Source organism: Lepus europaeus, chromosome 5, assembly GCF_033115175.1.
Source record: "Lepus europaeus isolate LE1 chromosome 5, mLepTim1.pri, whole genome shotgun sequence".
In the NCBI taxonomy this organism is placed as follows: Eukaryota; Metazoa; Chordata; class Mammalia; order Lagomorpha; family Leporidae; genus Lepus; species Lepus europaeus.
In genome coordinates, this window is record NC_084831.1 from 105,404,938 (window position 1) to 105,474,476 (window position 69,539).

The window sequence follows — 69,539 nt, forward strand, 5'->3', positions numbered from 1 at the left end:
TCCTTAGTCATGAGGTCCTTTTGCCATGGTCCCTCCCTTTCCCATCCATCCGAGCTCTACCCGTGCTCCAAGACTTCCCCCACGCCCCTCGCCTCCCGCTTAAGGTTTACCGGGGTGCAGCCTTGCTGGAGTCCCCGGCTCCGCCAGCTCTGCTGCTCTCCCCTCGGCGGGGCGCCACCCTCTCTGCCCCTCCTTGTGTGAGTGTCTCAGGGCGAGGACTGCCCGGTCGCTCGCCCCCATGGTGGACCCTCGGGCTGGGCACTCTGTCTCCTTCTCAGTGTCTCAGTCATCTCTCGTCCACTTGACCTTCATTTCTCAGACAGAACCATTCCGTCTTCCTCTCTGAGAAGCCCGCAGTGGCACTTGGCCCATAGCTTTTATTTAACAGGTGCATTTATAAGATTATTTCAAGAATACGTTTTTGTAGACAGGTGATTAGATTTCTCCTCAAAGGATTTGAAGTCTGCATAGTTGGTACTTGACACTTAACAGTACTTCGTGTTTTCTTTTATCAGCCTTATCTTCCTGGTTAGAACAGGTGACGGTGTAAGACTCCCGATGGCAGATATAATGTCATACTGCTGTGACCTCCACTATATCTGGCAGAGTGCTCAAAGAAGCAATACTTCAGACCGCTGTTGGGACCTAGTGAGTTAAGCCGTCTGTGATGCCAGCTGCTCCACTTCCAATCCAGCTCCCTGCTAAAGCACCTAGGAAAGCAGAAGTAGACGGCCCAGGTCCTTGGGCCCCTGCACCCATGTGGGAAACCTGGAAGAGGCTCCAGTCTCCTGGTTTGGCCCGGTCCAGCCCTGGCCATTGTGGCCATTTGGAGAGTGAACCAGCAGGTGGAAGATTTCTCTATTTCCCCCTCTCTCTCTCTGAAACTCTGCCTATCATTAAATAAAAAATCTTTTTTAAAAAATTAATACTTAATTAGAAATAATAACTCGTCCTCTCCCCTTATATCTGGTACTCATGTCTCCATAGACAAAAGGCTCTTTTTGCTTATAGGGTTAAAAAAAAAAGTCTCATTTTGTAAATATGTTTCTGTATGACATGAAGCTTTTCAAGAGGATTTGTGTATATATTACACTTATTAAACAGATAATGCCTGTTTAAAAAAAACAAAACTATGTCTTCAAAGAGGAAGTCTGCCCTGGAGCAGCGTGATGGTGGCAGAGGCAGGGACAGTCGTCTTGATTTCGTCATTTCTGAGACACAGAAGCAACTGGAAGCCAATGAAAAGTCCCTTCTGAGGCAACCGTGTCTTATGATCAGAGTTTTTCTTAAAAGGTGCGTGCATTTGCCGCCTGCTTCCAGTCTCTACGGAAGAATCGGGCCAAGAGGGGAGGTCGTGGCACCATTCTCACTCCTTCTTCCTACTTGGTGGGCAAAGCTCGGGTTGCAAGGACCGCCCATAGGCGTGGGACTTCACGGCCATCAGTGGATTCTCCAGTGCTGGGTGAAAGAGATGTCTTTATAACACCGGTTCCAGCGGACCTCATGCCTCAGGCAAACGTTGCGACTGTTGTTCTGCTTTCTTCTGCCTGGATGTGTAAGTAGCCGTTTCCCTGTGATGCTGGCGGCTGGTTCAGCCTCCAGGCTGGGGTGGCCCACGGGAGCCTTCTAGGGGGCTGGTGGCAGGGTCAGGATCAGGGATAAGAAGACCAAGATTATACGGAAATCACAGTCCTGTTGTCCTCCTTGTCCCCAGTGAGCTGGTCTAATCCACGTTCCTACTCCGCTTGGTGCGCACCTCCATTTGCATATTTTCAGCGCATTATTTCAATCCCTTATGCTGTTCCACACAGAGCACCCTTGACCTGTACATTAGAAAGGGAACCAAAAGTGCCAGGAAACAGTGTTGCCAGTGTGGATTCTGCTGTGGGCTGTGGGCTTCCTGTCCTGGTGGCTCTGGCAGCTCGCTCATTCTCCTGTTAGCACCTTGCTTAGTCCCAGCCTCCAGCATCTGGAAATGCGGGCACACTTCTAAGATGCTGGGTCGATCCTGTAGCTGTTGCTGCTGCTGCTGCTGGAACCACTGCTTGGCAATGAGGCTTTTTCCCTCCCAGTCTGCCCCATGTTCAAGGACTCGGAAATTTACTTTTGAAAGATGAGCACTTCCGACACACAACTGATGGCATTTGTTGTCTAAATAAAATTATTCTAAAGTACAGCAGAAATAGCTCAGCCAGGAACTGTCAAGATTTTTAATAGTGCCTACATACAAAAAATTAAAAGTGTGGCCACCTAAAAAATAATCAGGGGTGCCTACAGTTTCATACACAAAAGCGTCTGTGCCGTTGTTATTTGTTTAAGTTAACACAGAAACCATTTGTAAGTAGGGACTGGTTAAGATGGATATAGAGCAGTTCCCCCTTATCCATGGTTTCACTTCCTATAAAGAAGTAGGTCAGTCAAGTTTTGAAAAATGCATGCAAATATAACCAAAAGGAAAGACACGAAAATATTAACAGTGGGTAGGGATTTGGGTAATTTTACTTTTCTTTTATATACTTTCCAGTTTTTGGTGAACAATAACTGGCACAGGAGGGACAGTATAGAGGACCAGCCACAGTCTAGACAAGGCTATTGGTGTGTAAACAGAATAGAAGTGTGTGGTCCATGTCAGTGAAAGTTTGCCCAGCACTGCCATGGATGCGTCAGTTCTGGGTGATGTTCAGCCTTCAAATCACCCACTTGTCTTCTCTCATACTTATCTCTGTGCTTACCGAGCAAAATCAGGGTTTCAACTGGCAATCTGACACATTCTGGGAGGTAGAATGCCCCGGCTACCTCAACGTGTTCCTTCTGTTGTTCCAGTTCATACATCAGCCTCCTGTGAGTAAAGTCGATGGGAATCAATTCTGGAGCCATCATTCAATTCTTGTTGCCCAGATAGGATCAATTTGTGTACCCGCTCTGTGGCAACCACACCAGGTAAAGGCCCTGACCAGCGGTGGCACCAGCACACCCTGACTCGCCCTCCCTCCCATCCCAGCGCCATCTCAGAGTTAACCCTTCGCTGCCTCTCCTTTCCAAGCTTTCTGCAAGGCCCCTTTTTCGTTCCCAGGAGAAGACAGCATGGGAGGAAATTGGTCCACACCTAAGATTAAAACGGGTGAGTTTGGAACAGGGACCGCTACCCCCTTGTTGCTCAGTTAGAGTGAACTGGGCGATGTGGACATTGTGTTGCAGGGCTGTGGTGGGACCGCACTGGCTTGTTCACTTCTGAAACTGGAAGGTTCCGTTTCCACAGTGCATTCTCTGACACCAGGAGGGCTAAAAGGCGGGAGCAGAGAGAACGTCCTGGCCCTGCACGTCTGAGTGAAGGCTGGCTCTGGGCTGGGTATTCCCCCAGCTGGACAGTTCACATGACTCGGAGCATGGTGCTCACTGCTGCACTCTTTGTGGTGTGGGCCCTGGGAAGAGCACCGTGGCTGGGTTTGGTGAGAGGCGGTCAGCACTCGCCCTGCACACCAGCGACAGAGGCGGCAGAAGCTGCCAGCATCGAACACCTAAGGCCTTTGGGAAGACTCACTCTGGGTTTCCCTTTGTCTCTCTACTCCCTGGCCCCAGGGACTCTCTGCCGAGGTCCAGGGAGACGGCTCCCCAGGGCTTCCTACTAGTCTATGAGGAGGGAGACATGAGATGCTTCATGTGTGCCTGCCAAACCTTAGGCTCCTTTTCCACTTGTGAGGCTGTTTGTCTTACCAGTTCTGTTCTTGCATTTTAAAGAACCCAGAGTTCAAGAAACAATACTCTTCCCCCTGCTTTTTTGTTTTTAAAGATTTTACTTATTTGAAAGGCAGCGTGACAGAGTGGAAAGGGAGATTTTCCACCTGCTGGTTCACTCCCATATGGCCACAGCAGCCAGGACTGTGCCAGGAGCCAGGAGTTCCATGAGGCTGGAAATCCATTTGGGTCTTCCATGTGGTTGGCAGGGGCCCAAGCACTTGGGCCATATTCTACTGCTTTCCCAGGCCATAGCAGGGAGCTAGATCAAAGTGGAGCAGCGGGGACTCCAACCAGCACTCATACGGGAGCTGGTGTTGCAGGCAGTGGCTTATCCCGTGCACCACAACGCCAGCCCCTCTTCTCCCGCTTTGTAGAGCTGCAGCCCCATCGTGACTCTCTCCTGGTTGCTTGGTTGGGGTGGGGCCCCTGGGACTTTGCGCTAGAAGGACTTGGTGCGTGCGAAGTGGCAGATACACAAATCCCTTCCACGTTCTCCTGCAGGCAGACAAGCCACGCTGACCACGGCAGCCCCAACGACAAGCCCTGCGGTCTGTCTCTCGAAACAGCCCAGGTACGTGAGTGTTCTCTTCTCTGTACCGCATGGCATTTGATTTTGATTTTGAGTTGGCAGCTTTGGTCTGGGGGCTTCAGGGGTGGGGAGGCGATGGAGAGAAGGGACCAGAAACAATGCAAGACCTACATCAGCTCTACATCAGTGATCCTTCAGTTCGTGTCTCCCAGGCTTCAGGAGATCCATGAATCCCCTAAGCCTATAAGACTTGCTGTTGGGAATGAACGTTGTATGTATGGGCAGGGGCAACGGTCGGGGGCGGGGGAGTTATCCACGGCTCTCACTGAGCCCTCCAGTGCTCGAATGGATCTGGAGTTGAAGGAAGAAGCTGAGAACCAGGGGTGAGAGTAGAAGTTGGCTGAGCTGTGTGAGAGCCAGGCCGGGGACTCAGCGGCAGGTGGGCGAGTTCTCACTCGGAAAGGCCCTGCACACCACCCAGCAGCTCACGTGCTTCCCTTCTCTGCCAAAACAGCAAGGAACATTTACTCTTGGCCTTTTTCGTTGGGATTCTGCTGACACTGCTACTGCTGGCCTTTGTCTTCCTCATCATAAAGAGCTACCGGAAATGTGAGTGGTCTCCAAGGAATGGAACAACCTTCCCTCCCTGCTGTTGCAAATAGTTAGCCGGGAGTGCAGACCAGGGGTGCAGGTGGGCTGGGAAAACAAGCGCTTAGCTCAAGCTCAGTGCAGACTCAAGACCTGAACCCCTCCACGTTCCCTCCTTTCTGTCCCCCTATCCTTCACCCAAGATTGAAGGCAGAGGCTCCACCCTGCCAGTCCCCACTGCTGAGCCTTGTCCCTCTTCTTCTTGGCACTTGTTACAGGTCATTCCACTTCCCAGGTCCTGGATCCTCACTCAGATCCTCCAGCCAAGGTAAGATGCCCATGCCAGCTTTTTTTCTTTTTCTTTAAGATTTATTTATGTATTTGATAGGCAGATCTAAGAGAGAAAAGGAGACACACAGAGAGAGAAGTCTTCCATCCACTGGCTCACTCCCCAAATGGCTGTAAAGGCCAGGCCTGGGGCCAGACCAAAGCCAGGAGCCAGGAGCTTCCTCTGGGTCTCCCACATGGGTACAGGGGCCTAAACACCTGGGCCATCCTCTACTGCATTAGCAGAGAGCTGGATTGGAAGTGGAGCAGCTGGGACTCGAACTGGCATCTATCTGGAATACCAGCGCTGCAGGTGACTTAACCTGCTACACAGCGCTTGCCCCTCCCAGGTCATTTCTGGGACCCTAGAGGGCTACAACCCATTGGAATGTCCCTCTACACTTGACACTGTCAACTAGAATAGTGGTATCGCTTTCTGGACCCTGGGTAAGAGATTCTTTGCAGAGTTCTCACCCCTTTGGGTATCCTCTGACCAAAGCTTTCAGGTTGCTTCTAAAAAGACATCTGTGCTCCAAATCAAACTCTCTAGTCCTCACCCCTCTGCAGGTTTCCTCGACCCAGATGAGTCTCTCAACTACGCAAGCATGACTTTCAAAATCTCAGAAGAAAAGCGCAATCACTCGACTAAGCACCGTTCTGCAGACCTGGAACCCGTTGTCTATGCACAGGTCAATGTGACAAACCCACCCTGCCTTTCCAGCGAGGCTTGAATCCAGCCCCACTCAGCCCAGCCCACTTTCCCTTTGTTACAAACGTCAGATCACAGCCTGCGTGCAGCTGCAGTCAGAGCTGTGGAGGCGCGGCCATCCAGCAGATCTGCAGGCCAATGACCAGACTTGTTCCTGGCCCGAGACGAGGCTGTCGGCCTTCGCCCTTGAACTGACACAGCTGGTTAGCCACTTGAGGGCCACACTGTGTCCTTTGACCCTTTTTTCTAATGTGTGTGGTGCAGACTCAGGGCACAAAGAGAATTCATCGACTTGGGAGGGGTCAACCAAATGAACCAAGAACTTCAAATAAAGGCAACCCCTACGCAGTGTTGATTCCATCATTTATTTGTCTGTCACTGTCACCTTCTCCAGAGTTCAGAAATCCTGAGCTCAGCCACAGCCTAAAACAACTAGCAGAGGTGATGGTATTCTGGAACAAGCTCAGGGTTGGTCAGTGTGCAGGTCTCACACTGACCAGTGGCATTCACTCGGCCAAGCTGGTCAAACACTTTAAATCTTCAAATCCGTCTTCTTCAAACAGGGATAATAGCACTCACCTCTTAGAGGATTAAATGACATGTTTATACACAGCATCCCAGAGTTCTACGCAACAAATGCAAGGTCTCTATTGGGTACAAAACTATGTAAATGTGAATCTCTTTTTTCTTTTTTTGGACAGACAGAGTGGACAGTGAGAGAGAGAGACAGAGAGAAGGTCTTCCTTTTTCCATTGGTTCACCCCCCAATGGCTGCTGCAGCCAGCTCACCGCGCTGATCCAAAGCCAGGAGCCAGGTGCTTCTCCCGGTCTCCCAGGCGGGCGCAGGGCCCAAAGACTTGGGCCATCCTCCACTGCACTCCCGGGCCACAGCAGAGAGCTGGACTGGAAGAGGAGCAACCGGGACAGAATCCGGCGCCCTGACCGGGACTAGAACCCCGGGGTGCTGGCGCCGCAGGCGAGGGATTAGCCTAGTGAGCCAAGGTGCCAGCCATTGTGAATCTCTTCTTGCTACAGCATAAGAGACATGCATAACATTAGATAAGATTAAAGTTAATTCCCACAAATCCCAATGGATAATCACCTTGACAAATTCATTAAAAATATCAATAAGATTATTTCTCACTAGGCAATCTTACTCTAAAGTTCCTAAGTAAAAAAAAATAATAATAATAAAAAGGAAGTACATCCAGAATATATAATAAAAGTAATATAGGGGGCCGGCGCCACGGCGCAGCAGCTAAAGCTGCTGCCTGCAGTGCCTGAATCCCATATGGATGCCGGTTCGAGTCCCAGCTGCTCCTCTTCCAATCCAGCTCTCTGCTATGGCCTGGGATAGCAGTGAAAGATGGCTTAAGTCCTTGAGCCCCTGCACCCACGTGGGAGACCCAGAAGCTCCTGTCTCCTGGCTTCAGATTGGCACAGCTCCAGCTGTTGTGGCCAACTGGGGAGTGATACAGCAGATTGAAGACCTCTCTCTCTCTCTCTCTCTCTCTGCCTCTCCTCCTCTCTCTGTGTAACTCTGACTTTAAAGTAAATAAAACAAATCTTTTAAAAAAAAGGAAGACTAGCCCTAGCAGCTAACTCAAAATCCCTATTTTATTCAGCACTACTAATTAAAGCAACATGCTAATGGTGCACAAGTCAATAAATCATTGAAACAGAATAAAAAAAGACAAAAGAGACCAAAATACATAGGGACACTTAGAATATGATGAAGATGCATTTCAGATCAGTTGGGAGAAATTGATTCACTCAATAAATGGTGTTGATACATAGGTGGTCATGTCAATGAAAATAAAATAGCATCCACAGCTCACTCTTTCTATCAAAAGAAATTAGAGATGTTTCCAAAATTAAACCCTAGCCTCTCGGTTCTCTGAGCACCACCATGGTGGTTGGCAAGAACAAGCACCTTAAAACCAAAGGCAGCAAAAAGCCAGAGGAAAGTGGTTGATCCATTTTCTAAGAAATATGGATATGATGTGAAGACACCTGTTATGTTCAATATGAGAAACACTGGAAAACCTCCAGTCACGAGGACTCAAGGAACGAAAAATGCATCTGACGGCCTCAAGGGTCATGCATTTGAAATGAGTCTTGCTGATCCGCAGAATGATGAAATTGCATTTAGAAAATTCGAGCTAATTAATTATTGAGGATGTTCAGGGCAAAAAACCGCGTGACTAACTTCCACGGTGAGGATCTTACTTGTGACAAAATGTGTCCCATAGTCAAAAACTGGCAGTTCCAGACTGAAGTTCAAGTTGATGTCAGGACTACCACTGGTTGATTCTTCTGTGTGGATCTCAGATACAGAGGATTTATGCTTAGCACCTACAGGTCGGCCAAATCCCAAAGATGGTGATGGAAATCCTGACCTGACTTCCAGGCCAGCTCTCTGCTGTGGCCAGGGAGTGCAGAGCAGGATGGCTCAAGTGCTTGGGCCCTGCACCCCATGGGAGACCAGGATAGGCACCTGGCTCCTGCCATCGGATCAGCACGGTGCGCTGGCCGCAGCACGCCAGCTGCGGCGGCCATTGGAGGGTGAACCAACGGCAAAGGAAGACCTTTCTCTCTCTCTCTCTCTCTCTCACTGTCCACTCTGCCTGTCAAAAAAAAAAAAAAAAAAAAAAAAAAAAGCAAACAAATGACTTGAAAGAAAGCGGTCATTACTGATTCCAGGCAGCACTGGAAAAGACACAGACAAGGCTTGCCAACCTATTTGTGCTCTCCATGACGTCTTCATCAGAAAAGCAAAAATGCTGAAGAAGCCCAAGTCTGAATCGGGATAACTCACGGAGCTTTAATGTGAAGTGCTCCACCAGGAAAGGCCACTGGGGAGGGCACAGGTGTAACATTGAAAAAGCTTGATAGAGCTGAGCCACCGGTCCAAGAATCTGTTTAAAATTTAGACTTTCAAAGGAACCAAAAAAGGTCCTAGTAGTGAAAAAATGTTCAACCATAAAAATACCCCTGAAGTTGCCAGAAAAAAAAATAAGGGAGAATTTTTTAAAATAATCCCAGCATATCATGCCTCTGAATCTATGACCCAAAGCCCAGAAGCCAAACAAGAATAACTTGACTTGTAAAATACCATTAAAAAGTTGAAAGACAGATGACAAGCTTGGAAAACGTTTGAAAGTTGCTGGTAGACAAGGGGTTAATTATCTTCATACCCATGAGGCACAGCTCCCTGAAGGGACTGGTTACTGGAGCACAGGGCAGCCATTACAGAGAATGAAGCTAAGATGGCGGAGACACGTTGTTAAGTGAAAAGTGCAGGCTGCCGAGCCAAACTCTGAACACGCTCCACTCATGGACAGTACAGAAGCCGCCAGGGTGCATCCCAAACTGCATGGAAAATACAGATCAAAGAGAAGCTTATTTTGGTGCTCCCCAAAATCGAAATCCACTTGTACGAGTGGTCTCTTAAAAGTTCATGAAAAACTGATATTATAAAGAAAAGAAAAACGTGCATAGAGGTCAATGTGAGTGTGTAGTGTCTCTCTGGGAGAAAACATGGCTAACTGCTCCTACTGCTTGCCCCTGAGGAGGGGGACTTGGCACCTGGAGGTCCCGGAGTCTGGGTCGGGAGGGAAGTGTGTTTGCTCTTAAAGGCTTTCTTGCAACCTTTGAAGATCTTTGCTTACCGTGTTGAGGGTTTTCCGGAGACCCAGTGCCCGGTGTTCCCATTCCCCAGCTGAGTCTTGAACCGATGAAAAGTAAGAGGAGACCCAGCAGATGGAAGCCCAGATAGCATGTTAATCAGGAATACAGTCAGCACCAGAGAAAACCGCTTATACCATAGCTGCAGATAAGCGGGCTTCAAAGCACTGGGCTCCAGCCCGATTCGGCTGGACCACAGCAAGTCTCATCCCCTCCTGCTGCCACTTCTCGGGTTTAGCCTGCCCCTAAGGGGTTGCAGAAGAGATCCTGTGTGCTGTTTGCAACCTGTACCCAAAACACTAAAAAAGGGAAGAGGAAGGGGCCCAGTGGGCACGCCCAGTTCCTCCTCCCACGAGGAGCCACTGGGGAGCATTGTCCTGAGGGGGCTCAGACTGCTGGGAAGTGGGAGAGAAAACTGTGAAAACACAGTAAGAAAGTTGAAGGAGATGAAATAATTTTCTCAAAGCCACACAGCTACTAAGCGACGGAACTGAAGTTTCAACCAAGCCCTCCGGCTTCAGAGTCCTGTGTGCTGCTCCACAGCATCTTGCCTCACAGCACTCAAGGTGGCAGGGGGACCAGAAAGGCAGGTGATGCGGCCGGCCGAGAAGAGAGGCACGTTCTTTCTGAGACTGAGCCCGAGTTTGAGGGAGAACCCAAGGGGAGGGGCTCTAAGGGTGGGAGGGAACAGGTGCAGGAGCAAGGCGGGTTCACACGCACAACAGCCAGCCGCACGAGGGCGGCAGAGCCCCGGGAATGTCTTCTCTGGGCTGGCTGTAGGTAGCGCACACAGCTCCCAGCTCTTCCCGAACGCTGCGCTGACTACGGTTCCGCCAGCCCTGAAGCTGCAAGCCACATCAGCCTTCCGGTTCAGGGCCTGCGCCTGATAAACAGAGTACAGCACAAGTAGGCGCTGTCTGTGGCCTTCCCCTTGCCCAGGAGCTATCGAAGTCATTGGCCTCCCCTTTGTCATCTTGACGCTTTCCGTTTTTAACAGCTGAGTCCTAAGCAAAGTCCTGTGTGTTGTCTCCCTATTGTGACAACTGGTGCTTGCAAAAAGAGTCACTGAATAACTGGCCACAGATCCAAAGGGTCTTAGCTAGGTAGGGACAGGACAAAGCTCTTAGACCCTGGACCACAGAATCAGAGCAAACTTGGAGGGGAAATGGTTTTCCAGACAGCATGGGGGTACATCTCCCAAGACATCTATACATGGCTTCACCTGTTGTGGGAGATCCTTGTCTGCCTTCCTGCCTTGCATCACAGGATGTCCTAACAGAGCCGAACTGTGTGGTTATTATTTGCAGAACCAATGGGCTGGTGACCCCTTTGTATAAATTCAACACAAGACCACAAGGAGGTATGTGGCGGGGGGGGGGGGGGGGGGAAGGGAGTTGTGGCTGAGGGAACACAGAGCATGGTTGGTGGTATTTGATGAGAGACTCTGTGTGGTGTCCACAGCCTCCCCACTTCCCTGTGGCAGGCTGTTGAGCCCCCTGCCTTTGGAGAGAGGAGTTAGGGTGGAAGCTGCGGGAAGTGTGTTCATGAAAGACTGTGTGACAATCTGGATCCAATCGTGCAGGGCACACGTAGACTCTCAGCAACAGCCAATCTCCCTGCCCCACCCCTGCCCGGCCCAGGGGGCCGCTTGTGGATCTGGGGGCCCCCATAGAAGAGACGCTAGTATCATGAGCAGGGTCCCTGTGAAGGCAGCAGGGGCAGGGCTGGAGGAGGCCCTGGGAGGTCAGAACTGCGGCAGACACCACAGAGGGGGGCACGTGCTGGTGGGAGCGAGAGTGCCGGTAATTCTGGCACGGAAGACAACATAACCTCACTCACACCCATGGCTGCGGATGCGCAGGTCTTGTTTTGTGTTTCCTCATCTGGAGGAATATTTTGCCCAAGTTATCACCCCTTGGCTCCCTACTGGTCATAGCAGCACCGCTTGGGTGCGGTGGCAGATTCTCACAGAGGACATCCTCCGAGGCCACAGCCTTGCACCGAGGGTGTCTGAGAACCAGCAATTCGGGTCAGACAGTTTCACAGCAGTTCAGAACGGAGCTGCAATGGCACTCTTTTTCAGAAACTTTTCCAGCGATGCATTGGGAGAAGTCAGACCCTGGGGTTCATTCAGCGCTGGCCAGGAATTTATTGGCTAACAAATAGAACACAAGTGATTTCCTGCCCTCCCCCACACACACATTGTGCACCTCTTCTTCACTTCTGGCTAACTGAATGTATGAGAATGAGGGTCTTGAGGTGTTAGCTGTTATTGGATTGCAACCTTGCTTGGGTGTGGTCTAGCACAGCTCCTCTGACTATCACGGCTGGCACTGAGTTGCAGGGGACTACTGGCCAAGGTGCATGGCCTTTGAAAAACAAAAGAGGTCAGAGTCAGTCTCCAAGTGGGAGGAGGCGGTTGCCATGGTGATTCTAGTGTAGCATCACTTTATTTATGAACCAAATAAAAGAAATCTTCCGTCACATCTGTTCCCATCTGCCGTTTCCTTTGGAATCAGGACACGTGAGAGAGGCTCCAAAAGGGTCACCTACTTTGTTGGGGAACAGAAAAGCAAAGCTGAGTTGAGATCCATTTGCTACCTCCACTGGGTATGTCTGTAGGAAAAAGTACAAACTCTCATGGGGGGTTTCATGGGAACTAAATACCAGTTTGCATTCAGGGCTAAAATTAGATGTCATTAAAGCAAAGACCATCGGCCAGCCAACAGGAAAGCTGGGTGCCCGGGACTCGCATGCGTCAAGTTTGGGTGATACGGACACAACCAGGCTTCTTCAGAACCCAAGGATGTCAAAGATGGAAGGGACCTTGGCTCAGGCTGCCATTCTCAATGGCCTGAGCACGAGGGAGTGGACCATGGCTAAAATCATTGTACAAGGGATCTTCAAAAATGTCAAGCAAAACGTGCACTGCAGAAAAACTATACATAGATTTCTTTTCTTTTCTTTTCTTTTCTTTTTTTTTTTTTTTTTTTTTGCATCAAAGTAAACTTTTCATTCTCTTCACCCACAAACTGTTTGAAGTTCCCTCACACAACGCCTTGTGGAAGAGGATCAGCACTGGCTTCGGCTGCCTCTGTGTCCATAGCACCCTGCAGCTCTCCTTTGGACTACGGACCTTCTAGTTCACGGCGGCTGTCTTCCTGCCGCTCTACCACACAGGCTTCTCTCTGTATGCCCGGCACCTAGCACGCCCCTTGCTTGTTGAATGAGTTAATGCATGCATGAATGAAAAATCCTGAGGACTATGGGAATGAAGTCTTCAATTGACAAAGAAGGAAGCAGGCCTAGGAAAGTAAAAAGTCACCCAAGGTCATGCCTCAAAGAAGTGACAATGGTTTTTGTGAAAGAAATTAAAAAAAAAAAAAAGCCTAGAACACAATCACATGTCCCACAGGGAGAAGTCTTGGACAAACCTAAAAAGTGTTGATTCAGCCACATACTCCACACCTAACAGTTTCCAAGGCCAAAAGCCCAGGAATGTTGTGGGAGCCACAATCCCTGGCCAGGGGGGCCAAACTAGTACAGGGAAAGGACGAGAACTCATGCCTTAGCACTGGCTTTCGGGTTCTCCCGGCTGTGGACCCTGGTGCTGCACCAACGGGTATTCCTAGGCCGTCTTGTCCCTGCTCTGAAATGCTGTCTTCCTACATTTCCATATCCAGAGGAAGTTGGAGCCTGTATCGTGATTACATCTGTAGTCACACTTCGTTGCCTAGGGTGTCTCTGTGGTTTCTGAGCACAAAAAGAAAAAAAGCCAACATGACGACTGCCCAAAGAATGGCACTTGCGTCTGAAGTTCCTCCTGCTCCATTTGGACCTCAGAAGTTAGCAGGTTCCCCACTTGGCGGTCCCCAGGGTTTTCTGGACGGTAGGACCAGCTCTCACGTCGCTGATGCAGCCCCACGGGGAGAGGGAGGGGGAGACCTGGCCATGAGACTGAGGACAGAAGGATCAAGAGGGGAACCTACCAAGGGTGTCGGGATCACGGGAGAAATTTGGCTGTTTTTCGAGCTTCTAACTTGTCCTTTACCTGTCACTGCACAAGAGCAAAAGGAGACACAGCTGATGAGCCACTGCCTTGGCTGAAGCCTGGGGCTAAGGCCCAGGGGCTGTCCTCTCCCGCCCTGACCCTCCACCACCACCCTTCCTCAGCTGCCTACACGGCGTGGGGTCGGGGGACAGAAAACCCTGGACCCTCCAAGTAAACAGGAAGTTTCAACGAAGCAGTGGAAGCTGCCTTCCAAAGTCAGTGCGCTGGGCGGGCAGGTCCCTGCAGAGCTGAAACCTGCCTTGTGGCTGTCTCAGGGCCGCCCGCCCCTGCCTGTCTGCACACACCTCCGCTTACACAGCTGGCAGTGCTCCCCTGTCACCTCCCACGGTGCCTCCGTCACCCAGAGGCTGCATTGGTCTCCAGGTGACCAGGCAATCAGGTCCAACCAACAGTTGCTCTCCGACCTCTGGCTTGCTCGAATTCCTGCCTGCCCTGCCCCCTCCCCTAGCCCCTCTCCATCAAATGGCTACTCACCCCTCCTACTCCTTTGTCTTCGCCTCCTTTTGGACAGATGACTGATGATAGAGATGATCCCCAAACCGGTGATCAGTATGCAGATGATAAGAATGGACATCCTGGAAGCAATGGTGGCAGAGGTCACACCTAGTAGGAGTGACCGCCCTTCGGTTCTCTGCTCCAGACCCCGTCTCCTAGGAACTGTGCACCACCCACCCCAGCCCGTTTGCTCCTGACCCCCGAGTTCCCGTGGAGCAAGGCCGCACTCTGCTCCACGTCTGACCGACCAAGCTGGAGCCCCTTCCTCAGAAGCCACTAACTGGAGCCTCGGACTGGCCAGTGCCCGAGCCAGGGAGAAATAAACTCGGGAATGACAAACGCATGGCTTCTGTGTGGCAGCAAACAGAGAAGAGGAAAACGACAGTGCAGGCATCGAGAAGGAAGAGAGCAAGCAGACAGAGGGGTGGCAGGTTAGAGACAAAGTCCCGGAGATGCTCCCGGCCACCTCGGGTGGGGGCCGCAGCCCAGCCCCCGTGGTACAATCACCACGCTCTCCTTGCCATCAGCGCCGCTTTGAACCTGAATCAGCGACAAGTCGTCTTTGCTGCTCGCCTCCCAACGTCCCAAACTGTCCCAGAGCATTTCAAAAAGCCCATGAAGAAGTGGAATGCCAAGGTAAATTTGCTTGGGTACAAACAACTTTTGAAATCTACGCAGGGAGTTGTCATAATGCACCTTTTCCATGATCTTTTTGAAGACCCCTGCCTGTTCTTTGGAAAGACCCCAAGCAGTCACGGGGAGGACAGATGGCTCAGGTGGGGACCAGTACACAGGCGGAAAGCAGCAGGTGCGTGCGTGCGTGGTGCCCACTCCCACCGCCAAGCCTCTTCGCCTCCAAAGCCGAGGACTCACCTGGAGCGATCTGCCTTGTGCACGACCTGGGAGGCCCTGCAGCTTCGGTTCTGGTTGCCGGACAAGCCTGAAGCGGAAAGGACTTGCTGAGAGGAAGGCCCTTCCTCAGCTCCTCTCTCTGCCTTCCGGCTGCACGTCGACCTCCTAGTCTCCAGAGAGTCAGCGTCTCGCTTGACTTCTGGGTAAAGCAGGGGCGCAGAGCACACCTAGCTCTACGTGCCCTGCCCAGGGAACCAGGCTGTGGGGACAGGTAGGGGCTGCAACTCGCCCAGGCCACTGGGCTCGCTGCACCTGGAGGAAGGAGCGTCTTACTCCAGATTTACACAGAGGCCAGTGAGGACCAGAGGTGGCCATGGCCAGAGTCCCCGGATGAGGGCCCCTCTCACAGGAGGTAAGCACAGAGGCACTGGAGGGGGGCAGGGCTCTCTTTAAGGACCTGGTTAACGGGTGATGTCCTCGCCACAGCTGTGTCTCTGGGCGTGGCAGAAGTCCTGCCTCTGCCATCCACATGGCCTCCTCTGATAAAATCTGCAACAGGTCAGCATTTTGCTTAAACTAAGGTGCATGTCCATGTGGGACTCACCTCGTCCTGAGCCTGAAACTCAAAGACACAGGCCCCGCAGTTACGACAAAGCAGAAGCACGACAAGCAGAAACCCTGTGGGTATGAGGCTCGCTACACACTCGAATCTGCTCCCCTTGGGTCAGGTGTGAGTGAGCCTCCTTGGCCAACGCCGTGGAGGGGAGTGGAGGGGAGGGGAGGGGAAGGGAAGGCAGATCCCATGGCTCCCTTTAAATCCTGCTTTGCTTTCCTGCTGGTGCTGTGCTCTGTGTTGATAGACACAAAGGCGTCCCTCCCAGAAAGGGAAAGAATGAGAAGCCACAGGAGGAAAAAGAGAGAGAACAGCGAGTGTCTTCCATAAACTGAGAGACGCAGGGTGCAGAGGAAGCTGGCAAGCAGCTGGCGATCCAGATCCAGCATCTTGGCCAAAAGTCCCACTGGCCTGGCTTGGACAGGCTTTCTTAAGAACCCCAAGCCTTTCCTGAGCACCCACACAACCACCTCCCTCCTGTCAGACCCGCCAGCCCCTCCCCAGGCCTCTAGACCAAATGGCTGTGATGGCGGGGAGAGTCCAGGAGCACCCAGGGCCCAGATGCTCTCCTCCCCCCAGGTCCCTGCTAATCCCCAGCACCGCTCACAGCCACCCTGCCCAGGAGACGCAAAGAAGCTAGGGGTGTCACCCACAAGCACCTACACCACTCGACCCCCGGCAGCCTCCTTACCTTCCCCGGACCAGAATTCACTGGTGAGGGCGGTCCTGTTGTCGCTCACAATCAGCTCGGTGAAGTCCATCTCATCCCGGGCAAAATCCCGCTGGATGCCGCACCAGTACCACCCCGTGTCCTCCTTGGTCAGGCAGGACACGGTGATGATGAGTTGGCTTCCCGTGTCCCTCAGGGCCACGCGCTCCGTGCTGGTGGGCGTGAAGGCGATGATGTTGCAGTAGTTCCGGAAGTAGCCCCGGCACCAGTATTTGGGGTGGTCCTTATAGTGGGTGTTGTAGTTGCAGATGGCAGAAGCCGTGTCCATCACAAAGCTTTCCTTGACCTTCTGGTCCATGACTATGGCCTCTGTGGAAACACACACAGACCCACACATGCACCCACGTACAAGCACTGTTCTTCCAAGCAACGCTGCAGGGGCCAGTGCTGTGGTTCGAGTCCTGCCTGCTCAGTTCTCGTCCAGCACCCTGCTAATGCACCTGGGAAGGCAGCAGAATATGGTCCATGTGCTTGGGCCCCTGCACCCATGTGGGAAACCCAAAAGAAGCTCCTGGTTTTGGCCTGGCCCAGTCCTGGCCATTGCAACCACTTGGGGATTGAACCAATGAGTGGAAAATCTCTCTCTCCCTCTCTAACTCTGCCTTTCAAATAAATAAATAAATATTTTAAAATATAATTAAAAGACACTGAAGAATAATAATCCAAGAATTGGAAGTTGGCTTTTGCCTGCCTGGGGTTGGCTACTGTTAGGCTGTTAATGAGTGGAACTCTATCCTCCCTCCCCAGATCCATACATTGAAGTCCTAGCCCCGATGCTTCCGAGCGAGATAGCTAGCATTTGGCCCTATGACCTCTCAAGAGGTAATGAGGTTAAAACAGGGCCACTTGGGTGGCCGTTCACCTGACAGCTAATGTCCTTATGGACAGCTCAGAGCGGGCATCACCGTCTGCACGCTGAGGAGAGAGACATCAGAAGGAACCCAGCCCCCAACACCTTGACCTTGCACTTCAGCCTCCATAACTGTGAGGAAATGAGTCTCTGTTGCGGAAACTGACACAGGGCCCTGCAGGATCCGCTCCTTGGGTCTAAGGGAGGGAGCAGGACGCAGGCCCCCCACTGCCTGGCAGGGAGCCTAGGAGAGCCCAGCGCTAACTGTCAGGGCATCAACCTCTGTCCCTGGCTCCCCAGCCCACCCTGGGAGCCTGGAAAACAAAGTGAGGGGCTTGGCGGCTTCTGCCGACAGCATGGGACTGAAATCAGAGGGAGACGGGCCCTGCCTTTAGGGGCTAAGAACCCCGTGTTCCTGCCACACGAGACCTGCGTGGGCACCTCTGTCATCTCAGGATATTGCACAGGAGGAAGTGGCGCCCGCCGCAGCCGGCTTGCCCGTGGCTGGGAACATGTCTGGCCAGCAGACGAGATGGGGCAGCTGAGTCCATTCCTCACTCAGCCTGTGGCTCCCAGCAGGTGGCACCATCCTGCAAAGCAGGCTGACGTCTTTGATATCATTTTGTCCTCACAACATCGCCGTGAGGAAGAGCACATGACCCTCAATTCCCAGGTGCGGTAACCCAGAGGACACACAGCTGGGGGGCCACAGAGCCGGACAAGGCCAGTCGTCCAAGTCTAAGTGTTAGCATCTTCACTGACAAGGATACTTCAGCGATTTGTGGGAGCTGGTGCTGTGGCGCAGTAAGTTAAGCCGTCATCCCATATGGGTACCAGTTCGAGTTCCAACTCAGATCCCTGCTAATGCACCTGGGGAGGCAGCAGAAGTGGCCCAAGTACTCGGGTCCCTGCCACCTATGTGGGAGACTCAGATGGAGTTTCTGGCTTCTGATTTTGGTCTGGCCCAGCACTGGCTATTGCAGCCATTTGGAGAGTGAACCAGCAGATGGAAGATTCTCTGTATCTCTCTCCCCTCCTCTCTGTGTAGCTCAGCCTTTCAAATACATAAATAGATCTTTTTTAGAAATGTGGAAAGTAGAATTTAAGGAAAGTTAATTTGGGTGCAAAAATGCTGAATCCATGCATAAATCATGTTTTCATAATATGCATTTTTCCATGAAATTTTGAAGATCTCTCATTTCCGCATCATAGGTTTTTGAGGGACGTAGGGGAAGGGGAAGGGGAATCTGAGTGAACTGAGAGAACACAGAGCCATGGGTTTCAAGTGCCCCACAAGCCCTACAATCAGAGCTAGGAACAAGGATTGACCCGGAGGAGACCTCGAGTATTTGGGGCTCCTTTTATTCTCCTGTGCAGTCCCCTAGGTGGCCCAGGCTAACAAGCAGGGCCTCCTACCAGGATGCAAGGGAAAATGCAAGAGCTCTGGGAAGACCACAGCACAGGGGGCTCGAGACACTCCCTCCCCGCATCTTACCTGAAAAGACAGCCAAGGAGAACAGAAGGAAGACCGCCATGACTGGGAAGAAATGATCCTTCGGCTGCATGTGCCGGGGACCTCAGGAATCCTGCATCTGTGTAAGGCAAATGGCTGTGTTTGCACCCACAATGGCTTTATCCTGCTTGGAGGGAGCCGTGAAAAGGGGGAACAACCAGCTAATCCAAATGGGACTGCCACGTATAGGTCCCAGGTTGTGCGCTGCACAAGGGTACCTCATCAGAGGGATGCCATTCATGGTCATAAACTTACTTGTGGGACAGCTGATAAGACTCCAGGCTTCCTAGAAGAGCCCAAAGAGCCGTGGTGATCCCCCCTCCTGGGTAAGTCCACGCCAGCACACAGAGCTTTGCACACACTCAGAGTACAAGCACACACACCATCACTGGCATACGTCTATGTGTGCAGCTGAGCCCTGTCCTGCCAACGTCCCTGGGATTATCAGAATCACTTCTCTTGTCTGCCCCTCTCTTGGAGGCCCAGTTCTTATTCAGCCAAGAGGAATCCCAGGATGGAGATTCCTAACCAAGCTGGCTGCTGGGGGACATGGCAGCCTCACCTGGGGAATGTGGCTAAGGGCTGGAGAGTGTCAGCTGTTAGACACATGTGGGTCTGGAATCGGGAGCATGTGAGCCGGCAGGTGCATGGGCAGAGTGGGGATAAATCAAGGCCATGTGTCCAGGCAGCAGTAGCTGCTGCCTGTGAGTCCCCCGGGACTCCCATGCTCTGACCCTGGTTTGAAGCATCGCATTGAAGTCAGGTGTTACTTATTACGTCTCAGCACCAGCACAGCCTGCCAAGGGCCAGTCACTGATGGTCACTCAGATTCTGTCCTCTCTCCAGCATGGGCAACCTTCCTCTGATTCATGCAAAAGCAGCCTATGGGCCAGCAGCAAGCTTGAAGCTGGGTGATTTTGTACATTACCTCATATTATTCCCCATCAAAAACCTCCAAGAGCTCAATTAATCGGTTGTAGGGGGAAATGAAGGAGCAAGGAAAGAAACCAGAGATTAGAAGGGAACCAAGAGGCCCAGCAAAGTCCCACGTATGGCACGGATTGGATCCTGACTGAAGCCAGCCATTCAGAAAATTCTGACAGTGACTATGTAGCATTGTTCCCTCTTCAGTCAAACCTTACTAAGAAATGATTGCTACATCATTTTTCAGATGTGACAATGTGCTTGTCGGTTTTCTGGCGTAGACAACACAATACCACAGGCTGGGTACGTTTTCCAAAAAGAAAGAGGTTGGGGTTGGGGCTGTGGTATAGTAGATTAAGCCTCTGCCTGTGGCACTGGTTCTAGTCCCAGCTGCTTCTCTTCTGATACTGCTCTCTGCTATGGCCCGGGAAAGCAAAGATGACCCAGGTCCTTGGGTTCCTGCACCTGCATGGGAGACCCAGAAAATCTCCTGGCTCTTGGCTTCAGATTGGCACAGCTCCAGCCGTTGCAGCCACTTGGGGAGTGAACCAGTGAATGGGAGATCTTTCTCTCTGTCTCTCCCTCTCTCTGGAACCCTGCCTCTCAAGTAAATAATCTTTTTTTAAAAAATTAAAAACAAATTTTAAAAATTAAAAAAAGACATTTATGCTGCCTCATGGTCCTGGTCCACGGTCAAGCTGCTGTACCTGGTGATGGCCTTCTTACTGGCAGAGTCAAGGCATCACACAGCGAGAGACAGAGTGTGTGTGTCCTGGTCTCCCCCCCCCACACACACCTTCTTATAATCCCACCAACATTCACTCACAAGGGCCCCACTCTGATGACCTTACCTAATCCTAATCACCTCTCCAAGGGCCCATCTTTAAACACCATTGGTGGACTAGGTTTCACCCACTTAATACTTCCCCATGAACTTCACCACTCCAACATGCGTTTCAGAAGGAACAAACCTCTTTCAAACCACAGCACCCAGGGAGCAGGTGCTTGGCCCAGCAGTGACGATGTCCCCAGCTCACAGCAGAGTACCAGAGTGTAATCCCTGGCTCCAGCTCCTGACTCCAGCTTCCTGCTAATGCAGACTGGGATGCAGCTGTGATGGCCACCCACTGGAGCAACCTGGATTAAGCTCCTGGCTCCTGGCTCCTGGTTCCTGGCTCCTGGCTCCTGGGTCTGGCCCTACCCTTGCCCAGTCTCAGCTGCTGTGGGTGTTTAGGGAGGGAACCAGAAGACAAGAGCTGCCTCCACTCTCTTTGTCTCTCAAATAAATAGAATTTTTAGTTGTTGTTTAATCACAGCCCCAGGGCTTCAGGCTGGCTGCTGGTGTTCATGCCCTTATGTAGTCTCTTCCCAAAACCAATCAGGGCTGTCTTGTGCGATCAATAAAACATAGAAGTGACACTGTGTGACTTCGGAGGCCAGGTCACAAAAGGGGTGCGACTTCCACGCAGGTCTCCTGCATGCTCCCCTCCCCACCCCACCCCTCCACCCCAACCCCCCACCCCCAGCAGGGGAGGTCCCCCAGGTGCATGTGCGAAGGAACTGATCTGCCAGCATCAATTCTCCCCTGAGGAGCGGACCCTGGAGCCACGATTCAGCCTTCCAAGGACTGCAGATGCAGCCACCTCGCGAGGGACCACGAGCACCGATCACTCAACCAAGACGCCCGGGTCCCTGAGCACAGAAACCACAAATGTGATTGGTCCAAGCCTCTCCGCCTCAGGGGATTTGGTTTCCACTGGATAACCAGTGAGGATACTGTGGTGACTTTTTCCAGCTGTCCTTATCCCTGATAATGCTACATGCAAAGCAAACCCGCTCTGCCTTGCTCAGAGACAGCACCGAGAAGCCAAAGAAAATGCCAGCAAAAAGAGAAGCGGATTGTGCACAGATGACCAGCAGAACGCCCACCACAGGGAGTGAATGAAAAGGCCAGCCTGACAGGGCGTGGACCACGTGTCTACCAGCACTCCTGGTATTACGTGGTGCTGTGGTTGCATTGTTCCCTCTTAAAGGTACAGTTAACTTTTACTCAATCTACATGTGTGAATGTGGGACTAAGAATAAAGCAATAATACTTTCTGAGGTGTCTTTTAGAAGTGTGAACCGGAGCGTTCATGGCTGAAATAACTGGATGTCCAGAATTTCAAGATAATCAGGGTAGGGGCAAGGGGCGTGGCCACACACGAAACAAAGTTGGCCATAGATTGACGGTTATTTAATCAGCTTAGTGGACACATGAGGGCTCATTATGCTACTTACTCTACCTTGCATGTTTGCCATGATCCATAATAAAAAGTCTATGGTCTGGCATGGTGGTGCCGCAGGCTAAGCCACTGCATGTGATGCCAGCATCCTGCATCACAGTTTGGTTTGAGTCCCAGTTGCTTTGCTTCTGATCCAGCTCCCTGCTAATGCACCTGGGAAAGTACTGGAGGATGGCCCAAGTGCCACACCCAGGGGAGACCAAAATGGAGTTCTCCACTCCTGGCTTTGGCCTGGCCCAGTCCCAGCTGTTGTGGTCATCTGGGGAGTGAACCAGTGGATGGAAGATCTCTTTCTCTCTGTCTCTCCCTCTCTCTCTCTTTCTCCTTTTCAAATAAATAAATAAAACTTTGAAAAATAAAAAGTAGAGGGGCCAGCACTGTGGCATAGTGGGTAAAGCTGCCGCTGGCATCCCGTATGGGTACCAATTTGTGTCCCAGGTGATCCACATCTGATCCAGCTCTCTGCTATGGCCTGGGAAAGCAGTAGAAGATGGCCCAACTCTGCACCCATGTTGGAGACCGGAAGGAGCTCCTGGCTTCTGGCTTCGGATCGGTGCAGCTCCGGCCATTGCAGCCATCTGGGGAGTGAACCAGCGGATGGAGGACCTCTCTCTCTCTCTCTCTCTCTCTCTCTCTCTCTGCCTCTCCTTCTCTCTCTGTGTAACTGACTTTCAAATTAAACAAATAATAATAAATAAATAGTAAAAATTGTATAAAAATAGTCCCACTTTGATTAGCCCACCTATGCCAACAGTCTCCAGCAATCAGGGAATTCCTGAATCCCTTCTTCCCCCTATGTTAAAAAATTTAATTGGTGGAGGGCAGGTGTTTAGCCTATAGTTAAGAAACCCATGTCCCAAATAGGAGCACCTAGGTTCAACACCTGGCTCTAGCTCCTGACTCCCACTTTTTGTAATGTTTCCCCTGGAAGGTAGCAGGTGTTGGCTCAAGTGCTCTCCCATGGGGGAGACCTAGATGGAGTTCCTGGCTCCTGGCTTCAGCATGGCCAGCCTACCTGTAAGAGGTTCTTGAGAATGAACCAGTAGATGGGAGCCCACTGTCTGTGTCTCTCGGCCATCTCAAATCAAAAATAAAATAAAACATAACCAGATTATTTCCCTGTGCCACCAAAACACTTTAGTTGGGAAACCATGAGGCGGAGATGGTTCCAGAGCCTATGGAAGCAAACAGAAGCCCAACTCTGCAAACAGTGAAATGAAACTTAAGCTTAATCAACCAGAAACTGCCAAGCTAGCCCTTAATTAGAAACTTCCCACTTCAGCCAATCAAGCCTTGCTTCCTGTCTTGCTTTCATGAAAACCTTATAAAAAAATTCCCCCTGCCGGGGCCAGTGTTGTATCACAGCCCATAAAGCCACCACATGCAACTCCGTTGCATTCCGTTTAGGTGTTGGTTCGTGTCCAAATTGCTCCATTTCTTTATTTTTTTTTTTAAGATTTTTTTTTAATTTGAAAGAGTTACACAGAGAAGGAGAAGCAGAGGGAGAGGGAGGGAGGGAGAGAGAGAGAGAGAGAGAGAGGTCTTCCATCCGCTGGTTCACTCCCCAAATGGCCGCAACGGCCAGAGCTGCATGCCGATCTGAAGCCAGGAGCCAGGAGCTTCTTCCAGGTTTCCTACATGGGTGCAGGGGCCCAAGGACTTGGGCCATCCTCTACTGCTTTCCCAGGCCTTAGCAGAGAGCTGGATCGGGAGTGAAGCAGCTGGGACTAGAACGGGCGCCCATATGAGATGCTGGCATCACAGACGGCAGCTTTACCTGCTACACCACAGCGCCGGCCCCAACAGCTGCTCCATTGCTAATCTAGCTCCCTGCTAATGGCCTGGGGAAAGCAGTGGAAGGTGGCTCCAGTGTTTGGGCCTCTGCTGCCCACATGGAAGACCTGGATGACGCTCCTGGCTTTGGCCTGGCTCAACCCTAGCTGTTACAGCCACTTAGGGAATGAACCAGCAGAAGGAAGGTCAAGCTCTCTCTCTCTCTCTCTCTGTGTCTCTCTCTATATATAGATCTTTCAAATAAATAAATAAATCTTTTTTAAAAAATGTCCCCTGGCACCGTCTCTGTGGAGTGCTGAACCACCTGCAGTCGGTGCTGCCCAATGCATGAACTGGTGAGTGCTCAAAGAAACTCATGAAAATGTCACTGTGCCCCAGGCTATCCGAACGCTGCTCTAAGCTTTCCCACTGCTCTGCCTGCCTTTGAGTCCCTGCAAAACCCAAATGACTGTGGCCGACTCCCTTGCCGCAGTAAGTTCAGAATAAATAATCTGCTTATTTCCACAACTGATTTAATTAAAAAAAATAAGGTAAATAAACCCAGTTACACGTGTGTACCTCTGCTCCAACTTACTCCGGTGGAGGAGGAAGCATGGCTGGGTTTCACTTTTAGGGTAAAAGCCCAGTGATCCTTACCCGGTGGCTGAAAGGGAGCCAGATGGAAGGGCAGCTCCTGGGGAAACTCCTGGGACACTAACCTCACAACCCGAGTGCAGGGTGGGGCTCCTCGTCTCTATCAAGGTCCTCAGCAATGACTCTTGGTTCATCATTTTTGAGTTCTCTCAAAAAAAAAAAAAAAAAAAGGAAAAGAACAAAGCTCATTTCTACTTTAAGGGCTTTTTTTGGGCTGGAGATGCCCACTCAACAGCAAGAAAACAAAAAGCACAATTCCCTGCAAACCATCAGCCAACTGGCCAAGCAGTGACAATCAGAAACAAGAAAAAAAAAAAAAATCCTGACACCAGATCTCTAAAAAGGACTGGGGCTAAGTGTTGCCACCACAAAGAGGTAAGAGATGTGTGTAGATTAAGAAGCAGGATGGAGGGGCTGGCACTGTGGCGCAGCAGGTTAAAGCCCTGGCCTGACATGCCAGCATCCCATATGGGCGCCCGTTCTAGTCCCGGCTGCTCCTCTTCCGATCCAGCTCTCTGCTATGGCCTGGGAAAGCAGTAGAAGATGGCCCAAATCCTCGGGCCCCTGCACCCATGTGGGAGACCAGGAAGAAGCTCCTGGCTCCTGGCTTAGATCAGCTCAGCTCCATCCATTGCAGCTATCTGGGGAGTGAACCAGCTGATAGAAGACTTACATCTCTCTATCTCCACCTCTCTCTGTAACTCTTTTAAAAAAGCAGCAGCAGCAGCAGGATGGGAAGGGAGAGCTCCAGGGAACCAAGCTCAGCGGCACTTCCTCTGCGCTCCCCAACTGGGCAGAGGCGGTTCCTGGGCAGAGCGTGCCCCAGGGTCACCAGGAGCCCTGGGAGAAAGCCAGAGCCTCTTCGCCAGGGGCACTTTAACTAAAACCAAAATTTAAGTAAGGAGGAAGGCCTCAGATTCTCCCATTCTCCCTGGGCCGGCTGGGGAGGAGTAGCATGACCCTTTGCTGAAGTGAAATGTTAACAAGATAAATTTCATTATCGGGCTCGGGCCCGAGATTTGGCTTAGGATAAAGTCTCAGAACTGGCTATGAATTCATTTCTTTCTCAGTTGTGCTCCGCCTCTTTGACGTGGTTTAACTGAAATCTCATCTCGCTGCCTTTGCTAAGTTGGTATCTTGCCTTGGGAGCGAGAATCCACAGGTGCACATCTGCACCAAACCAGAGAGGCCATCTGGAGTGACATGGCTGGCACTGGGTCTGCCCAGGGTCCCGAGCAACAGTAGCTTGGGCAAAAACCTGGCAGTTGTCACGTGTGCAAACTGGTTTGTCCCCATCTGTCACTTGTACAGAAGGTGTGTTTGACCATTGGGATTTGGAAGTTGACAGCCCTAGTTGGCATCTGAGAACAGGTGGTGAGAAGGTTGGTCCCTCCCATAACACGGCCGAGCTTAAATCCTACGACTTGTTCATTGCAGAACTATGGAAAGTCACCTCACTTCTCCTTTGGCAACTTAGAGATGATAATAATGGTGGTAGCTACCTCATAGATTGTCAAGACTGAAAAAGATAATTCGTGCCAAGCGCTCAGTGCACGGAAAGAGCTCAACGAGTAACAGTGGCCCGTCACCTCTCTTTGCCCTCCACCCTCTGCTCCTGGAATGAAACACCGGGAGAAATTATTAGGACTCTTTTTAGGAAACGACGAGTGTTTCGTAAAGTTGACAAATGCTTTGATCAGCCCGGGAATAAGGTGAGCATACCATCTGGTTTCAGGCAGCAAGCAGGCTGAGTGCCAGGAACACACAGCTGAATCTTCAAGCCCCAAGTGACTCCGACAAAGAGCTACAAAACACTTAGCTGTCATCTTTCATTCACTCAAATACATCCACAGGTAAAACTCAGCAGTTTTGCTTTTAAGATTTTATTTCTTTATTTGAGAGGCAGGATTACAGACAGTGAGAGGGAGAGACAGAGAGAGAGGTTTTCCATCTGCTGGTTCACTCCCTAGATGGCTGCAATGGCTGGAGCTGTGCCAATCCTAAGCCCAGAGCCAGCAACTTCTTCTGGATCTCCCATGCTGGTATAGAGGCCCAAGTGCTTGGGCCATCTTCCACTGTTTTCCCAGGCCATAGCAGAGAGCTGGACTATAACTGGTGCCCATAGGGGATGCTGGTGCTGCAGGCAGAGGACTAACCTACTGCGCCACAGTGCTGGCCCCAGATTCAGCAGTTTAAACCCCTCTTAAACTCAGCTCACTTCCTCTGTTCGCATCATCTGTCAGGCATCTTCTGAGAGCAGTTTTTCTGCTGAAGCTGGGTCCATTGTTATACACATGTCCAGCTCATCAGTGCTTTTTGTCGGTGAGTCAATGACTTGTGTTTGGGAAGAAGGAAAACAGGCAACAGCATTAGCAGCAGGCTGTTCTCAAGCTGGGTCTCTGGAAACTTTGAGAAGGGTGAGAAAGAGCAAATTGAAATGGGTGACAAAGTTAACAGGGTACAGATAATTGCAGGCAACCAGCCAAATACTCCCCATCTCAGTGGAAGGAACCAAGAACGTAAGGAGCACTTGGTCCCAGAAGAGTGGGCTCTCAGCGTTGGCGATGCTCAGGCTGAAGGTCATTGGGAGGTGGAGGCATCTTTCCTGGGTAACTACTCAGAATTCTGCTCAATGCTTGGGTCTAGGGAATCGGAGGGCTGGCAGGATACACGGGCTTTGAAAATCAAAAGGTAGGTTTCCTTGAACTTCTGTATTTTGCAAGCATAGACGATAGGGTTCATCATGGAGTTGGCGTGGGACAGCAGGATGCCCACGTGCAGCACGACATCCGGCACCTCGCATTTGAAGTAGGTGGCACAGTTGATGATGGACAAAGGCAGCCAGCACCCAGCAAACAAGGCAAGAACCAGAAACAGGGACTTGGCCGTCTTGAACTCCCGTCTGTAAAAGGCCCCTGTCTCTTTGAAGTTAGAAAAGCTCTGGACCAGTTTGTTCCGGATGATGTAGAAGATGTAAACGTAGAGGGCACACATGAGAAGCAGGGGGGTGAGAATCCAGGTGAAGAAGCTAAAGAAGACCATGTATTCCATGGGTATAACAGAATCGAATTTGCACTGAAAGTCGCTGTAATTTCTGGCATTCTCCAGGGCCGGCTTCAAATTCCAGCCAAACATGGGGGTGAATCCCACCAGCAGTGACACCACCCAGCAAAGGCCCAGGGCCAGCCATATTCTTCGTTGAGTGGTGACCCTCCTGTATCTGTTTGAATGGGAAAGAGCCAGTGAGTCCACAGCAAGAATTGCTAAATTGGGGGCGGGGGAGGGAGCTGGAGCTGCCAAAGGAGGGGGAGAGAGGGAGACAGAAAGCCTGGGGCTTTCAGTCCCCAAGGCTCCTGTGAAGGAAGGGAGTGTTGCTACTCTGTGGTGATCCCAGCGACACTCAACTGGAAGGAAGACAAGAGGAGCAGAACAGCAGTTACAGGAAGAAATCTAGCAAACTTCTCCAGGCACTGCTCTAAGGAAGAACAATCTAGAACAGATCGAGAATACGCTGCCTCAAGTCAGCAGGTATATGCCCCACTCAGGGCTCCATTTCCAGCCTGAGAAGTCTTCAAGGCCTGGGAGGTGGGCGTTATCTGTGCCTCCTGGGATCTCCCACCTGGTGAGACACTCTCAAAGCCTGCTGCGCTCTGGGTCATTGTGACTGCCGTGCGGCTGCTCATAACTGATGCTCTGCCTGCCCCACCCCCACCCCCACTGCCTCTCTGCCTGTGCCTGCTCCTGGCCTCTGTCCGCACTGGCATCCACGCTCAGTGTAAGAGTTAAACGAATCCAGTGGAGTTGTGAAGGTGGTACTTGAGATATTTTTCAATGATCTCCATTTCATTGAGGGCAATGGTGAAAATAATAGTAATTATAGCTACCAGTTTATTAAAATGGATGCCCTTTTTCTAAGAGAGTCACATGTGTCAACTCATTTAGTGCTGTGGAGGGAAGTACAATCATTATCCCTATTTCATAGGTTGAAAACAATGAAATGCAGACAGGAACTGCTACAAGCTAAAATCGATGGGGCAAACACTGAGAGGAGGCAAGTCTGAGTTCAGAGTGCCCTAGCCACAGTAATGAGGAAACTGAGGCAGAGACAGGGCAATACCTTCCCCAAGCTCAGATCTAAAGATCAGGGACTTGAACTCAGGCTTGTTTATAGCTTGTCTGTAGCTCCCTCACCACACTCTTTTCCCGAGAGGAGAGGAGAAACGTGAGCCCAGTGTCACTTAGGACACCTGGGGCACTGGATTTCTCCACTTGGCCATCTGTTCTCTTCACACAGTCATGTGGAAGATTAGTTCCACTTGAAGCAATGGATATTGGGCTTTTGGGGAAAAGATTGCACATCTCATAAAAAGAAGAAAAAGAGTATACAAAGAGGCTTCAGGAAGTTCATGAAAAATTGACTTAAAAGCTAGCCCCGGGTGGGCGTTTGGCTCAGCAGTTAAGACGCTGCTCAGGACGCCCACATCCCATGTCAGAGTGCCTGGGTTCAAATCTTGGCTCTGCTTCCAGTTCCTTCCTGCTGAGGTGCACGCTGAGAACAGGAGTTAGGGCCCAAGGACTGCAGCCCCCCCACCCACATGGGAGACCTAGACTGAGTTCCAAGCTCCTGGCATGAGACTGATTCAGCCTCAGCTACTCATGGGCATTTAGAGTGAACCCGTAGATAAAAAACGTCTGTCTCTCTGTCTCTGTCCCTGCCTTTCAAATAAATACAAATAAATAGATATTTTTTTCAAAAAAAAAAAAAAAAAAACCACTTGGAGTACTGTGTCCTGTATCAGAGTGCCTGGGTTCAATTCCCAGCTCTGGTTCCCAGTTCCACCTTCCTGCCAGTGCAGATCCTGGGAGGCTGCAGGTGATAGCTCCAGCAACCGAGTGCCTGCCACTCACGTGGGAGACCTGGGCCAGACCCAGTCCCAGCCATGGTGGGCATTTCAGGAGTGAATCAACAGATGGGAATGCTCTCTCTCTCTCTCTCTCTCTCTCTCTCTCATACATAATATGTAAAAATAAAAGGACAAATTGTCAGTTAAGTGTTTTGGAAGCCCCTTCATATCGAAAAATCCCTCTCTCAACATTGGGGTGGGTGCAAAATAGAAAATGAAGTTTAAAAAAAAAACCTAACATTTGCAAGGCAACATGGTGAATCATCTGTTTATCTCTTCTTATTCTTATCTGCTGCACACTTCTCAAAAACAAAAAAAGAAAGAAAAGAAAAAGAAAAAACAAGAAAGAAAGAAAAAAGAAGGAAATCTTATCTAGTATGTTTCTCTCGTCTCTAAAGCTCCAGAGCACATTTCACTAAAGATGCCTCAAGTTTCTCTCGCTCTCCTGAGTGATTAAGCTCACACCCATGGTTGAGGGAGCAAGGATGGGAGACTTCTAGCTCCGGAGTCTCAGCTCGTTGATAAAGCCTTCACCGACCACGTCATCACAACACATCTGTGGCCTTCTTTCCACTTCAAGGGTCACTTTGGAGTCACTGTCCCTGGTGAAGTCGGAGCTCTGCACCTTTCAACCTCCATATTCTAGGCACCTCTATGACCGGCCCTCTGTGAGCAGCTTACCTGACCGTGAGCTTGACCCGCAGGTACCGGTCCACAGCAATGGCCAGCAAGGACATGATGGAGGCATGGGTGAATACCAGCAGCAGGCAGCACATGACAAGGCAGCTGTAGAAGCCAATCGTGATTCCCAGGCTGATGACAATGGCCAAAGGCATGACCAGAAACCCCACAGCGATGTCGGCCAGGGCCAGGGAGAAAATGAAGTAGAACGTCGTGGTCTTCAGGCTGGGGTTGAGCTTGATCACCCAGATGACCAGCACGTTACCCACGACGGCACAGACCCCGATGACAATCTCAAACACGATGTAGGAGGCTCTGATGGCCAGGAACAGGGTGGTGCTGTTGTCGGGCATCTTGTCTCTCGGTTGACAGGCGAGCCAGCAGGATCCGCGTGTGCCAGAGCGCCCAGCTCTAGCCAGACATCTTCCCCGAGGTCCATAAGCAGAGCGTCTAAAGGTCACACCTCGCCTGTTCCTTGTCTTGGCTGGTGGGGGCGACCTCTGGGAGACCCAGCTCGTCAAACAGCGCCCTGCGCAAGCCGGTCACTTCCAGCCCCTCTGCAGGCCCCACGTTCCCGACCGCCCAGAACCCAGAGTGTGGGTCTGCGTGGGCTGAGTCTGAGAGCAGCAGCTCCCAGTTCCCCAGGCGGCCACGGTCTGGGCCCCTGCCTGCCCCTGCCCCCAGAGGGCTCTTCAAGCAAAGCACCAGGGAGATAAGCAGCCCTCTCCAGGGGTGTTTCAGGAAGTGAGATGGGTCGAGAGGAAGTGCAGAGCCTCCGACTGCCCGCCAAGGAGGGCAAGAGCAGAGCAAGGTACACGGGAGGTGTGGGGAAGGTCCGAGGCGAGACTGGCTCTGGGGAGTCATTCGTTTAGGGACCACCGGAGACTGGAGTGGGTGGAAGAGGAGCTGAAAGTGCTGACCGCCTAGTGCTCCGGCCTTCTGCTGGTCTGGCGCACAGGGCCCGTGATAAGAAAGCAAGTGAGAGTGGCGGAGGAACAGCAGTAGGTTTTGATGGCAGCTCCCGGAGCTTAGCCAGAACCTACCCCTTGTTAGTGTGCCGCAGCAAGCACCGCGAACTTGGCTACGGGGATGTCCCCATGCTGGCCACCATATTCGCAGCAAAGATCCTTTGTCAGAGGGCCAAGCAAAGATGGCCCACTCGGAAGAGCAGCCCCTCTGCACCTCCCATTAGTGTCATGCTGGCAGAGGCTCCATTTCTCCCGGCCCCACGCCCAGCGCAGCCCCACAACCTCACACCAGCAAACTATTTGAGAAACAACAGGACCACGGTTGGCCCCTCATCCATTGTGTGTGTGGGGAGGGGGAGGCAACACACACACTAGACCATGTGGCATATCCTGCCACACCTGCTCCCCAGACCCCAAGCTCCAGCCCCACTCCATGGGAACAGGGGTCTTTCTGGGCATCAGGCCCCTTTCCTGGGAGTTGCTCACTTGGTCACCAACATCTGGGCACCAGACACTTGAGTACGATTATTATTTGAGGGCCACCTGATTTGAGGGCCACCTGAGGCCAGCACTGTGGTATAGCAGGTAAAGCAGCAGCCTGCTGTGCCAGCACCCCATATGGGCACTGGTTCGAGTCCCAGCTGCTCCACTTCCCATCCAGCTCTCTGCTGTGGCCTGGGAAAGCAGCAGAAGATGGCCTGAGTCCTTGGGCCCCTGCACCTGCGTGGGAGACCTGGAAGAAGTTCCTGGCTCCTGGCTTCAGATCAGTGCAGCTCCAGCTGTTGTGGCCAATTGGGGAGTGAACCAGAAGATGGAAGACCTCTCTCTCTCTCTCTCTCTCTCTCTCTCTCTCTGCCTCTCCTTCTCGCTCTGTGTAACTCTGACTTGCAAATAAATAAATAAATCTTTAAAAAGAGAGAGAGAGATTGGTGTAAGCCGGCAGATTAGAGAGAGACCACGAGAGGACATATGGACCAAGGCCCACACAGAGCACTGAAGGGTTTGTAAAAATTACCTATCTATGTCCGCTCAGAAATACGAGTCAGTGATGACGACGGTGTGTCCTGGCATCACCTGGCCAGCACGTGTCAGCTGGGCGTTGGAGAGAAGGCTCGGCATCGGGCCGGCCAAGTACCTCCTCTGCAGCCCCCTTGGGCAGCACCCACTGACCCCCTGCACTGCATGGGTCCCAAGTTGGTCCAAGTCTCACCAAATCCCATGCTCATCCCTCCCGGCCTCGTCACCTCTCCCAGACATGGACCCAGGGGCCGTCCCCTCTGATTGCATCTCCATCATCCCAGGGTCAGCTGTGCCCACCTCCCTCTACTGCCAGAACCTTGCAAAGCTTCGTCAGCCACCAACGTGGCCTCTGGTCAATGGTTTTTACTGTAACTGCCACCTTTATCTCTGCCCCAGAGGAGGAAGTAACCGGGAACAAGTAATCGCATTTCAGAGGCCGCACGGGAAGCTGAACTCACTACAGATACATCTTCAAATCTTGGTTCGGCACTTAAACAGTTTCTGGTCCTTCCCTCCCACCTCACCCCACCACCACCACCCCGCCCCCAATCATCCAGTAGCACCATGAAGCCTTGTGTGAGAGAAGGACCTTCACATGCAGGGCAAGTCATATCACATGGACATTGTGATGATTGAAAAGCCAAGGTGGGGTGAGGAGGTGTCTGGCGTCCCCAGACACATAAGCTGTGCACCCAAGGGTGGACAGTGTGGGCCTGGTTGCAGAGCTGGAGCACAGATGTTGGCTCTGCCTAGGAGAGCTAGTTGGACAATGGGCAGCCCCCACGGTAGAAAGCAGGAGATGGTGCCTCGTGTGTAGTTAGTGCCCAGAAACCAGAGCAGGGAGGGAAAGGGTGCCAGAGGCCGAGAACGGTGCTTGAGCAGTGGATGCAGCCTGCTGGTGGTGAACCCATGGCAGGAGGGAAGGGTTTGACGCTGGCTCTGGAAACTGGCTGGCCTGTGCATCCAGGTTCTTTCTCCTTCTCTGTAGGACTAGCCTGTCTGAGCTGGGCCAGAGAAACCAAGCAGAGGGGTCTGTGTCCGAATGCGGCACACTGGAGGCAAGACAACCATGGGGAGAGCAGTGGCGGAGGACACACCTGAGCCACCAACCAGGCCACCTCTTCCCACCTGCGAATTCTGTTTCTAGAATTCTCGGCACACATCTTGGGGGGTTTCTTTTCTCGGAAGCAGGGAATCCCTTCTTCCGTGTGTTCTGAATAGACAGAGTCCATCATGGCCCAGGGTGAAGAGAGAGGTGAAGGGAGGCACTTTCAGAGCCACAGGAAGGTGCCAGCCCAGGGCTGGGCCTTGAGTGTCCTTTTCATTCTGGATTAGAAGCCAAAAGGTGGGGCCGGAGTTGTGGTGCAGCAGGTTAAGTCACTGCTGGCAACACCGGCACCCCATATGGGACTGCTGGTTTGAGTCCCGGCTGCTCCACTTCCAATCCAGCTTCCTGTTAATGTGCTTGGAAAGGCAACAGAGGGTGGCCCAAGTGCTTGGGCCCCAGTCACCCATGTGGGAGACTAAGGTGGAGTTTCTGACTCCTGGCTGCAGCCTGGCCCAGACCTGGCTGTTGTGGCCGTTTGAGGAGTGAACCAGCAGATGGATGATCAATCTCTCTCTCTCTCTCTCTCTCTTTCCGCCACCCCCCTTCTCTGGTCACTCTGCCTTTCAAATGAATAAATAAATGAATATTTTTTGAAAAACAAAAACCAAAATGCAACCTGGGAAAGAAGACAGAAAGGCCGGGATGCAAGGTCACCTCGTCTGCCCACGGCCAGGCCTGGCTGACTTCCTCCATCCCCTCGCCTCTCATGCAGAAGATTCCACAGCTGCCTGACCCGGGCCCGGAGCCCACCAGAGTCCCCAGGAGGCCCTTGCTGCCTGCTTATGAGCCACTCGGTACCCATGCTGCTGTGGGATCAAGTCCAGACTCTCGGAACGGCTCCTGGTAAGTCATCCTGCAGGTGGGCGGGGTCTCCCAGCCTCTGCAGATTCCTGCCACCTGCTGCCCCAGCCCCCTCCCACACAGAGCAGGCATAAACTCCATGCTGACCACGCATGGCTCAGAGTTGGTCTCTTTCACTTCCTCTCCCCTGCGCTCAGGCTCTTTGAACGGGGGCCCTTCCCCCCCCCCTCATCCACTTGGAAGATGAACACTTTCCCTTTGAGGCTGTTCTCAAACAGGATCTGGAAGATAGCGTCCCAGTCCCAGCCTGCAATGGTGGGCCCACTGCACTATGCTGACATCACCACTCCCCTGTTATCCTGTGGGCTCCTGGAGGGCAGAGACCCCCACTTCTCATTTCTGGACTTTGGGCTCCTATCACGATGGCTGGCAGATGGAAGGCACTCAGTACGGTTCAGATGAATGAACGAATGGCCTCACTGAGCCAGGCGTCGTAACTCGGCACTGGGTGTACAAGGACAATGCACCAGCCAGGACCCGTGATGCACTCGCCATTGATACCCACGGCTGTAAGCATCTCACCTTCACGGTCTCTGATGGAAAAGGCAATATGATTACTGCAGAGCAAGCTGACACTTGGAAGGGCTGGGTAAGCTGCCCAAGGTTGCGGAGCTAGCAAGGGCCAGAGCTGGTATTCGATCCCAGGCTCCTGGCTCCAGAACGCAAGCTCTTCGGTGAGTGAGTGGAAGGAACAAACCTAGGAAGTACATACAAGTGCGCAGAGTTTGCCTGGGTTTGATGTTGCCATTCGTCAGTAGCAGTAGGAATCGGTGTTCTCAGATCTGGGAAAGAAAGTGGCCTCCGAGAGCATGGGGACAGAGTGCAGGTGCACTGAAGATGAGGCACTGCTCGGAGTCCGGGAAGAGAGGGGAGAGACAACTGCAGGAGCAGGTCGCTGGGGGGCTGGGCCCCAGGGGGAGCTCTGGGCCAGAAAGCAAACCATTCACTACACCAGGCTGCTAAAAGTATTGTGTAGGTAGTTACATCAATTACAGTGAACTGTGGCTCCCACCTAAAAGGGAGGCGGTAGCTACTTCCAGTCCCACTGAAAGGACCTGGACCCGGGGGCTGGGGCTGCAGTGCAGCCGATTAAGCTGCTACTTGTGACGCAGGCATTCCACATGGGCACCGGTTCAAGTCCCCGCTGCTCCACTTCTGATCCAGCTCTCTGCTTGTGGCCTGGGAAAGCAGTGGAAGATGGCCCAACTACTTGGGCCCCTGCACCCGTGTGGGAGACCCAGATGAAGCTCCTGGCTACTTGCCTGGCCCAACCCAAGCTGTTGTAGCCATCTGGGGAGTGAACCAGCAGATGAAAGATCTCTCTCTCTGTAATGCAGACTTTAAAATAAAATAAAATAAAATAAAATAAAATAAAATAAAATAAAAGAAGAACCTGAACGCCATGAGGGAGGCAGGGACAGGGAGATACCCTGGGCCTGAAGCCCGGGGAAAAACCTGGCCTGGAGCCTCTGGGGCCTGATGCTGCAGGGCACAGCTCAACTATGAGGCTGCAGCCTTGTCCTCCGGGCTCTGCTTAACATCCCAAGAGGCTGGACAGGCAAACAGCTTCTCAGAGAGCCTGGAAAACTCCCCGCCACCAGTGTCCATCAGAGGGGCTCCCGTGGGTGGCAGGTGGCCAGCAGCTTCCACCCAGGGCTCTCTCACTGACTCCACTGCTGCTGCAGAGTTGCACAAAATCGGTTTGCTCACTTCCTCTTGGCCCCATCGCCACTTCCCTAAAGCTTTCTATTTTTCACAGAGCTTTTATTTTGCCAGCCGAGGCTTAGAAAAGACCAGTCTCAGAGTTGCCCCCGAAAGTGTCTGGCTCCTGGGCACTAGCTGGAGCCCGTGTCCCCCAGAGCTTCTTCCTAGGGTCTGGCTACTCCTGCCACGCCAGCTGCAACCCAGGAGTCCATGACCTGTGGGGCCTGAGGTCTAACTACGGGGAGGTTCACTCTGTGCCAGTGTGAGGGGGAAGGAGAGGTGAGGTCTGGAGAGTGTGGTCAAAGTTACCTCCCTGGAGTACCAGGAAGTCTGGCCAGAACTGGGCACCCGCTGCAGGTGCTCAAGCCCCACCCACCAGACCCCGCACCGAAGAGTGTCGGAAAGCCTCAGGGACAAGCGGAGAATCTAGAGAAGGGTCTGTCCAACTCTAAAGTTGCTCCAGGTTCGAAGCATTCAGAAAGTAAGGAAGTCTGAGGGAGGTAGCCTCAGCTTCCAAGGATCTGAAATGTTTATCCTGGTCTTGCTGCGCCGCTGTGCTCAGTAGTGACCACCAGATGGCAGCACATTTCCATTGCCACTGGGGATCCAGGCTGGGGTTGAGCAAGAATATGTGATCGCTGATTTCCCTATTGAAACACTGCTTAGCCAGAGACCTCAGATGTGCAAAGTGGGAACCAGGGTAAGAGAGACAAGGACAGATAGCCAACTGCCTACATTCAGTGCAGTCACGTAGTTCCGGCGATCCTGGTTACCCAATGCAATCCCTCTTGGTGGAGAGGCTGCTTGTTTCGCCAGCATTCCAATCGGCCTTGCTCTGCAAGCGGGCAAAGCTCCTCACATGCTCCACTCGTCACATTAACACGACCACTCCACAAGGCAGGTGTGAGCAGCCTCATCCCACAGAGGAGGAAACCGGGCAGAGAGGCTGAGTGATCTGCCTGGGACTGCACCGCTGGGGGGAGACTGCATGGGGATGGGAGCACAGCCCCTGGTCTCCTCGCCAGTGCGGGGGTCTCTCTGGGCTTTGAGCAGCCTGCCACACACGTGGCCTTGCACCTTCCCTCTCACCTGCCTGCCAGTCTCTGGCCTATCCTCCCCCTGCAGGCACGGGGCCCGTGGATCGGCTCTCCTGGCCTTGCTGGAGAGCTTCCGTCGTCTCTAAATGCCCTTGTGTCTCTTGTCAACCAGGCCTCCTCCTCCTCAAGACCCCCCGGTTCTGAATCGGCCACACCGGGCATGCCCAGCCTCCATCAGGTGTTAGCCGCATCCCCTGACTTCCTGTGGACCTGGTGTCCATACCCACACCTTTCATCTAAAGACCAGAAGGTGTCCAAGGGAACTCTGAACGGAGCAACTGCCAGTCCTCAAAGCGCACTGCGGCGAGCTGTGCTCCACCCTCTCCTTTGTAACCTACTTGACAAAGACAGCAAACAGCTAAGTGACTGGGATACAGACCATCCCGCCGTCGTGGGGGAGAAGTAACGCCCTCACTGTGACAACATGGGGCTTCCCCTCCTAGTCCAGCAGGCCCTTTCAGAATTACTATCCTCACTGCTGCTGTGGCTGACAGCTGCCAACACCCTGCCTGGTGTTGGACACACGTCACTAACTCCATCCCACCTCTGCAAGGAGGAACTACCCGATCCACTTCCTGGATGAGGAATCTGAGGCTTGGCGAGAACCGAGCGGTTCTGGGCACCACAGCCGGCCAATGGCAGGTGCTGGGCCCTGAACCCGAATCTATCTTGCCTCCAAAGTCAGGGGTTTTTCACATAAGAATGAGCCAATATTAATTACGCCAAACTCCCCAAACCTAAATTGTCCATTTGGGGTAGAAGGTCTTCAGCATCCCAGTGGGTACGACTCGTTTTACTGATCGGGCGAGCTTCTGGGGGCAGGACGTTGGGTGTCCACTGTCTGCCTCTTGCTGCCATCAAAGCTCAGCTAGGAAGGTTGCCATGCAGGCCACCGGCGAGCAGCCAGCCAACCGTGCCTCCAGCGCATGGCACACCAACCTCAGGAAACCATGCTGTTTTAGGTCCTTGCTGAACTGTCTTCCCAGATAACCTTCCCTCTGGTTCTTATTAAAGGTTTGCACGGAAGATAGTATCTGTGGCTGGCTCCCTCCCTCACATAAAGTTTCACGGGGAACACTTCCTGGGCTTGAAAAGAGGTCGCTTTTCTTAATAAATTAGCCTGTTTCAGTTCAGCTGGTGAGCAGGAGAGCTTGGTCGAATTCGTTTTTACCTACAGGTTCACAACTGGTGTTCGGTTTTGGTCTCAGTCTTCGTTCTCAGCTTAGGTTTTCTGGGACTTCTATAAAAGAGACTTCAAAAAGTTCGTGGAAGGGGGCTGGTGTTGTGGCACCATGGGTTAAGCCACTGCCTGTGACAATAGCATCCCATAGGAGTGTCAGTTCGGAATCCTTGCTGCCTTACTTCTGACCCAGCTCTCTGTTAATGCAGGAAGCTGATCCGGGAGATGCCATGAGTACTCGGCCCCTCCCAGTCACGTGGGCGAGCCAGATGGGGTTCCCGGCTCCTGGCTTCAGCCTGGCCCAGCCCTGGCCATTGCGACCATTTGGGGAGTAAGCCAGCAGATAGACCTCTCTCTATGTGTCTTTCCCTCTCTCTCTGTCACTCTTTCAAATAAATAAAATAAAAATCTTTTTTTAAAAAAATGTTCATGGAAAGGTGAATTAAAAGATAAGTTTATTTGGGAGCAAAAAGTTCATGAAAATGCATCCTATGGAGAAAAATGCACATATTTCAATTTTTTGCACTAAAAATAAATTTATCTTTGAATTCCATTTTTTCCCATGAATTTTTGAGGTGCTCTTGTATTTGCCCCCGCTCATCCTTTGGCTCCTAGTGCTTTAGTGATTCTGACATTCCCTGTTCCTTCCTTGAAGAGTAGCTTCGCACGCTTCTTGGAAGTCATGACAAGTACCTAGGACGAACATCAGAAGGCATTGGTATTGATTTTGCAGGTGTGTCTACAGGTTGGTCATTCCAGTCTGTCACTCAAGGATACTTGCAGTCACCCCCATGATCTGGGGGTGAGGATTTTCTGTCTCCCACAACTGGTCCACAGTCACATTTTGTATTTCCAGTTTAGCAAAAGCAGAAACGAAGAGACAGGAAATGCCCTCCCAGGCTGACCGCGCCGCTGCCAGGCATCCGTGTCCCCAGCGGTGGGGGCGTGCAGAGCCCGAGGCCCTGATTCCCCAGGTAGAACCTGTTTTAATTTCCGTCCACCCCCTTTACTTCCCCCAGGGACTGAGGCCACTACAGGACTGAGTTAAAGCTTTGTCCTCTGCACACCCACGTCAGCCCCCGCACCTGTTTGAGCCCTCGTACACCACTTGACCACGCTTATTTTCAGGACTGGTTCTCCCACTAGCTGGCGAAGTCCTGAAGGGAGGGGATGCTGCCTTATTCATCTTTGTATCTCCCTCCCCAAAGCACCGAGAGCCTAAAATAGTGCCTGACCGAATAGATCCCAGTTGAATGTGCGAGTTGCACATACTGCTCTCAGGTCTGTCTTCTCTTCACCTGCGTCTACTGCCAATGAGGAATCAGGAGGGCTACAGAAACCTCAACAAAAATGGGGTTTTTGCATCTGCTAGCCTCAATCTCAAACCAACACAGATGGGACCTAGATCTTCAGGTCTAGTTAAAGGGAGCCCAGAGTTTACGGCTAATATTTACACAACACTTTGTAATTTCAGCATGTTCATTGACAATAGCCTATTTCATTCTCACCTCCGTGGTCTGTCTAAAATGGTGCCCCCACACATGCATGCAACACACATGCCCTGGCCATGACTTCCCTCTCCTTATTTCTTTTTTTTTTTATTTTTTTAACTTTTATTTAATGAATATAAATTTCCAGTGTACAGCTTATGGATTACAATGGCTTCCCCCCCTCCATAACTTCCCTCCCACCCGCAACCCTCCCCTCTCCCGCTCCCTCTCCCCTTCCATTTGCATCAAGATTCATTTTCAATTCTCTTTATATACAGAAGATCAATTTAGTATAAAGATTTCAACAGTTTGCACCAAAATAGAAACACAAAGTGAAACATACTGTTTGAGTACTAGTTATAGCATTAAATCACAATGTACAGCACATTAAGGACAGAGATCCCACATGAGGAGCAAGTGCACAGTGGCTCCTGTTGTTGACTCAACAAATTGACACTCTAGTTTATGGCGCCAGTAACCATCCTAGGCTGTCGTCATGAGTTGCCAAGGCTATGGAAGCCTTCCAAGTTTGCCGACTCTGATCATATTTAGACAAGGTCATAAAAGACAGAGTGAGGATAGTAACCAATGATCCTAAGAGTGGCATTTACCAGGTTTGAACAATTATACAGCATTAAGTGGGGAAGAGGACCATCAGTACACACATGTTGGGAGTAGAGCCATTGGTGGTAGAGTAGAGGTTATGATTACAAAGGAATGAGGCCCAAGTGCACTAGACAGGGCCTAGAACAAAGGACAGAGTCATTATTAGAGGAGCTAAGAAAGGTGCTGTCTAAGCTACAATTAAGTTTTCTGATTGAGAGGCAAATAGAACCTGATAGAAGGGGCTTGATAATAATCTGGTGGGCTTTAGACCTTGTAAATTCAGAGGCCCAGACCTATCTATCTCTTCTCCTTATTTCTTGTGTTACACTTTGCACAATCAGAATTCTTTCTGGGTTAAGCCACTGCCTGCAGTGCCGGCATCCCTTATGGGCGCCAGTTTGAATCCCGGCTGCTCCACTTCCGATCCAGCTCTCTGCTATGGCTTGGAAAGCAGTAAGAAGATGGCCCAAGTCCTTGGGCCCCTGCACCCGTGTGGGAGACCCAGAGGAAGCTCCTGGCTCCTGGCTTTGGATCAGCGCAGCTCTGGCCATTGCAGACAATTGAGGAGTGAACCAAAGGATGGAAGACCTCTTTCTCTCTCTCTCTGACTCTCCTTCTCTCTCTGTGCAACTCTTTCAAATAAATAAATAAATCTTCAAAAAAAAAAAAAAAAAAGAACTCTTTCATTCATTTCCTTGTCTTTTGGTCTGTACTCTTACTGATATTGTTCACGCTCCTAGATCCCCTCCGGGACCGTGGGCAGCTTGTCCTGACACACTGTCCCTGATCACAGACCACTGACCAGGGCTCGGGTTGAGGCTTCTGGGACACAATGGATTTGGGGCAGGATGGCGGATAGAGTACCAGAGGAAAAGTGACACCCAAAGCAGTCGACAGCTGGTCAAAACCAGAGCAGACAACCAGGTTTGTTCACTAACAAGCCCCTCACTCACTCCTTTATCGCTCTGGTCCCCATCTCTCTGTTTCCATATGAATTTGGGGATTGCTTTTTCTAGATCTGTGAAGAAGGTACTTGGTATTTTGATTGGGATTACATTGAATCTGTAAATTGCTTTGGGTAGTTTGGACATTGTGATGATACTCTTCCAAAGCATGATCATGGAATAGTTTTCCTTTTGTTGTTGTTGTTGGTGGTGGTGGTGTGTGTGTGTGTCTTCTATTTCTTTCATTCATGTTTTATAATTTTCATTGTAGAGATCTTTCAGATCCTTGATTAAATTTATTCCAAAGTTATTCACATTTTTTGTAGGTAGTGTAAATGGCACTGATCTTGTAAGTTCTTCTCAACCAGAATATTGTTGGTGTTTAAGAATACTATTGATTTTTAATTTATTTTTTATTTTTTTATTTTTTTGACAGGCAGAGTGGATAGTGAGAGAGAGAGAGACAGAGAGAAAGGTCTTCCTTTTTGCCGCTGGTTCACCCTCCAATGGCCGCTGCGGCCGGCGCATCTCGCTGATCCGAAGCCAGGAGCCAGGTGCTTCTCCTGGTCTCCTATGCGGGTGCAGGGCCCAAGCACTTGGGCCATCCTCCACTGCCCTCCCGGGCCATAGCAGAGAGCTGGACTGGAAGAGGGGCAACCGGGATAGAATCCGGTGCCCCAATCGGGACTAGAACCCGGTGTGCCGGCGCCGCAAGGCGGAGGATTAGCCTGTTGAGCCATGGCGCCGGCCAAATACTATTGATTTTTATGTTGATTTCATATCCTGCAACACTGCCAAATTCTCTTACAAGTTCTAATAGTCTCTTAGTAAGGTCCTTTGGTTCCCCGATATAATGGTGCCCACCTCCCTGAATGCCCAAACTGTCTAGGGCTCCCACTAAGCACCCAGTTGGCTCTTCCTCCTTTACCTTGTACCTGTCAATCAGGCTTATGGGTGCTGCCAATCAACTTGATGACCCCTCAACAGCAGTGCGTTTCCAGACCAACCCCCGTGCTGTGCCCAATGCATTTCTGGCTACAGTGAGACATTTGCCATCATCTGGGCATGCTGCACAGCACATACCCGGGTGCCTCTTCCTCCAGCCGACGGGCCTGCCCCACTCCACCCTCCCCGATACACTTCAGAGGAGAAGTCACTGTCAGGCTCCAGCCACATGTCTGAGAACACGCCGTGTCTTTCTTTGGAGCTCTGTTTCTAAATGGATAGCCTTGACCGTGTTGCTTAATCCCTCCCTGTCTTCATTTCCCCTTTGATAAATGTGAAAGACCCTTCTCTGAGGACTGACTGATGCAACGTAGGCACAGAACGGGGGCTTGAGGCTCCAGCACCACGGGCAGTCACCAGCAATGTGGCTGCGACCGGGAGGGCCCATGTGTCCTGCTCAGGGCAGGTGCTGAGCCAAAGGAGGGTCATTCCACATCAACCACCCCTCCCCAGACGATGTGATGGGGGCTTGCTAGGAATCTGTGAGGATGCGCTCCCCAGATTCCAAGTCTCTTCAGGACTGATTTGTTCTTTTTTTTTTTTTTTTTTTTTTTTTGCTAGAGTGGCTCAAACGCTATTCCATAGCCCCCCCCCCCCCCAACAGTGCTCCAGGCTTCAGAGCCAGAAAGCGCCTGTTGGAGATTGCAAGGAGGCAGCAGGGTCTTCCTCTTCCTGCTCCACGCTTGCCAGGAGGCATCTGACCCAGCCGCACAACCAGGCCTACTGGGCTGGCTCCTGCGCCCAGGGCACAGTGAGTTTCCAGTTCCCAAGTCGCCGCAGCTGAAGTCCTCCGAGAGGCCGGTCTCAGGAGCCAGATTATTTAGGGCCGCAATCATGGATTCTGTTTCTCGTGTCATTCATTCTGGGGGGCCAGGCAGATGGCTAGGCACTCTTCACTGCTGGAAGAGCTGCCTCCTGGGCAGGCTGTGAGGGTGACTGGATGTCAGCAACACGGCAGATATGGTGGCCTGGTCCTGCCAAAACAGTGGCACGGCAAACAGGGGGCCCGTAATTTAATTTGCATTACATTGATTTGTATTTGCTCTGGGCCCTAAATACCAAGCATCTTCTAGTCATTCATTAGCTCTAGACTCTATCCTGATTTGAAAGGGCAAGGAAATAGAATTTGCTCTGGACGGAGAGTTTCGCCCCAAGGCTGGGCCAGGGAGCCAGGCTCTCCAGCCACTCCCAGGCCTCCAAGATAGCATCGCTTTCTGTCCTTGTCCCTCTGAGATGAGTCAACTGGGCTGCTGCTCTACCCATTCCCAGAAGACAGCCAGACGCTGCCTCACTGACCATGACTTCAGCGGGGGCAACGGGAATGCAGGTCACTGCAGATGGTCCGGCCGTGCTCCCGCGCCCCCTCCCATCCCGCCCCCGCCCCATGCCCATGACTGGGGCTTTTTGTGTCTTCCTGGAGTTGGCACCCTCTCCTTCCCCTGCCAATAAAGCTGGCCGTTGTTTCTGAGCAAATGGAACAAATGAGCAGCATGAACTCCATGCAATGTGCAGGCTGGACGCACCTGCAGGGGCACAAGGGCAGCTGCTGGCTGGGGTGGGGGTGCAGGGGAGCAGGCAGGAGCAGCTACAAGAGGAAGGTCCCCAATCCTCAGGGAGGAGAGCAAGGGGTGAGCTCAACAGAACCCCAGAAACGGGCTGACGGACCCTGGCATAAGGTCCTAAGATGATTACAGGGTTCCCCGCCCCAACCTTCGTACTTGCTGAAAATGGACTATTGGCCGGTGCCGCGGCTCACTAGGCTAATCCTCCGCCTGCAGCGCCAGCACCCCCGGTTCTAGTCCCGGTCGGGGCGCTGGATTCTGTCCTGGTCGCTCCTCTTCCAGTCCAGCTCTCTGCTGTGGCCCGGGAAGGCAGTGGAGGATGGCCCAAGTCCTTGGGCCCTGCACCTGCGTGGGAGACCAGGAGAAGCACATGGCTCCTGGCTTCGGATCAGCGTGGTGTGCTGGCCGCAGCAGCCATTGTGGGGTGAACCAACGGCAAAGGAAGACCTTTCTCTCTGTCTCTCTCTCTCTCACTGTCCACTCTGCCTGTCAAAAAAAAAAAGAAAAAGAAAAAGAAAGAAAGAAAAGAAAATGGACTCTTGACCTAATGAAGGGAGTCCGTGGCTATGCTTTTCTAAATTCCATGGTAGACGTTGAAGGCTTTGTAGTAAAGCTGAAATAGAGCTTAGGAAGCTACTGGCCCAGCTTCCCATTTCATCGGTGACAACAATAAAGGCCCAAAGAGGGAGGAGATGGAGCAAGGTAAAAGCAAAGACTGACCTTCATCCAAGCACCAGCACCGCCCTACCAAGAGTAGGTGTGGGGTATGCGCAGCTGGGGCACGCACACACACACACACACATACACACACGCTCCACTGCCTCCCTTTCCGTCCTGTTCACAGAAGTCTTGCCCTCCCTAAGGTCAGAAGCCATGCTGGGGACTTCCCCAGGCTTCTGGGCTCTCCCTGGGCCCGGCACCAGGCTGGCACAGCATCCAAGCTTGCATTCACCTTACAGTTGCCCTGTCACAGGTTCTGCCTGACCCCCGGTGCAGCCCTTGTGACACAGCCAGTCCTTATCATCGCAGCTACTGCCTGGGGGAAAGAAACCCCTGTCCAGCAAGGTTAAATGTCTTGCCCCAGCTTGCCCTGCTCATGAGAGTCGTGCGGGCCGTTCCCTGCAGCAGTCCCACACCCAGCCGCGTGTTCCATCGCCCAGAGCAGCCCATTTAATCCGTTACAATGGGAGAACCGCCTTTCGCTCGCTCATTTCTGTAGATGACTAAGAGAGGCTGGGGCTTGAGAATCCTAAATTCAGCAGAAAGATAGCCCAGGGGGCCAGCTTTTCCCTACAGAGGGAATCTCTAGAGCCAAACCTACTTCTTGGCCCAGACCCTAACCTGGAAAGGATACTGCCCGTGTCAGAACCCAGCCTGGGTCCCTCTGTGCCCTTGGAGAGGAGGTGCCAGTGTCCTAAACTTTGGCCTGCCAGTCCTCAGCTCTGCTCTTTTGACCACGGACATCGCCCGAGAGAAAGCTAAGCAACTGAGAAGCCAGAGGGTTGGTGTTCCAGCAGTCCCCGCGAGGAGCCCCCTGGGAGCGGTGAGAGGCACCTGGACGCCCGCCCTGGCACCCCGAAGTGGAGGAAGCCAGAGGCGGCAGAGGAGGGCCCCGAGCGGCTTTGCGCAGGGGGCTGTGGCGGCGCCAGCTCCTGTCCCCCCTTCGCCGCCGCGGCGCGGGGAGGGCGGCTGCCGCTGTGATTCACCCGCGACACAATTTGAGGATGCTGGCGGTGCAGGCGGCCGGACACGCTCCTCCGGAACTGCGCCAGCCGCGGACGACGCCTGAGCGACGGGTGTTCCCCAGCGGACCGCAGAGGCTGCGTAGCCCGGGCCCACAGAGGGACCGCTCCCTGGCGGCGGCTGGCGGCCACGCCTGCCAGGTAACACAGACGCTGCAGGTCGGGTCACAGGATTCCTGCCGGGTGACAGATCTGCAGCCCCACTAGCCCGGAGGCCAGCACCGTGGGCCTGGCCCGGGGCCCCGGGAGATCCACGGGGTTTGCACCTGCCTTCCAGGACTGTGGCCTTGGCTCCCTGGCCCTGCAGACCGCACCTCTCTCTCTCTCTCTCTCTCTCTCTCTCTCTCTCTCTCTCTCTCTCTCTTTCTGCTGGAGTTGCCTAAGCAGGAAGCTGCTCCGGGAGCATTGGAGAGAGGGGAGCTGGGCGGCCAGCCAAAGGAAGTCACAAAGAGCAGCTTAAAAATAACCCCTCCGGGCCAGCCGTGAGGAAGGAGGAGCTCTCTCGGAGGAGCCAAGTTGGGTCGGTGAGGGCCCAGGGCCACATCAGAAAGGCCCGGGACGCAAACCGGCAGGGGTTGCTCTCTGAGCCCAACCCAGGCCCTTATCAGCCTCCCAGGCCGCTGCCAAACTTGTCCTCCTCGGGGACTTCCGGCCCCGCCAGCATCTGTTTCCTCCCCTATATTTAAACCACCAGGTTAGTGAACTTAGGAGGGCCAGGGAAGCACAGAGCCTCCCGCAGCGCACACACGGGGCACAAGATGACGCTGAGGCCCGGCCGTGGCCTGCTCTCTGCCCCGCTCAGCCCCGCTGGGTGAGCGCGCCTCAGCCCCATGATCCTGTGCAGGGAGCAGCAGAGCAGAAGTGTGCGGACGCCCCTGGCCGCGGGCAGCTGGGTGGTCGGCCTTGGGGCTGGAGGATGCCTCGCCACACACCGATGTGGGGGAGAAGCCGCGGGAAAGGACACCTGCTTCCCGGCCTGGGCCTGAGCCCTCCTGGGTGCAGACTCTCCCCACAGCTCCACCTGGGACATACCTAGGCCTCTTAGCTTTTTAGGCTCCATTCCGCCCTTACCTAAACAGAGCTGTTTGAAGGAAGGCAGCGTGGCTACTTTAGAACTTTCACTTCCCTCAGCCCTGGCTTTGGTGGTTCCTACCCACCTCCCTCTCTCTCCCTTCCTACCCCACACATACACACGACGTAGCCTCATGAAACATGTGATGGGAGGACAGATGCCTAAGAACCTTCCAGAAGACCTCTCCTCGTGGAAACAAGCACCCACAGGGCAGCCTAACAGTGCACGGTTCCCCTCTTAGTCTGGGAGGCGTAGACATGACCAAGCAGCACTCTGTTCCACTGCCTGTAGGCGGCTGTGGCCGCGGAGCGGTGAGTGCTCTGCGGTTAGCAGTGGCTGTCACAGTTGCTGTCAACTGCGTCCTGCTTCCCTGGTCTCCTCTCCACATAACCCAGGCCATTTGTCCCCGCCAGAGACAGAAGCTTGGCTTTAAAGCTGTCTTCCTTCCTCACACATAGAAAGCTTCAGCTCATCGAATGTTTTCTGTAATTTCTCTTCTGGGAATTTAGCCGGAGTAGAGCATTTCTGAATTTCAGCTCACAGAAACATCGCCTGGAGTCACACCAGGCTTCAGAGCCCCAGCCCTGCCACTTACAGGCTGCCTGAGCTGGAGTAAGGGACCTTAATTGTTCTGAGCCTATTTCCACACCTGCACAATGAGGCTGAAGCAGGTTAACGGATGCTACCTTACAACATCGTCAGGATTTAGTGAGATGGCATTCATAAACACCTGGCCCCTGCTTGGGCAGCTCATCGCAGGCTCTTAGTGGGCTGACGCACTTTCTACTGCTGTGTGAATGACCTGTTTCTGTTTGTGTTCCCCTTCAGAGCCTCTTATTAAAACCAGCACCCTTCTCAGCATTAGCTCCTGTTGTAACAGCGAATGATGGTTGAGTACCTGATACACTATGCAGACTGGTTCTTGTGGGCATGATGCAGAGATCATTATTGTATCCATTATATAGATAAGTAGCCAGAGGTTAAGTGACTTTACTGAGATTACCTACCTATGTGATACATGGTAGGGCCAGGATTTGGATCCAGGCTGCTAGGCTCCTGAGCCACAGCCTTTAACCCCTTTGCTGTACCCGTGCAGTCTGAGGGACTGCAGTGCCACTATTATGGACTTTTTCTGAACCTAGGGAAGATATGGATGGTCCTTGCTTCCTCAGAATATTCTTTTCAGTTAGCCGCAAGAATTGGTGTTTTGGTAATGACAGTTACCTTTGACTCAGTAGCTACACCACTTATGCCAGGCACTTTGCACATTCTGTCTCCAAACCAAGGCTTTCACCCTCAACTCTATTGATGTTTTGGACTGGATAATTCTTTGTTGGGAGGGGCTATGCACTAAAGAATGTTCAGCAGCACCCATGGCTTTGACCTACCAAATGCCAGGACAACCCCAGCCCCAAGTCACATGATCCAAACTGTCCCCCAGACGTTACCAAATGTTCCCTAGGGGGCGAAGATCACCACTCCCAGTGGAGAGCCTCTGGTTCAAGCGACAAGAGTAAAGTTCAGAAAGGTTAGGCAATTTTCCGAGGGCTCAGGCTGGCAGACAAAAGAGACAGAATCTGAGCCAAAGTTTGCCTAACATGAAGGCCCAAGCATTTATCACAGCCTCACACTGTCTCCTGGTTCCTAAGTGAGGAAGCTGGGAATGTGATACTGAAGTCCATCTGTCCAGAAGCAGTAGCATCAATCTACTCCAATTCCCTTTCCCCAAAACTTCAAATTCTATGCTTAACAACCTCTGGCTGCCACTTGTTGGAGCACACCTAGATGTAAGATCTTTGGAGCTAAATCGACTGTGACTCTGGCCATTCTGCTAAGCCTAGGAATTTGCACTCTGGGTTACAAACCTGTGTCCCTTGGGTATGGAACCACTGGGAACATTGGGCTCTTGGAACACAACAGCAGCTGTTCCCATGGCTTGCCTTCAGCCACTGTGTGAAAAGCGCCGAGACCAGAATCACAGCTCAAACCTCTGCCTGTGCTGCATCTCTGTTTACTTCTAGATTAACTTACTAAAATCCCTATGGACACAAAAGGGACCAAATTTGTGAATTATACCTCTGCCTCTACACAGGTGTGAAATTGAAGACACAGCACCCGGCACATAAATACCAAGTTGCATACAGGGACATTAATTCACAGAAGAACGGAAGTGACCCTAGGCCAAGGTTTCTTTCATCACATTTTAGTGCCCTACTCCCCTCCTTCCAGCTTCGTGCCTTTTCCTCCTCTTTGCTGGGCCAGGTTGTACACAGACAGTGAACATGATGAACGCACTGCATATTTGCAAACAGAACCTCCTTTCCATGGGCTCTTCCATGCCCAAGCCCGGAATGCTCTCCTCTGCAGGAGAAACACTAGCTGACAGCTGTTACTGCCCAGGTATGTAACCAGCACCCGGAGGCCTTGGTAGCCTCAGTAACTGTGCAGTCCACAATCCAACACCTCAGAGTTGTCCACAAGCCCCCATGGAGTCATCACCGAAGAATTTTCATTATGAGATTGTAAAATCAGCCGTCCCCCAAACAAGTGAGTGGGAAGATGGTGGCAAAGGGGTGAGAGGAAATCAATGCAAGAATGTAAAAGATGCGGGATTTCTCTTTAAGACTACAAGCTGCCAACCACATGAACAGGAGGGGAGGTGAAACCGAGTAGTAAAGATATAGAAAGTGCCTAAGAGGAGAAAAGTAACTATGTCTGTTTAAGGAGTGAGTCACTCATTTTACAAATACATCTTAAAACAGGCTTTTTCAAGCTACACATGTCAACATGCTAGTGACTTGTGGAATCAGCTTGTGGGTCATGACCACAGTATGCTTCCAATCAATGCAGCGGGAAGAAACGTGTGTGTCAGATTATGCTGTGTATAGTAAAGGTGTTTTTGTTCCAGTGATGCACTTGCGTGTTGACAGGTAGCAGTTTGAAATACCTCCTTTTGTTTTATGCCTTTATTGAAGTGTAACTAACATACGATAAACTGCACGTTTGAAGTGTGCAGCCTGATATTTGTGGGCGTATGTGCACACCTGTGAACCTACTGCCACCACATTCAATGCGTCTGTCACTCCCAGAGACTCCTCCTGCCCCTAGGCAATCCAATCCTTCCTCTTCTCCCCACCCACCTTGGAACTACGGGTCTGCTCTCTGTCTCTATAGCTAAGTTTGCATTTTCTAAAACATAGAAATTGGGTCCTGTACTATGTATGTACTGTTATTCATCTGGCTTCTTTCACTCGGTGTAATTTTGAGATTCATCCATGTTGTTGTATACATCTACAGGTGTTCATTCTTACTGCTGAGTAAGAGTGCATTGTGGCTTAACAGGCTAATCCTCTGCCTTGCGGCGCCGGCACACCGGGTTCTAGTCCCGGTTGGGGTGCCAGATTCTATCCCGGTTGCCCCTCTTCCAGGCCAGCTCTCTGCTATGGCCCGGGAAGGCAGTGGAGGATGGCCCAAGTCCTTGGGCCCTGCACCTGCATGGGAGACTGGGAGAAGCGCCTGGCTCCTGGCTTCGGATCAGCACGATGTGCCGGCCTCAGCAGCCATTGGAGGGTGAACCAACAGCAAAAAGGAAGATCTTTCTCTCTGTCTCTCTCTCTATCCACTCTGCCTGTCAAAAAAAAAAAAAAGTGCATTGTAAGGAGCCGGTGCTGTGGCGTAGCCAGTAAAGCCTCCATCTGTAGTGCCGGCATTCCAATGGGCGTCAGTTCCACTCCCAGCTGCTCCACTTCTAATCTAGCTCCCTGCTTTATGTACCTGGGAAAGCTGCAGAGGATCACCCAAGTTCTTGGGCTCCTATATCCACGTGGGGCACCCAAATGAAGTCCTGGCACCTGGCTTTGGCCTGGCCCAGTCCTGGTCTGGGGGTCTTTTGGGGAGTGAACCAGCAGATGGAAGACCTCTCTCTCTCTCTCTCTCTCCCCCTCCCCCATCTCTCCTCTCTCTGTTAACTATGCCTTTCAAATAAATAAATCTTACTGAAAAATTTGCATTGTATGGATCTACCACAACTTGCTCATGCATTCACCTGTTGGTGGACATCGGGATTATTTCCAGTTTGGGGCTGTTACAAATAAAGTTGCCATAAACATTCATGTACAGGTCTTTAGTTGGACAAATGTTTTCTTGAATAAATACCTGGCTATCCAATGGCTGGGTCATATGGCTGCTGTGTGGGAAACTGCCACATCTTACTGGAAAAGGATTGTACTATTTTACATAACCACAAGTCATGAATACACTTCCCGGGTCCTTTACCTAGATCCTCACCATTGCTTGGAAAAGTCAGTTGCTTTCATTTTAGCCATTCTAGTGGTTATGTAGCAGTATCTCCTGTTTCAAGTCACGTATACCTAAGGACCAATGAGACTGAGCATATCTGCATGTGCCTTTTATTTATTTGAAAGGCAGAGGGTGGAAAGAGAGAGGCAGAAACAAAGAGAGGAGGCGATTTTCTGTTCACTGGCTCACTCCTCCAGCTATCCACAATAGCTAGGGCTGGGCCAGGCCAAAATCAGGAGCCTGGAACTCCATCTAGGTTTCCCAAATGGGTGGCAGGGACCCAAACATTTGTACCAACCATCACTGCTTTCCCTGGCACATTAGCAGGGAGCTGGATCTGAGGCGGAGCAGCTTCACCTGCTGCACCATAATGCTGGCTCCTCTTGTGCTTTTTTGATCATCATATATCATCCTTAGAAAATGATTGTTAAGCTTTTGCCTGTTTTTAAATTAAAATTGAATTATTCCTTTGTAAAAATTGAATTTACTTTTTGTTTATTTGAAAGGTAGAGACACAGAGACAGGGAGTTATTCACCTTGTTGTCAAAGTTCTTTATGTATTTTCAATACACATCCTTTAGCAGATTTATGATTTAGGAATATTTTCTCCCAGTCTGTGGCTAATCTCATTTTCTTAACAGTGACTTTGAAGACAGAAGATCTCATTTTGATTATTTACTGTTGCTTGTATAATTAGTAATTTTTGTGTCATTTTTAAGAAACCTTTGTGGGCCGGTGCTGTGGCGTAGCAGGTGAAGCCACTGTCTACAATGCCAGCATCCCATATGGGTGCCATTTCAAGTCCGGGCCACTCCACTTCCGATCCAGCTCTCTGCTATGGCCTGGGAAACCAGTGGAAGATGGCCCAAGTCCTTGGGCCCCTGCATCTGCGTGGGAGACCGGGAAGAAGCTCCTGGCTCCTGGCTTCAGATTGGCACAGCTCCAGCTGTTGCAGCCAGTTGGGGAGTGAACCAGCAGATGGAAGACTTCTTTCTCTCTCTCTCTCTCTCTCTCTCTCTCCCTCTCCTTTCTGTGTAACTCTGACTTTCAAATAAATAAATAAATCTTAAAAAAAAAGAAAGAAACCTTTGCCAAACCCAAGGCCAGTAAGACATTCCCCCTTTTTTTCCCCTCTCCTGGAAATTTTATAATTTAACATTATGTACAAGACTATGTCTAAGTTCATTTCTGGCTATATTGTGAAGTAGGAGTTGAGGTTCATTTTGTTGTACAGGGCTATGTGATTGTTTCGGCAGCATTTGTTAAAAAGATAGTTTTGTGGGAAGTCAGAATCCCAAATGGGCACTGGTTCAGTCCCAGTTGTATTGCAGCTCTCTGCTATGGCCTGGGAAAGCAGTGGAAGATGACCCAAGTACTTGAGCCTCTGCACCCCTGTGAGAGACCTGGAAGAAGCTCCTGGCTCCTGGCTTCAGCCTGGCCCAGCCTCAGCCATTGTGGCCATTTGAGGAGTGAACCAGTAGATGGAAGCTCCTTTTCTCTGTCTCTTTATGTCTGACTCTGCCTTTCAAATAATAAACCTTTAAAAAAATAAAAAAGATTGTCCTTTACTTAGTTGCTGTGACAATTTTCTTTTTTTTTTTTAAGATTTTTTATTTATTTAAAAGGCAGAGTTGCAGAGAGAGAGAAAGAGAGAGAGAGAGAATCTTCTTCTGCTGGTTCACTTCCCAGATGGCCACAATGGACAGAGCTGCGCCAATCGGAAGCCAGTAGCCTCTACTGGGTCTCCCACGTGGGTTCAGGGGCCCAAGGACTTGGGCCATCTTCTACTGCTTTTCCAGGCCATAGCAGAGAGCTGGATCAGAAGTGGAGCAGTTGGGACTCAAACTGGCGCCCATATGGGATGCCAGCACTGCAGGCAGTGGCTTTAGCCGCTATGACACAGCAACGGCCCCCAGCACTTTTCTTGAAAGTCAGTTGGCCATACGTGTGTGGGTTTACTTCTATTTTGACTTTTATTCTGTTCCATCAGTCTCTCTCTTGACTGCTGTAGTTTTATAGTAAGTCTCAAGATCAAGTACTATAGTATTTCAACTTTGTTACTCTTTTTCAAAGTTGTTTTGGCTGTTCTAAGTCTTCTGAATTTTTTAAAAATGTTTATCTATCATTTATTTGAAAGGCAGAGCTACAGAGAGAGAGTGACAGAGATTTTCCATCTGTTGCCTCACTCCCCAAATGGCTGCAACGGCTGGGGCTGGGCCAGGCTGAAACCAGGAGCCCCAGGCTTCCTCCAGGTCTCCCACATGGGAACAGGAGCCCAACCACCTGGGCCATTCTCTGTCACTTTCCCAGGCACAGTAGCAAGGAGCTGGATTGGAAGTGGAGAAAAGCCGGGTCTCAAACTGGTGCCCATATGGGCTGCCAGCATCCCAGGCACTAGCTTGATCCTCTATGCCACAATGCCAGCCCCTTGAATTTTTATATACATTTTAAAATCAACTTTCAAATCTTTCCCAGAAAAATTTTAGGCATTTGTTTTAGACATTTGATTGGATTGTGCTAAACTGATACATCAGTTTAGGAAAGAACTGCAAATTCAACAACAACTGTAGCAGGAATTTGGTAAATGAACCAGTGATGAAAGATATCACTCTCTCTCGCATTCTCTCTCTCTTTCTCTGTCTTTCAAGTAGATGAAAACAAATAAATAAATATTTTAAAAAGTCTTTAGGGGCAAGCATTTCACATAACTATTAAGACACTACTTGGGACGCCTGTATCCCACATCAGAGTGCCTAGGTTGAAGACCTGGCTCCACTTCTGATTCTGGCTTCCTACTAATGCACACCCTGGGAGGTAGTGGGTGATGGCTTAAGTGTTCAGGCTCCTGACAACCATAGGGAGACTCAAAGTGAGTTCAAAGCTCCTTGTTTCAGCCTGGCCAAATCCCAGCTGTGTGGTAACTGGGGGAGTCGACCAATGAATGGGAAATCTCTGATTCTTTCTCTCCCTTTCAAATTTTATTTGAAGAAAACGCTTTGGCACCATTTTCTTTAGCTAATAACATTAAAAAAAAAGACTGCAGTCACCAGGTTGCATTCCCAGGAACTGTTTCCTTTTCTTTCTTTCTTTTTTTTTTAGAGATTTATTTATTTGAAAGGGAGAATTAAAGAATTGGGGGTGGGGAGAGAGAAAGAAAGGTTTTCCATCTACTGGTTCATTCCCAAAAGGCCACAACGGGCAGGGCTGGGCCATACTGAAGCCAGGAACCAGGAGCTTCTTCCAGGTCTCCCACGTGAGTGCAGGGGCCTAAGCACTTGGGCCATCTTCTACTGCTTTTCCAGGTGCATTAGCAGAGAACTGGATCAGAAGTAGAGCAGCCAGGACTCAAACTAGTGCCCTTATGAAATGCTGGCATTGCAGGCAATGGCTTAACCTTGTATGCCACAGCGCTGGCTCCTACATTCATTTAAAAAAGGATATATGTCTGTAATTTTCTCCTGTAATATCTGTCTTCAGATTCAAAGTAATTCTAGATTTATAGGATCAGTTAGGAAGATTTTTCTTCAATTATCTGGAAGAGTCTGTGTGGAGTTGGTAATAATCCTAAGAGTTTGATAAAACTCAGTGGGAAAGCCATATGGGCCTGGAGTTTATGTGAAGATTTTAAATTATAAATTTAATTTTTGTAGCTTTAAGACGTTGTGTCTTTCAAAACATTTTTTCTATTTCATCTAAATTATTTACTTTGTTGACAAACAGTTGTGATTAGTATTCATTTATCTTTTTGATGTGTGTGGCAGCTGTAAGGATGTCCTCTATTCTTGATATTGCTAACTTTGTCTATTTTTTCCATGTTGAGTCAAACTAGGGGTTTGCAAATTTTAATGACATTTTCAAAGAACCAGCTTTTGTTTCTTTGATTCATTTTTCTGTTTCATACATTTATGATATTACCTTTATTATTTTCTTTCTTCTGCTTGCATTGAGTTTACCTTTCTTTTCTAGTTTCTTATGGGAAAATTGAGGTCATCTGTTTGAGACCTTTCTTTATATAGGTGTTTAAATGCTATTAATCTCCCTCAAAGATTTGCTTTAGCTGTGTTTTGTGATATGTTTTATATATAGTATATATGTAAATATATAATATATATATATAGATAGATAGATTTGTTTTAAAGGCAGAGTTGCAGAGAGGCAGAGGCAGGGAAAAAGGGAGAAAAAGAGGGAGAGAGAGAAAAAGAAAGAAATAGAGAGAGAGAGAGAGAGAGAGAGAGAGAGAAAGATCTTCCATCCACTGGTTCACTCCCCAAATGGTGGCAATGGCCAGGGCTGGGCTGACCTAAAGCCAGGAGCCAGGGGCTTCTTCCAAGTGTCCCACATGGGTGCAGGGGCCTAAGTATTTGAGCCATCCCCTGCTGCTTTTCCAGGCTCATTAGCAGGGAGCTAGATTGGAAGTGGAACGGCTGGGACTTGATCCAGCTCCATATGAGATACCAACACTGCAGGCAGCGGCTTTACCTGCTACGCCACAGCACTGGCCCCAGATGTTATGTATTTTTAATGTTAAATTTTTACTTTCATATATTTCAAAATATTTTTTAATTTCCTTTTAGATTTCTTTGCATCTCAGATTATTTAAAAATGTGTTAGTTTCTAGTATTTGGGGATTTTCCTAATGTTTTTCTATTATCAAGCTCTAATTTAATTCCATGTGATAAGAGAACAACTTGCATAAGTTAAACCCTTTTAAATTTATTGAGACTTGTGCTTTATGTTTAATTAGTAAATGTTCTCTGTGCTCCTAAAAAAAAAAATATGTGTTCTACTGTTAGGTGGAGAGTTCTATAAGTGCCAAAGTAGGCTCAGTTAATTCATGGTGTCATGCAGTTTTTCTATATCCTCGATGATTTTCCATCTATGCGTTCTAATAATTGTTGAAAAAAGGGAGTTAAAATTCCAACTATAACTGTGGATTTGCCTGTTTCTCTTTGCACTCCTAGCAGTCTTGGTTTGATGTATTTTGAAACTCTATTATTGGGTGCAAAACTATTTGGAGTTACCATGTGCACCTAGTGAACTGACCCTTTTATCACTGTGAAATAGCCCTCTCTGACCCTGGGAATGTGCTCTGCTCTGAATTCTACCTTGTTTGGTAGTAACAGAGCCTCTACAACTTTCTTTTGATGAGTGTGATTGTGGAGTACTATTTTCCATCCCATTACTTTTTGTCCTATTTGTGTCTGTATATTTAAAGTGATTTTCTTTGCAGGCAACATATGATTCTTGCTCTTTTATCTAATCTGACAATCTCTTTTTAATAACTACTTAATGTAGTTATTGATATGGTGGGGCTGAAAACTGCCATCTTGCTGTTTATTTGTTCTATTTGCTCTTGGTTCCCTTTTTTCCTCTATGTTTTCTTTTGAATTTATTTTTTTTAAAGATTTATTTATGTATTTGAAAGGAAGAGTTAGAGAGAGGGGGGTGGGAGAAGAGACAGAGACAAAGAGGTCTTCCATCCGCTGGTTCATTCCCTAAATGGTCGCAACAGCCAGAGATGAGCTGATCTGAAGCTAGGAGCTTCTTCCAGGTTTCTTACGTGGGTGGCAGGGGGTCAGGCACTTGAGTCATCTCCCATTGTTTTTCCTAGGCCATTAGCAGGGAGCTGGATCAGAAGTAGAGCGGCCAGGACTCCAACCAGTGCCTATATGGGATGCCGGCTACAACACAGCACCAGCCCCCTGAACTGAGTAGTTAGGATTTTTTTAAAATACGTATTTTCAGAGCAGTTCCAAGTTAACAGCAAAACCGAATGGAAAGTACAGTGTGTACCTTTTACCCCCTTTCCTACACACACACACAACTTCTCCCACTGTCAACATCTAGCACCAGCATGGTACATGCGTTAAAATGAGAGCGCCTACATTGAGGCATCGTTATCATTCAAAGCCCACACCGCACATTAGAGTTCACTTGTGCAGCACGCATGGCCTGGGCTTTGACAAATGCATACTTGTAAGTCTCCACCATCAGAGCACATACAGAATGGTTTCTCTGCCCCAAAAACCCTCTGACCTCCACACATCCATCCCTCTCTGCCCACCAACCCCTGGAAACCATGGTTCATTCTACGTTTCCCACAGTTGTCATTTTTCTAGAAGTCACCTGGTTGGAATGGTATAGTATGTAGCCTTTTCAAATTGGCTGCTTTTATTTTGTGATATGCATTTAACTTTCCTCCGTGTCTTTTCATGGCTTGAGAGCTCATTTCCTTCTCACACCAGATAACCTTCCGTCATCTGAATGGACCACAGTTTATTGACCTACCCACCTACCGAAGTTGGTCTTGGTTGCTTTCAAGTTTTTAGCAGTTGGGAATAAAGCTGCTACAAACATTCATGTGCAGGTTTTTCTGTGGACACAGCTTTCAAGTCATTTAGGTAAATACCAAGGAGCATGATGGCTGGATAGTACAATAACAGTATACTTAGTTTTGAAGAAACTGCCAAGCTGTATTCCAAAGTAGTTACACCATTTTGCTTTCCCACCAACAATGAATGAGAGTTCTCATTGTTCTACACCTTCAATAGCATTTGGTGGTGTCAGTATTTAGGATTTCCAGCACTTTAATAGTTATGTAAGGTTAATTCATTCTTTTCTTAATTTGCAATTCCTTAATAGCAGTTTAAGTGAAGCATCTTTTCATGTGCTTGTCACTCAGATCTTCTTTGGTGAGATGTCCCTTCAGGTCTTTTGCCTTTTGTGGTTGAGTTGTCTTTTTGTTAAGCACCAATCATTGATTAGAACTCTTTTGAAAAAAAAAAAAAAAAAAAGTTCTCCCAGTCTCTGGCTTGCCTTCTATTTTCTTTATATTGTTTTTCACAAAGCAAAGATTTTTCATTTTAATGAACTTCAGTCTATCAATTCTTTTCCCATGGGCCATGCATTTGGTATTGTATCTAAGAAGTCCCTGCCCTACCCAAAGCTCACCTGGATTTTTTCTTATGTTACCTTCTAGGAGTTTTAGAGCTTTACATTTTATTTATGTCTGTGATCCATTTTGGGTTAATTTTTTGAAGGCTATAAGGTCTGCCTTTCTTCTTCCTCTTCTGCTTTTTTTTTTTTTCCTAAATTTTGCATATGGATATCCAGTTGCTCATCATTTAAAAAAAAAGAAAACCTCTCTTTTTTTCCACTGTATTGCTTTTATTCTTTAGTCAAAAATCAGTTTCCATATTTACATGTGTCCATTTCTGGGCTTTCTGTTCTTTTGCCGATACCACACAGTCTTGATTACTGTAGCTTCATAGTAAGTCTTCAAGTCTGGTAGCATCAGTGCTGACTTTGTTCTTCTCCTTCAGTGTTATGCTGGCTGTTCTTGGTCTTTTACCTCTCCACATAAACTTTAGAATCAGTTTATCAATATGTACAAAATAATTTGCTGGGGTTTTCATTGAGTCTTTTTTTTTTTTTTTTTTGAACCTATACCTCTAGATCTAGTTGGGAAGAACTGTCACCTTGACAACACTTGGTTTTCCTATCCATGAATATGGAATAACTGCCCATTTCTTTACACTTTTTAAATTTTTTCATCTGAATTTTGTGGGTTTCCTCATACATGTGCTGTTAGATTTATATCTATATATTTCATTGTGGGATGTGCTAATGTAAGTTGTGCTTTTTTTTTTTTTTTTTTTTTTTGACAGGCAGAGTGGACAGTGAGAGAGAGAGACAGAGAGAAAGCTCTTCCTTTTCCGTTGGTTCACCCCTCAATGGCCGCTGCGGCTGGCACGCTGTGGCCGGCACACTGCGCTGATCCGAAGTCAGGAGCCAGGTGCTTCTCCTGGTCTCCCATGTGGGTGCAGGGCCCAAGGACTTGGGCCATCCTCCACTGCACTCCTGGGCCATAGCAGAGAGCTGGACAGGAAGAAGAGCGACCGGGACAGAATCCGGCGCCCTGACCGGAACTAGAACCTGGGGTGCCGGCACCGCAGGCGGAGGATTAGCCTATTGAGCCACGGTGCCAGCTGGTAAGTTGTGTTTTTTAACATCAAAATTCAATTTTTCATTGTGAGTATGGGAAAGTAATTGACTTTTGTGACATTTACCTTGTACCCTGAAAAATTTTTTTTCTAAATTATTTATTTATTTATTTATTTGAAAGGCAGAGTGACAGAGAGAGGGTGAGACTGGGAAAGAGAGGGAGAGAGAAAGAGATCTTTCAGTCACTGATTCCCTCCCCACAGGGCAGCAGCAGCCAGGACTGGATCAAGCTGAAGCCAGGAGCCAGGAACTCCATCCAGGTCTCCCACATGGGTGACAGGGGCCCAGGAACTTGGGCCATCAACTGCTGCCTTCCCAGGTGCATTAGCAGCAAGCTGGACTGGAAACACAGTATCTGCACTCAAACCACTGCTCCACTATAGGATGCCAGTGATGCAACCATCTCTCCCCCACCTGCCGTCACACTGCTCTGCCTTTCAAATAAACAAGTAAATCTTTAAGAATTTATTATGAACGGCTGGCGCCGTGGCTCAACAGGCTAATCCTCCGCCTAGCGGTGCCAGCGCACCAGGTTCTAGTTCCGGTCGGGGCATTGGATTCTGTCCCGGTTGCCCCTCTTCCAGGCCAGCTCTCTGCTATGGCCCAGGAGTGCAGTAGAGGATGGCCCAAGTGCTTGGGCCCTGCACCCGCATGGGAGACCAGGAGAAGCACCTGGCTCCTGACTTCGGATCAGCGAGATGCGCCGGCCCCGGCAGCCATTGGAGGGTGAACCAACGGCAAAAGGAAGACCTTTCTCTCTGTCTCTCTCTCTCACTGTCCACTCTGCCTGTCAAAAATTAAAAAAAAAAAAAAAAGAATTTATTATGAAAGATCCCACCCTATCTGACAGGAATGCAAATGTTTCTGACTTTGTCCTTTGCTCATTGGGGGTAATTCTTCCCTGACTTGTAGTTTTCTCTCATGCTGTGCTAAGCAGCACTCAGCTGAAGACTTCAGGGAGACCCTCTTCAGATCCTCAGGACTGGGTCCTTCTGGACAGAGCTCTCTCCTGTTTGGCACTCTGTTCTGCAAACTCTAGAAATCTAGATCTCCCTGAACTCCCACATCTATCTTCTCAATCGTTTCCCCTCCCTGCACTGCAATGGGAAATTCGTCGCCAGAATAAAGTTGGGGTGACTGTAGGGCTCACATCAGCTGATTTCCCTCTCTCCGGGATCCCTTCCCTGCACTGCCTGATGAGTGTCAGAACATTGTTTCATATGTTCTGGTCAGTTTATTACTTGTTTCAGGCAGAAAGGTAAACCTGGTTTCATCTTGGTAAATCTTACTCCACCTTGGCCAGAAGTAAAACTAAATTGTATTTCTGTGGGTTGAGAGTGTGGTAGAGGAAGAGGGGTGGTGTGAAAAAAACACCATCTTTAAAGAAACCTTTCTGGGGCCGGCACTTTACCCTAGTGGGTAAAGCCGCCGCCTGCAGTGCCAGCATCCTATATGGGCGCCGGTTCGAGTCCCAGCTGCTCCACTTCCCATCCAGCTCTCTGCTGTGGCCTGGGAAAGCAGTAGAAGATGGCCCAAGTCCTTGGGCCCCTGTATCCACGTGGGAGGCCCAGAAGAAGCTCCTGGCTCCTGGCTTTGGATCAGTGTGGCTCTGGCCATTGCAACCATCTCTGCTTCTGCCCCTCTCTGCCTCTCTCTGACTCTGCCTTTCAAATAAATAAATAAATCTTAAAAAAAAAGAGAAACCTTTCCATGAATAAAAATTAATACCCATTGCAGAGTATAGTCATGCAGAAACTCAATAACTTTAGCAATTTACCTCTCTTACAGAACCCTCCTAACTTCTCTAACAGAAGCTGTAACTTACAGAAAGGTTGAACTTGAAGTTAAGTGTTGTAAATAATTAAGGTCATGTACAAGAGATAATGGGAAATCGAGCCCAGGACTGACTACCCAGATCCACTTCCCCGTGAGGAGTTATCATCAGCAGAGAATCAATTCTCAGATGCCAATCAGCCCTCACTGATAATCAATGATTCTTCTTCCAACCTGGGCCAAAAGCACTGGGCAGTGATGCCCAGTCTTCTGCTTGGGCAATGATGAGCTCAGAGGGCCAGCACTGGCCTCAGAACGGGAAGTGTGGGGGTGGGTCTAATTGGCTCATTCCATGGATCTGTGAACATGATCAGAGCAAATCCTTCTTAGTGCAAGAGAGAAACCCTAGGCATGAACGAGGCCCTTTGGGGATGCAGTCTCTCACCTGGACCCTCACAGTAATTTACTAGGTGAGTAAATGTGGTTTCCAAAGCTCCACAGGTGCCATTCATACCTGGCAAGGTAGAGACCTTGGGTCGGCCAAGCTACCCCTCCTTGCTGTTGCTGCAGTTCCAGCCCCCTATTTGTTAGGAGCTACTTGATTGGAAAACAGCTTCTATTTACATTTGAAAGGGCAATACAGCATAATGTATAATTACCAGCTTTCAGGTTGAGAAGACCTGGGTTCAAATCCCACCTCTGCAGCCAATGAGTGGCTCTGAACAAGACACTTAACTGCTCTAATTCTCAGTTCTATCCACATATAGAATGGCGACAGCATTCTCTCTTGCAGCTTTTTGCAAAAGGTTCATATGAGCCCCAGCCTACGACATTCACTCAGCAACAGAACTGTAACCACTGTTACGGTGGCCGTCTGGGGAAGAAACCATGCCCACAGGAAGGAAGTCGAAGGCGGCACCTCTTTATACTTATCAAAATGTGGACATGCCATCTGAAATGAAGTCCATCCAAGCCTTAAAACAATGAATACAACCTCATCTATACTCTGGAAAATGCAAATTGTCAGAAGTATTCTAACTGAAGGTGCCTGTTCTGGGGCCTGGCTGAGAGTCCTGTAGAGGCCTGTTCCAGAGACTCGGTGCCTCTCGTAGCCACCCCTACCAGGAGACCGCAGTTGAGATGAGAGCCTGGGGCACAGCACTTGCGGCTGAGCACTGCCTGACCACAGCGTGTCCCAGATGCACTGGACACGAAAGAAAGGCAACAGCACACTCCTGCTTTTAGAGACCTCTGCCTCGCTCAAGGCGGGAGGTGGGTGAGCTGATGGCAGACCTAGCAAAGGTACCACTGGGATTGCTGGAACGAGGACCCCTGTCCCCAGACCCGCAAGGTATCCCAACAGTGGAAAGAGGATCCCTGCCTCGGGTGCTGGTGTGGCTGTGGGTGGTCCTGGTCCCTACTGCTCTGTGGAGGGGATGATGGATCTGCATTGGCCTTTTCCAGAGGCAGGGAGTCCACACCTGCTTTATAACAGCAGCTTTCTCTCCAAACCCCAATACCTGGTCTCGGGCCGGAGCCAGTGTGCTGTGGTTAGGGTTCTCCCCCGCAGGTTAAGCCACTGCCTGCAATGCTGGCATGCCATATTGGAACATCAGTTCCAGTCCCGGCTGGTCCACTTCCCATCCAGCTCCCTGCTAATGTGACTGAGAAAGCAGCAGAAGACGGCCCAAATGCTTGGGCCCCTGGGGCCCTTGCCACCCGTGTGGGAGACACAGATGGAGTTCTAGGCTCCTAGCTTTGGCCTGGCCCAGCCCTGGCAGTTGTGATCTTTGGGGGAGTGAACCAGCAGATGGAAGATCTCTCTCTGTCATTCATCTTTCAAATAAATAAAATCAATTTAGAAGGGCCTCTGACCCTCTCCCACAGGACAATGACTACTTAACTTTTAAAATGTGCGAAATATTTCATTTCTGTCCATGGAGAACACAGGGTATTTTTTTTTTCCTGTACTAAGACTTTATAGTTAAGTGTGAATCACTAACTCTGACAGCGTTAACTATCCAAATTTCTCACCATGCACTGATCCACAGATTTCAACTCTCCCCACTTCCTTGATGGCTCTGCTGGCTCCTTGGTCCTCTCACCCCCACCCCCACCCCTTTTCTTTAGGCGCTGGCCTGCTCTTTCCTTTCCACTGATAAACCCAGCCCAGTTCTGCCAACAGAACCTGTGCGGTCACTTCTTTCAACCAGGTTGCCACAGACGCAATGGCTGGCCACATCCCTTTGTGGGTTTGAGAAAGTGTAAACAAGTAATAAAACAGTTTAAGAATAACACCAAAAGGTATAAAAGTATTAAAAAGTTATAAAAATAAAATAACCCTTCCTGCCCTTCAGCCCACCCAATATTTCCACACCTCCCAGCCAACCATTGTTAGCAGTTTGTCTAGAATTGTTCTACGCTTACAATAGCGTATAGCATAGTGCTTCGGCTGCTAATAGATGCTCAGAGCTAGCATGCCTGGTTCTGATTTCTGGTGTTGCCACTTGCTAGGTGGGCAACCCTCAGCGAGTTAACCTCACCATACTTGGATCTTTTCATGTAAAATTGAGATAATTTTAACATCCACTTCCTAGAGATTTTTTTCTTGAGGATTAATAATAAATAGCTAGCAAACACTTAGAGTAACACTAGTATCATTGTACATGCTGATGATTGTTATTATGCGTGCATTTTCATCTGTTGCACAAACGGGATCATATATGTGTACTGTTCTCCATGCTTGTGTCACCTAATAAATGTACAACAGGCATCTTTCGATATTAACATCCCAGTCATTGTAGTAACAACAATGACATTTGATTGTATGGCTATAAGAGACGGAGTTGTCTGTGGCACAGCAAGTTAAGCCGCCATCTGCAGCACCAGCATCCGATATGGGCACCGGTTCAAGTCCTGGCTGTTCCACTTCCAATCCAACTCCCTGCTAATGTGTCTGGGAAAGCAGCAGAAGATGACCCAAGTGTTTGGGCCCCTGCACCCACACGGGAGACATAGATGGAATTTTAGGCTCCTGGCTTCGGCCTGGCCCAACCTTGGCCATTGCGAACATTTGGGGAATGAACCAGCAGATGGAAGACCTCTCTCCCTCTTCTCTATCTCTCTCTCTGTAATTCTGAATTGCAAATAAATCACTAGTCCAGAAATGAGCTTAAGTTGCTTTTAATTAATTTTAAAAATTGTTTTATTTATTTAACAGGCAGAGAGACAGATAGACAGGAAGTTCCTATTTGCTGACGCACTCCCCAAATGCCCACCAGGGCCATTCTGGGCTGGGACAAATCTGTAAATTTGGAATGCAATCTAGGTCTCCCATGTGGGCAGCAGGAACCCAATTACATGAGCCATCGCCATTTCCTCCTAGGGTCTGCATTGTTGAGAAGCTGGAGTCAGGATCCAGAGCCAAAAAAGAAGCCAGGCACTAACCATTCAGCTAAACGTCTGTCCAGCACAGTTACTATTCTCACTGATCAATTTTCATAAGTGTTCCTCTCCAAACATGGTTCTCCAGCAGGCCCTTGGAAAGGAAGTCACCTCCTGCCTGCCCCTTCCCATGACCTGGAGTGGGAAGAACTGATCCCTGAGGAAAGATCTATGTATAACCGGGCAAGAAAGGGGCCTCTGGGAACATACGAGTGATGTGAATATAAAATCATGGGGCCAGATTGTGCATGGATGCATGCATGCATGCATGCATGTGGTGTGTGTGCCTGGGTGTGGATTCAGCACCATGACTTTTCCCTTTATCTCCATCTCTGTCGACTCTCCTATTGCTTTCTACCCATTTTACATCTGGGCATCAGAGTATAAAATCAACAGATAGCTAAGAACTGTATTCAGAACTAAAGTACAACATGACTGTCAAGAAACCAGGAGGCACAAAAATTAGGTGAACAGCCCACTCACAGAAAATTAGCACAGGGAACAGCTGGAAGTACCAGGTTTGGGAGCCTGGTTCAACTGTGTATCAGCAACATTGGTTTTATGGAGCCACACTGAGGATTAGAGGCATCAAACTCATACAGTACCTCTAACGGTGCCTGGCACCACGTAAGCACTGAATAAATTCACCTGCTATTATCCTTGAATCTAAATTCATCTCCACCTCTGAACCTCCATTTTCTTTGGTGCCAACTTTCTTACATTTCATTCTGTTTAAAGAGAAGTCACAGAAAAGTTATCACACAGAGGCTTAGTGCACAAGTCTATAGAACTCCAGAAATGGTCCCAAAAGAGGGGTCAGAGCCCTATCAGGAGCCATCTGGTCAGATCCTGTAAGCAGCAGGCACAAAAGTCCCTCTGGACATTGGAAATCAGATGGGCATTTATTCAACACATTCCTGTAGGGGTCATTTACAAAATTAAGCCGACACAGCAAAAGGACCCAGCCGTCCAGCATCTAGGAGTCATCACAGGCAGAGAAAACGTTTAAAGTGAGGGTAAGATGTTTACTGAAAACCCCGTATTGCTCAGCAACTCGCCGAGGCCGTGTGCTAACGACGGCTGGCAGAAACTGCTCGGGATGTGTGGCTTGTATGCTGGAGTTCACACAATATTTTTCACTAATATTTTCTTCTCCAGACCAAGGCAGAAATACGTGTGTCCTGTGGGTGTGTCCGCGACAGAGCAGAATCAAAACGACGCTGGCCACTGAGCTCGAGAAATCCAGCTGCCTTCTGACAGCCTCTGCACGCACAACAGTGGCATTGTATGCAGGGAGAAACAGAACTGAAGCTTTCCTGCAAGCATAGCTGAACTTGAACCGCCCGGTGCAGACTAGCAGCCAGCTCCCAGCCCAGGCACCCCTCCCCTGCCGCCCTCGTCTCTGCGAGAGAATTTAGTTCCATTTAAGTCCAGCAACATGGCAAACAGCACTGCAAGCACTACTTCCATTCATGGCAATGGGGATCCTCCAAAGCAGCGGGAACCCCCCTTCCACTCCCAAGGCCACTGGATTCTCTCCAACCTCCTCCATTTCCTTTCCTCTAGTCACCCCAGAGGGACAGGATAGGGCCAAAGAACTGGGGTTTAACTTTTAAGTTTTTTTTTTTTTTTTCCAAAAGAAGAACCACCAATATCAGCAAAAAGTAGGGAGTCTCTGGTTACTAACGCGGTCAGGATGTTAGCTAGCCACAATTCAACTTCTGCATCTTTCAGATAAAGAAACTTAGGCCAGAGAGGCTGGCAGCCAGAGGGGCGCTTGGAGCGAGGGACCCCCCCCCCAGGACCCGCCCACCTAACTTGAGAGTTGTCTGAGGGCCGTGCCCTCCTGTGCCAGGTTCACCGGCTCTGTTCCCTTCCCATTAGCGGTTATCGCTCGACTGCTATGTGCTACATCCCGTGCTTGGGAGAAGGAAGCAAAACCCTAGAGTGCAGGAGTTTCTACAGACTGGTGCAGTTCCTTTACTGTGAATCCACTTCGTCTCTGGTATTTCCCCAGTCCCCGCCACTGAAATCATAAGCCGCACTTTTTTGTCCCTTTAGGTTCAGATCCTTATAGTCATGGTCATGCTTCGTGTTTACTCCCCCCACCCCCCCACCACTTTGGGTACCTCAGCTAGTCCTGTTCATTATCCACTTAAATATTCAATCATTCTGTCAACAGACATTTCTTTTCCTCCTTCCGGGGGCCACGCACTGCCCCTTCCTGCTACGGCCCCTTCCGTTCCTCTCCCTTCCTTCATTCAGCCCCGTCGCAGGCTTGCACACCCTCCAGTTCACTAGCTACACCAACGACCTGGTTGCTTGCAGCCCAGCCTCTCTGTCTCCAAAATGTTGCATCAGGGGCCGCCTGCAGTGCTGTTATCTCATTTGCGTGTTGGTTCGAGTCCCAGCTGCTCCACTTCCAGTCCAGCTCTCTGCTATGGCCTGGGAAAGCAGTGGAATTTGGCCCAAGTCCTTGGGGCCCTGTACCCACATGGGAAGACCAGGAAGAGGCTCCTGGCTCTTGGCTTCGGATCAGCGCAGCTCCGGCCACTGCAGCCAATTGGGGAATAAACCAGCAGAAGACCTCTCTCTCTCCCTCTCTCTCTCTCTCTCTCTCTCTCTCTCTCCCCCTCTGTGTGTGTGTGCCTCTCCTTCTCTCTGTGTGTAGCTCTTTCAAATAAATAAATAAATCTTAAAAAAAAAATGTTGCATCCGACTGCTCTACGACCCACCGGCCTTGCCAGCCTTCTGCTCCTCAGTCCACGGCTGATGGCGACCTGCGTGCTCACCAGTTCAGGGTCTTGGCCATCCCTCAGGTTTGCCACTTGTCCTGCAACCACCTTACCCACCCAAACTTTTTTTTTTTCCTCCATGATTCTCACCTAACTCTTCTTTAACTGATGAAGTTGCATTCACCCTTTGAGGCCTGAAAAGTCTCTGGTCCCCAGCCCCAGCACAATGATCCCTTCTTCCTTCTCCCCAAGCACTCCTCTCCAGCACACGCGCACACGACTTGCTGCGCGCTTACGTGTTCATAGGCTGTCTCCGCACCTGGATTCTGAACGCAGGTGCTCCCCACATCCAGGGGTCATCCTTTTGGTTTGTGTTCCAATTTGCAGCGTCGCATAGGCATGGAATTACTTAAATAACTCTTACCTGGCCCAGCACTGAGTTCCCTGCAGGCGCTCAGCAAAGACTTGCTGAGCAGGTGAAGTTACTCTGACATCAGTACATCACCCATGATGCAGGCAGGTATGTAAAAAAAAAAAAAAGCAATTGTCTCTCTCACACACACACACACACACACACACAAGATGTTCAGAGGACATTATTTTTAAATGGGAAACTTCCCTTCTTGGGAAACCAAGGACAAAGAGGCTGAACATCCAAGCAGAACTTTGAACTTTCTCCTAGGACACACTATTTTAGGACCCTAGAGAATTCCTCTTTAAAGGAGAACTATCCCTTCTTGACACGTTATTTTAAAAATTAGAGAGGAGGTAGCATGAACTCAAAATTGTTAAGGGATAAAAATATTATGTTTCCAAGGGAAACAATCTTATTGCACTAAGCCCAAGGAAGACATATCTAATCTGGAATTAATAAATGTTAAAGAAAACTAAGGCAACGTCATTAGCAACATGAGACACATGGAGGACAGGATAGCCGGAGTGAAAATAGGTGTGATCTTTCTGGCAGAGCCACTTTAATTACTATGCATTTATTCAAGGAGATTTCTTTTTCTCCCTGAGCCCTCTCCACCACAATAGTCCTCTGTTTCGTTTAAATACTTTCCTCAAACACCTAAGCTTTTAAGATTTCAGACCATTTGTTGGCTACTTAATAGCTCCTATGGCATTTTCACAATTTTTAAAAGAATGTTGGGTCAGAAAACCGAGCACATCAGGATGATGTTATGGATGTATCAGCCACTAAAAATACACTTCCTGTAAGATGGGAGAACTGCATCGCTTTCACTGAGAAGCACGGTTTGTCCTCCTGGAACTGGATGTCTTATCAAGTACATGTTATGGACGAGACACTGAGCCTGGATTGGAGTCCTGGCTCTGCTTCTGATTCCAGTTTCCCGGTAATGCGCACCCCGACAGCCGCAACGGATGGCTCAAGTAGGCACGAGGCTCCCCCGGGTCAGCTGTCTCCTCTGAAACTTCCCTCTTCCCCTGCAGCTCCCTCCACAGCCCCCAGCCTCCTCCCTCAGTGCTGTGCCCAGTTCCTCACCAGATCCACGGAGGCCACCTACGTGGGAGACCCAGATTGAGTTCCAACACTCCTGGCTTTGGCCTGGTCCAGTCCTAGCTGTTGCAGGCATTTGGGGAGTAAGCCATCAGATGCAAGAGCTTTCTCTCCCCCCCCCCCCCTTCCCTCTTTTGCATCTCTCTTTCAAATAAAAATAGATGTTTTAAAAGACTCTTATCCATTGATTTGAGAGGTAGAGTTACAGACAGAAAGAGGGAGAGAGAGAGAGAGAAAGGTCCTCCCTCCGTTGGTTCATTCCCCAGATGGCCGCAATGGCTGGAGCTGCGCTGATCCGAAGCCAGGAGCCAGGTGCTTCTTCCTGGTCTCCCACATGGGTGCAGGGGCCCAAGCACCTGGGCCATCCTCCACTGCCTTCCCGGGCCACAGCAGAGAGCTGGATCGGAAGAGGCGCAGCCAGGACTAGAACCAGCGCCCATATGGAATGCTGGCACCGCAGGCGAAGGATTAACCTACTGTGCCACGGTGCCGGCCCTGAAAATAGATTTTTTTTTTTAACACATCAAGTTTGCCATATATGGCAAGAGGCTTTGATCTGGGAAGTTCGTCACTCACTCCTTTCACGTATCTACAGAAATTGTGTGGTCTTCCCCTCGCCAGGCACATTGTCTTGGTGCCACATGTCTGCCTGTGACTAACGGCTCTCAGCAGAACACGAGGAGGAGGTTCCTGGTGAGGGCGTCCCTCTCTTCTGTTGTGGTTGCTGAATCAGCCTGCTTCCCGTGTCTGGCCCTTCAGGGTGGCCACCTACCACTACTCACTTGGTTCTAAATGCCTTTGTTCATCTTTGATGTCCCAGGAAGCAAGCCCACTGGGTCTCCTTTGGCTTCAGAGTCATGCTGTGTACAAAACAATCCCGGCATCTACAGTCATCGAAAGGCATTGGGAGAGACATTCTCAGGAACTCGGGACTACGGTTTCAGCAGGCGTATTTCTGTCTAAATGTACTGGAGAATAAAAGGGTTCCCAGGGCCTCTGGCGTGTCTCCAGCAAAGGACTGCTACACCCCAGAGGACCTGGATTGTTGCCCAGTGAGTGGCCTTTGGAGTGACCTGAACTTTATATACTATTCTGAATAGATGCCCTGTGGCATCAGGCAGCAGGGGAATTTTCGAAGGCTGCTCTATGGAAGTCATCTGATACTTATGTTCCCTTGCAAGGGGTCAGATATTCTCCCCTCCAGCAAGCCTGGTCCCCAGACCTGGTACTAGAGGACCTCTCCCATTTGAACTTCCCTTGGCCAATGGCACTGATATCCCACCCTTAGCAGCAGGCTCTTGCCTTGGAGACCTCGTATTCCCTTCAATTAGGTTTAACAGATGTTATCTGTATGCCAGATCTTGTGTTTAGCTACTGGGAATTAAAAAGAAAAACCAGAATAGGAAAAGGAGAAGGAAAAGGCCTGGTTCTTGCGCGAAGAGCTCACAGACCATTGCTGTGGGTTGTCATCAAACAGCC

The 69,539-nt window shown here is 50.2% G+C and overlaps 3 protein-coding genes and 1 pseudogene across 4 annotated transcripts; 2 read left to right on the forward strand and 2 right to left on the reverse strand.

The window, feature by feature from the left end:
- Nucleotides 1–1,307: 1,307 nt before the first annotated feature.
- C5H1orf162 (chromosome 5 C1orf162 homolog) lies at nucleotides 1,308–5,876 on the forward strand. Of its 2 annotated transcripts, none has more exons than XM_062193483.1 (7): nucleotides 1,308–1,555; nucleotides 2,824–2,940; nucleotides 3,044–3,121; nucleotides 4,240–4,309; nucleotides 4,782–4,876; nucleotides 5,134–5,183; nucleotides 5,750–5,876. In XM_062193483.1, the coding sequence occupies exons 3-7, from the start codon at nucleotides 3,085–3,087 to the stop codon at nucleotides 5,789–5,791; spliced, it is 294 nt and encodes a 97-aa protein (XP_062049467.1). In that variant the 5' UTR covers nucleotides 1,308–1,555; nucleotides 2,824–2,940; nucleotides 3,044–3,084; the 3' UTR covers nucleotides 5,792–5,876. The 2 variants fall into 2 exon arrangements, with proteins under 2 accessions (XP_062049467.1, XP_062049468.1); XM_062193484.1 differs by having other exon boundaries at nucleotides 3,074–3,121.
- A 1,924-nt stretch (nucleotides 5,877–7,800) lies between these two features.
- LOC133759172 (small ribosomal subunit protein eS1-like) lies at nucleotides 7,801–8,719 on the forward strand (annotated as a pseudogene).
- Nucleotides 8,720–9,709: 990 nt separating this feature from the next.
- TMIGD3 (transmembrane and immunoglobulin domain containing 3) lies at nucleotides 9,710–18,748 on the reverse strand. The gene is made up of 8 exons (XM_062190123.1): nucleotides 18,686–18,748; nucleotides 16,323–16,649; nucleotides 15,019–15,100; nucleotides 14,125–14,225; nucleotides 13,568–13,635; nucleotides 10,314–10,461; nucleotides 9,932–9,993; nucleotides 9,710–9,823 (listed from the first exon to the last, which is right to left on the reverse strand). Exons 1-8 carry the CDS (start codon nucleotides 18,723–18,725, stop codon nucleotides 9,710–9,712), a joined length of 942 nt encoding a protein of 313 aa, XP_062046107.1. The 5' UTR covers nucleotides 18,726–18,748.
- Nucleotides 18,749–26,952: 8,204 nt separating this feature from the next.
- ADORA3 (adenosine A3 receptor) lies at nucleotides 26,953–30,277 on the reverse strand. Its single transcript, XM_062193485.1, has 2 exons — nucleotides 29,925–30,277; nucleotides 26,953–27,559 (listed from the first exon to the last, which is right to left on the reverse strand). Exons 1-2 carry the CDS (start codon nucleotides 30,275–30,277, stop codon nucleotides 26,953–26,955), a joined length of 960 nt encoding a protein of 319 aa, XP_062049469.1.
- Nucleotides 30,278–69,539: the final 39,262 nt, after the last annotated feature.

Bases quoted from the DNA above. Each gene is read 5' to 3' on its own strand.
- C5H1orf162 (XM_062193483.1), top strand. From the start codon at position 3,085: ATGGGAGGAAATTGGTCCACACCTAAGATTAAAACGG. The intron at 3,122-4,239 runs GTGAGTTTGGAA...GTTCTCCTGCAG, and splicing joins CACACCTAAGATTAAAACGG to GCAGACAAGCCACGCTGACC. The intron at 4,310-4,781 runs GTACGTGAGTGT...CTGCCAAAACAG, and splicing joins TGTCTCTCGAAACAGCCCAG to CAAGGAACATTTACTCTTGG.
- TMIGD3 (XM_062190123.1), bottom strand. From the start codon at position 18,725: ATGGCGGTCTTCCTTCTGTTCTCCTTGGCTGTCTTTTCAG. The intron at 15,101-16,322 runs GTGAATTCTGGT...CCTCTCAGCAAG, and splicing joins CAACAGGACCGCCCTCACCA to TCCTTTCCGCTTCAGGCTTG. The intron at 9,994-10,313 runs GTGCGGCTGGCT...GTGTTTTCACAG, and splicing joins CCCGGGGCTCTGCCGCCCTC to TTTTCTCTCCCACTTCCCAG.
- ADORA3 (XM_062193485.1), bottom strand. From the start codon at position 30,277: ATGCCCGACAACAGCACCACCCTGTTCCTGGCCATCAGAGCCTCCTAC. The intron at 27,560-29,924 runs GTAAGCTGCTCA...CCATTCAAACAG, and splicing joins CGGGTCAAGCTCACGGTCAG to ATACAGGAGGGTCACCACTC.